General features: G+C 38.2%; 1 protein-coding gene across 1 annotated transcript; it reads left to right on the top strand.

The window, feature by feature from the left end:
* Positions 1-21,778: 21,778 nt before the first annotated feature.
* LOC149145530 (uncharacterized) lies at positions 21,779-68,374 on the top strand. Its single transcript, XM_089452488.1, has 5 exons — positions 21,779-21,989; positions 23,901-25,555; positions 25,771-26,516; positions 26,628-26,807; positions 68,074-68,374. The coding sequence occupies exons 1-5, from the start codon at positions 21,779-21,781 to the stop codon at positions 68,372-68,374; spliced, it is 3,093 nt and encodes a 1,030-aa protein (XP_089308614.1).
* The last annotated feature ends 3,715 nt before the right edge of the window (positions 68,375-72,089 follow it).

Here is a 72,089-nt window from a genome sequence, read left to right as displayed (position 1 = left end):
CCCTGGCAGCTTGTAAGAACTTTATTAACTTGAGGCCTAGTAAAAGAGCTTCATATTCTGCCATGTTATTAGTACATCTGAAGTTCAATCTATAGGCTATACCCTCTGCATGACTATTTTCTTTATTGTGTACCCAAACTCCAGCTCCTGCCCCTAACTTGTTGACTGAGCCATCAAATTCAAGGAACCATAGAATATCCTGTTGGGAAGGAGATTTAATGATCTGTTCATGGGCTGGCAATGTGAGTAGAAGTTGTGGTTTTTCATCTAGCTTGTCTTCTAGGACAGTTTCATCATTTGATTGGGTATGCTTGATATTTAGAACAGCAGCAGTATCTGGTGTTTGATTGACTGTTGTTTCATGGGTGGTAATTCTTTCATTTGGGTCTTCCTCCCGTATGAGTATCTTGGTTTCAACCTCACCTTTTGAGGGAGTTGTGGTGTCATTGAAGAGAATGTATGAGTCTATGTCTGAATGGACAGCATATATGGGAAAGTTTTGAGGCTTTTCTTCACTGCTGACCATGTATTTCATGAGTGTTTCTCTGTACAGTCTTTTTGGTTGCCCAAAAACAGAGATGGTGGCATATGACATGTCTAATTGTAGGGAACCTTGGAGTTTAGCTCCCCAAGATCTTGATAACAGCATCCCATACTTAGGTGGAATATCAGCAACTACCACATCCATTAGGATTGTCTTGTTTGGGTATTGAACCAGAGACACACATAAATCTTTTATGAGACCTAGACACTTGACTTGACTGGAGTCAAAGGAAAACAGGTCCTTGTATGGTCTTGTTATGTCTAGATTCAATCTCTCCATGACTGCTTTTGGCATAAGATTGTGAGAGGCACCTGAGTCAAACATTGCATTATGTAATATTTTATCATGAATATGTAAACTGACATAGAAAGATAATACCCCTGTGACTACCGTTTTTCCATCCACTTCTGGGCCGAACAGTAATTCTGGGGTGTCATCCAGCACATTGACATCATCTTTGTTGCTAGTGAGTTGAAGGGACTTCTTGATCTGTAGTTTATAGATGTCATGCTTGGCTAGTTCTGAAAGCGGGATTGCTACTTTTAGTTTGCCAATTTCAGTTTCTAGGTCAAAAGGTTTTTCAGATTGGGTCTTGGGGTTATAGGTGACAGTCCTTTCCTTGTTCATTAAATCTTCTTCTTGATTTTTATCTTGACTTTGGGACTTGCCTCTTTTACTCATCTCTTGGGGAGTAACCTTTAAATTAGGTTGAGAAGGTGAAGTGGCCACAGGCTGCTGTTTTAAGGATAGTGGTTCAGTGACCTCTACAATAATCACTTCTTCTGCAGGTGAATTTGTTTTGTCATCAGGCTCTGTGACTATGACCCTTTCGGGCTGCTGATTATCCTTTATCTTTTCAGGCTGGTTTACATTCACAATTCTGCTCCTCAGCTTGTATTGTTTATGGACTTCATAAACAGCAGTGTCATAGCCTTGTTTAAAGTCAAAGGATTCACCTGATTTAGTTTGGAACAGTTTGATTTCATCGTCCTCATGATCTTCTTGTGTTAAGAAAACTTGACTTTCACCATCTAGACCCATTAAATTAATCTCAGGATCTTCATTGGGCTCTATTGATGTGGAAGTTTCTACATAATTTTCTTGGAAAGGGGGCCTTATGTCTTGGTCAGCACTGGCCTTGCCAACATTTGGGTTTTGAGTTCTCCTAAAATTTGGATTCCTAGGAGGGTTGTTTTGTGGTGCTTCCCATGATGATTTTCTTTCAACTGATTCCACTCTATCACCCAATCTTTTCATTCCAGTGAGAATTGCATCTAGCTTTTGATCAAAGGCAGAGGGTTCCTCTTTGAAAGCAGTCCTCTTTTCCAACCTTGCCCTGTTCCTTTTGGCAATTAGGTTGGCTTCCACTGTGACAGCAACCCTTTGGGCCTCTGCAAGGGATTGAGGATCTCTTTCCTTCAACTGATAGGCCATGTCTGGGTCAAAACCATCAGGGAATTTGTACAAGGCTAAATCAGGAGGAGGTCTTAAATTTTGTGGAATCGCATTATATACATTGTTGAATCTTGCACAATACTCCAAAACAGTCTCTTGGGGACCTCTTTTGATAGTGTCATATTCCCCAAGTATGTGCAGAGGATCTTTCTTCTTCTCCCATCTACTAGTAAAGGCTTGATACAGTTCATTAGGAGTTGTGATGGAGTTTGCATTCAGGGATCTAAACCAAGTTCTTACATCCCCAGTTAGGCTTTGAACAAACATCCTCATTCTGACACTGTCATCATCTATTTCATAGGTCTCAAAATGGTCTTGCATCCTCTTAGCATGCTGGACAGCTGTCAGAGGGCCGTTGGAGTCAAAATATGAGATTTTCGTTTGGTAATCTTGGGGTAGAGCTGCAGCATTAGCTGGTATCTGCAAGGGTGCATATCTGTTAGCCATATTTACAGGGTTTAGAGGATTAACAGGGGCAGCTGGGATAATAGGAACAGTGGGTACCACAGGGGTGACAAGTAGGGGTGAACCTAGAGTGTTGGTCAAGGGGATATGTGCAGTGGATGAAGACGTGAGAGGAGGACTCTGAGATGTGGATGGTGAACTAGGGGAGTTAGGGGTAGACCGGAAGAGGACCTTGCATGGGGTAGAGATAAGGCTGGGATGATCTGAATCTGAAGTTAGATCAGCAGGCTGCTCCTGCCTTTGCTGCCTCCTAATGTTTCTAGGGATGGTGTTTGGATTATCAACAATGTTGGGTGGATTAGGGTCAGGATTTGCCCTAGTGTGCCGTGGATTTTTCTTGGGAGCCAGCTTCTAACTGTTTTTTAGGATTTTATAGGAAGTTTTTATATCTGTAAGGACTGGATAAAGATTTTGGAATGACTATATATATTTCAAAGCTGAGATGAAGATTCACTGAAAGAGCTCTTCCCTAAAACTGTCCATGTTACACAGAAGCAGTTTTGAAGGCCTCCTGACTTGTTTCAGGCTTGATTTCAGGCTTTGAGGGATGTATAGAAATTGGAAAATCCTAAGAAGTCCCCAGTGGAGTCGCCAATTATGTTAGCACCCAGGTTGTTCCCTATGACTCCCAAGGGAATACGGCCGAGGTAACCACTAACCAATCTTTGGATTACAGTGCCTAGCCACACTGTAATCAGAGAGGGCTCTCTCTTTATAATTTGTCTCTGTTTTTTTAGGCTAGCTATGAAATGAGGGTGTTTAGTTTTATGTTTTGGTTGAGGGATATCTTTCTGTACTTGAAATGTGCAATCTGCAGATGAGTTTATTTCATTGGGCAATGGAGTCTATGGCTACAAGTGTTTAGACACCTTGAGATGATTTACTGAAATTACAGGGCCATTTAAATACTTCATATAACAAAATTAGATTATGTTGGTGATATGCGAACAACCAGTGAAAAGCATTCAAGAATTTTCCACTAAGCTGGGGTGTGGGAAAGAGATAGATGTTTCAGGAGCAAACTTGAATCCCTGAAAATATTTCTCACAGTGAAAGATATAGCTTGAAAGTGTAGCAATTAAGAATTACACCTTATTTACTCTATCTGAAGAAAACATTTATAACAGCTTAGATTGAGTTCAGGGTAATCTGTGATTAAATCCTGGAACCATTCTTTTACTTTGCCATTAAGTGTAAAAACTCATAAACATGAAAGAAAATGATAGACTAGAAAACATATAACACAAAGGTTAAAAGAAGACTTATTGTGCTATGAACAATCAGCTAGCCACCACAGTGCATCAAGGAACACAGAGCTTTGGAAATTCCATCCACCTTTTGTATTATTTCTCTGAGAGTTGTACAGCAACAAAAGTCCAGAAATGAAATCAACAACAACCCTTTGCAAACTCATGCGAAGGGGACTTTATAGAAATGTTTATACAAAATATCTCAGGCATTGAGTCATCTGAGAGAGAAATATCTTCATTACTTCGTACAGAAAAGTAGAAAAGAAGTTATTACAGCTTTGAATGCAGTATAACTGCTCTTTAAGTCTGTCAGAGGATATTTTGACCTTTGGAGGTCAGTGAGTCGGTTGAACCGCTTTGCTTTAATGCTGGAAAATGTGTCTTTACGTTTGCTGCGCTGTATTTTCTCGGCCCTGCCACCTGTGACTGTGCTTGCTGCTGTGGTGACCGAATAGCCCTGCTGAGTTGGCTCAGCCTTTCATCTTTCCTCTGTATGCTTATCTACCAAAATTTTCCCTATGTATGATTACTTATAAATTGGACAAAACATAACATTACAGGTTCTGGCTTGATAATATTATCTGTGTCAATTTATTCCAGACTTCCTGTGTGGGCAATTGGTGCTTGACAATTGCCTCTATGGTTTCATCTGCTTCTGTATATTTATAGAAATTTGGAGGCACATCGAACAAATGATTGATCTCGTTCATGATAAAAAACAGGTTTTCCACCCTATTATATAGAGTCTGCCCTGATGCTGGCCCTGATTCTGCTGAAGTGCTCGGCTGTCCTGCAATTTGACTTGCAGCAAAGGCATTGACCCTTTTAGCATAGTTTTCATGGGTAAGCAGTCTTCCCACACTGCTTAGTAGGCTGGGAGGCCTCTGTTTTGCAATACCTGAAACCTGTCCATGAACTTGTTGATTTCGGTCTGCATATCTTGAGTTCTCCTTTCTAATGTTCCAACCAGGTTTCTTAATGTCAGGACCCTTTTAACCATTGAGATTGTCTCAGTCCTGTGAGCAATTCCCATGGTGGCCAGTTGAGAGCTAGTCCTGTTATTCAATATGTTGATCATCCTATTGGCAGCATCAGGCATGTTGCCAAGGCTTGCTCTTGCTCTGTGTATTTCCCTATTTGCCTTTGTAATGAGTACTGACTGTTCATCTATGGTCTCAATGAACTGCCACTGATCAGTAATGGACTGGCCAATATTGGCCCACAGGACTGTTTTGAGCTCTGCTGTCACCTTATCTAGTGTGAGCTCTTTCTCAAGCTCAGTTATTCTCTTTTTGAGAGCTTTTATATCTCTTTCTTTCTCAGCCACATTCTGTTTGCTCTTGTCATATCTTTCATTTACTTTAGCCAAAGATTCTTTGGCTTGATTAAGCTCTAACATTTGAGCTTCCAGGACTTGAATTTCATTTTGAAGCTTCTGCATATCCAGACTATGAGTCTGCTCTGTTGTTGGTGCAGCTGTTGATGTAGTTGGTGCTGTAGGTTCTGTTTGCTGAGGAGGAGGAGCAGTAGTTGGAGCAGCTTCCTCAAGGTTGATTACTTCAGGAGGAGGCTTGGAGGTTTGCCCTTCTTCTCTTTGTTTCAAGGCTGCCTGTAGTGCTGCTTTTGCAGCCTCCGATTCTCCCAGCTTTTCCTGAGTTTGGATTAGCTGCTTGTACAGAGATATCAACAAGGTTGTGGCCTCTTGATCATGTCTTTGTTGGGCAACATCATCTGTTTGAGGGTGAATTGAGGCTGGGAGTTTGATCTTTCTCCTCAAAGCTGCCATGTCTGCATCCCTCAATTTTAATATCTCTTGTATGCCCTTGATGTCTTTGGGATCATGCCCAATCTCTATGATGATGTCCTCTAAGGACCTTATTCTGTTGTCCTTTGCCTGGGATGATGCTCTCTCCAACTCTAGCTGAGAGGCTGTATTGTTAAGGCTATTTTGTAGCCTGTAGTTATCCAATGTTTGGTCTGCCAAGGAAGCATAGACCATCTCACCCGTTTGCTTATGCAGTTCTATCTTGTCCATTGGGTGGATATCCTTGGCAAGGACTTCCAGGTTAGTCCTCAAGTAGTCAGAGGCAGATTGGGGCTGCACTGCTGTTGGCATAAAATGACTCATGATCATTTTGCCTTCCTACACATCATATGCAGACATGAGTCTTTGTTGATTGGTGGGAGCCATGTTTAACAGATGGTTATATAGCTGTATCTTGATGGGCTCATTTCTCCTCTTAATGTCGATGAACTGCTGTTTAATGCTGGGTCCACCTTCTCTTTGCTGATTTGAGGAACTCACTTCTCCCCCCATTGCTCTATCCTGTTCCTGTTGAAAGGAACTTGCTGATGCTTCCCTGCTGGGTGGGACCATACCAAAAGACTGTCCTATTGGCATTTCTTCCTCTGAGAAGGGATTGATTCTCTGTCTTTTCTCCCCATGAGTTGTTGATGTTGTAAGGGGAGTCTCTCTGTCCCTTTTCCTGCTTGTATCCTCCTTTTGTGGAGTTTGGAGGATTGATGCCTCAGCTGAAGTTTCTTGCCTTGGAGGCACAGTTTGTTCAGTGGATTTAGGGGCTTCCACTGTTTGCTCTTGCTGGACAGGCTGTTCCTGCCTTTGTTCTTCCTGTTGCTGTTGTCCTTCTTGCTGCTGCACTTCTCCCTGCTGCTCCATCTCTTCTTGTTGCTGCACTAGTGTTTCCATTTGCTCTTCAGTCATAGGAGGTGGCTGTTCCACCTGCTTTTCTTTGCCTTTGCTGGATGTCTGTGGAGTATTCATGGCAGCTTGCTGATGTGTTGTTGAGGATGAGGCAGCTGCTCCAAGTTGTCTTTTATATGAGAGGGGGACCTGTCCACAAGTTTCTAAGTCAGCTTCTTTTTGAATATTTCTAGCCTCTCTTTCTAGCAGCTCTTCACTAGTAATTTCCTCTTCTAGGGTACCCTTTTCCCAGCTCAATGCATTGGCATACTGCTCAATCTCAGGCAGCCTCATATGTGAATAGGTACCCAATTTGTATCTTATCCTCCTGAGGGAAACAAAATGATTGGGGTCATAGGGTATCCACTCAAAACTAGTTTGCAGTTTGAGGGCCTCTAGGATACTATTTGCCTCTTTCCATCCCTCCTCTTTTTTGTTATATAGGAAAGGGCCCAGCTGGCTCCTTACCTTCAACTGCGCCTTCTTGTTCTTACTTTGAAAGTGGAGGTAGTCGGCATTCCCAAATTACCTGAAGTATTCTAGGGCAAAAAGTCTCATAGGGACATACCTTGGCAGCCTATAAGGCTTCAACTCACATCCATACACTCTAATGACTGTGTGGTCTTGGTAAAGGTACCAATTACCAATGCTGTAGGTTTTGTTTAGATGGAGAATTCTCCTCATGTCATCAGTTAACCTTGGAGGAGAAACACCATACAATAATGTCATAGCTGGATGAATGAACAAGTCTATGAACTCACAGTATTTGTATGGTGATACAGAGGTGCAATGAAAAACAGAGGTCCAAAACACAACTGACCTTGGATTCCCCTGGGCATTAACTTGCTTTAGGGGAATGAGGAAGCTGCCTGCTTGATAAAACAAGAATAGATGGTAAATGTACGAAGTGTATCTGAACAGTCTTTCCCTTTGCAGATTCATTAGCTGGTCATGGATCCTATCTGCAATATATGTGGCATAGTCATAATGTACAGCTGGAGGCTTTCCAGGAGAGAATATAGACAGCATTGCCATTATAATATCATCCACATCCTCCACTCCCCTGAACCCTAGGACATAGCTGATCAAATCCACTAGCATTCTGCCCAATTCATTTAAGTATGCATATCCAATAGGAGGAGTTCTGATGGCTTCAGAGCCTGGTTGTATGAACAGCTGATTGATTTTGATGATCTGGTCATTTGACAACTTAGTTCCCTTCTTTATCAAGTTCTGCATGTAGAGGGGGGTCAATGGTTTTGCAGTGTGGAAATGCAGCATCTCATTTATGCTCTCTGGGGTGATATGAAACAGAATTGAGCCTGTGGGGCTGAGAACAGCTCTTTGGCATGGATCATAGCACTCCTGGCATCTGTGGATCAATTCTGGCATAGGATTTACCTGGGGGAGGTTGTAGATGGGCAAGTTTGAGTCCCAAATTCCTAGGATATCAGCTCCACTAAGGTGCTGGGCTTTCAACTCATTTAGCATCTGAATATTATATTTGGAGCCTAATGGAAAATAGTCTAACATTTGATAATCCATATCTCCCAGAGCTTTCCATTCTAACTCCCTATGAGGGGTATTGAGAGGCTTGATGTTCAGTGCAATTGGAGTTTCCATGGTCTATTAAGCTTCTGACTTGCAGGTGAACTGGTTGAAGTAAGCAGAACAACACAGAGGTGATTCCTTACAATGAAAGTGTGAATTTCAGGGACCAGAGGGTGAATTGAGCACACAGCAATTGAAATACTGTTTAACAGATTGATAAAGACAAATAGCAGGGCTGACCAGAACTTTTCAATGGTGAATTTAGCCAGCAGAGGTTTCTAGCTCACGGTTGCGCGAGCTACCTGTGAATTCAGGTTGTTTCAGTCGACTGCAGGTTTTGTAAACCGTTCGTTGTCTTGCCAGAGGGAAATAGGTGCAGGTTACTGGATACTAGACAGTGAATTCGGTGCTTTAGCACTCCCTTAACAGTTTGTTCGAAGAAATTTGGATAAAAACCAGGTGCAGAGAATAATTTCGAGAAATACCTTGCGGTTTGTCACTGATGGTTGCAAATGGAGGTACGGCGGAGGCACCCGTGGTTTCAGAGTTGAACGGTGCAGGTTGGCGCTGGTATGGTCGTCAAATTCATGCAGCAATAACAACAGTCTCTTTCGGCAAAAGTAGAAAAAACGCGAAATTTTGGCTTAAAATAGATTTTTGGCAATATTGGCGTGCTTTTGGGATGACGTCAGCATGGCGTCATCAGGTGGGGTCGAAGTCGGATGACGTCAGCATGACGTCACCGGGTGATGTGGCAGGCCCTAGTTGGTCCATGGATGTGCTGAAGTGGCGGACATGTCAGCAGCGGGGTGGCGGCGACGTGGCTCTGACGTGGGCATGACGTGGGACCAGCAAACCGGGCGGTAATTGCAATAGTGGTTACGGTTTTTCTCGGACCGCTTACGATACGGCCCCGGTTTTGTCAGAGGCCGCTCCGAGAGACTCGAGAGGGTGACGCATGGCCGAGGACTGACGTAACCCTTCGTCATTTTCTCGGGCGCTAACTGTCGGGCGTGGGGGCCGCTCCGATATCAATAAGAGCCGTCGGATCACATGGGCCCGATCCGACGGTTGACGGAAGGGTGATGTGATCGAATAATACGGAGGGGGGGGTTTAATTTATTATTTGTTTTGGAATATGCGCCCGGCGGAAAACATTAGGATATGGGTTTTTGTAAGGTTTTCAATGTATTTTGGAAAATCAAATATATGCACCGAAGCTTTGGACAAAGCGGTAAAAGGTGGGTTTTTGGGTTTTTCATAATTTCAAAGGGGTTATGGGTAGGAGGGGTTTTTACAAGGTTTTTTCTTTACAATCAAAGGCTTAATGGGTGGAATGACTTCAAAGAAGGGAGAGGGGTAAGGTTTAGGTTCATCAAAGTGACCAGATGCCAATTTGATCCCTGACAGAGGATTTATTGGCTATAATGCCAAGGGGAGGGATATTTATACAAAATTTGGGGTTTATACACCATGGTGTTAATACTAGTAGGGGAAGGGTAACATAGGGGAATTACATAGTAAAGTTAGAGTTAATATAGGGGAATATGTGAATGGAGGGGAAAAATCACTAAGTTTACTTGAAACTTACTTAGTTTAGGGAGTAGATCAAAATGAAAAGAGTTTTAGACAAGAAATGTGGCTTCTAAAAGATTAAGAACCACCATGAAACCATAATCTCTTCCATGAATCTCAGCTGATGAGGGAGTGTTAGTAATGAAATGGAAAGGGGAAGAATGGAGGTTAGACATGCTTCTTGCTCGCTGCAACTTGATGAAGAATGACACCTTCTCAATTCATTGATTTTGCTTTGGTAAACAAAGTTAGCACACATGCAACTTATAAGAAATGACCCTTCTGCAACCCCAACTGCCTACCCATCTATTTGCCTAGCATTTTTTATTTCTTCTTGGAGGGTGCACTTGGACTTGCAGACCCTTACTTGCCTTTTCTTTTCTTTGGCTTTTTCTTTTGTTTTTCTATCTACTTCTACCCTTATTTCTTCCAAGGTCCCATATTAAGCTGTTGGGAGCCTTTTTCCTCTACCTAAGCTACTTGTCTGCCAAGATTAAACAGTTTGGACAGACTCCTTTCTCTATTCTACAACTGAAAATTTAAAATATGACATGATCCAGATTAGACTGTTGGACCATCCATCAAAATTTGAGTCCATACCAAGCTATAAGCACAGATTGGATTCTCTTGGAAATATGTGATCTTTGAATCATCAAAGCAGAGCATATTTGGACCTTTTCATAGCCAATCATGAAATATGAAACCTATTGGTATAGGTAGCTAACAAGGTGAATGATCATAGAATCTTCTAGAAACTTCCCCTGTGACACTTGCCTCTCAGAATCGCCCAAGGATGAGTAAGAGATCAATGAGATCTCCAAGTGGAATCAAGAACTATCAGAGAGAAGACACTAATCAAAAACCTAGAGCTGACTCACACCTCTGCAAATATCTATATATAGATCTCTCATCCCAAGATCCAGAGGTTGGAGGATGGAATTTTGTATCTTGTAAGGAAGTGTTGCTAGTTTCTTGGTGTAACATCATAGTGTTGGGTGATCTAAGCTTTTCATGAGGTGAAGAAGGGCTTTCTTGCTGAGAGGATGATGTTGGGTCAGAACAATTGGTTGTAATCCTCTTTTCTATTCTTGATTATTAATAAATATATTCAAGTTTTCCTCCACATTCTTGTATGATTGATTATATATGCATTTGTGAGGTCAATATATATCTGTTCCTATATTGTTTATGATAGTAGATCTCTTTTCTTGGATAGTGTTATGCTACTTTGATTCCACAGGTGCTCTTTGAAGCTGGGTAGACAAGGAAGCGAGTGGCAAAGATCTATCAGAAGGGAGAGGAATCAAGCAAGGAACCAATCGCAAGACAGAGGTTGGTCTCCTTTGCTCCCCTCTTATCTACTTCTCATAAAGGAAAACGAAAGTAGTTTTTGTTTGTTTGTTTCTAAGATAGCTACCATTCTTAGTGGGACTAGCAGCTCTGCATAGACACTAGTTTTCCCAATAACAAAATTGGTCAGCCAAAAGGGTCAAAAACTACCAAAAAATCACCTTTCTGCCTCTTTTCTGGCCTAGTCGCTGTGTGTTTGAGTAGTCTTGGCATATTGCAATTTTGGAGGGGTAAATTAAGCCCATTTTGAAAAGCAAGGGCAGTTCTAGAAACTAGATAAGATAATATTTCCAATGGGATACCCTAGGATAGATTTGGACATTAGGAAGGCGATCAAAAGTCATCTTGAAGAGGATGCTATGTGTTTGACCAGGGTTGTTGTGCGTTTGACAGTTTTCCACAATTTTCACTGTTTCATTCTAGGTTGACTTTTATCTATGGGAAATTTAAGTTTTACCTATGTAATTTATCTAGATGATGTAATTATCATTTTTTTACTTTTACCTAGGGTAGATACATCAGTTAGATGGCCTATGTGGCATGTAATGAATCAGTTTGCTAGAGTGAAGGATGAGTCACTTTGACTACCCTACACTCCAACTATCATTTCAGCCTTTCTTGCAACTGATCCTCCACTCATGGATTCGACCCCTAATGCCTAGGATGAGTTGGTTGTTAGCCTATATTATGTATTTTATCAGTCATTTTACAGGTTGGACTCAATGGGATGCTTATGCTTTGAGTAAACATCATTTTGTATGAGTTTTAGCAGGAGATTAATGAAAGATTGCAGCTATTTCTTTGGGATCCATATGGTATGATGTTCAGTTCAGTTTTCTCTACTGTGATCATATTTTAAAAAAAAAATTGTACTTCATCAATAATTTCATTTCTTTTAAGTGGATGTTTTCAAGTTGATAGGCAGAATCCATAATACTTATGCTATGTTTTGGGAAAATATTCACAGATTATGTTTTCTTTTGTTTAGGAAGAATCCATGAGGTTTACATGCTCTTTCTAGCTCCTCACCTATCTTTTCACCTCATCCATCAAACCTTAAGGTTCTGATCATTGTACCTACCTTGCCCCATCAAACACCCTACAGTTTTGACCTAATTTCCTTGCCCTAACTATTTGGCTCCTCCTGATCCAACAAAACCCTTCCAAATCAAATCAAATCTTGTGCTACTATACCTAGCCTAATATCATTTTCCTGATCTAGTCATCTTGGCTGAGATCCTTACGGAGAGAGCCCTCTCCTGGCCTAGTAGGGCTAGCTACTTGGCTAAGAGTGGTTTGTGGTTACCCTAGAATTTCCTTCCTTCGGCCTGAGGTTCAATCCAGGTGATAACAAACTAGGCTTCCATGATTTTTTTAGAGATACATAAAAAAGTTTCTTTGGTATTTGATTTGCTCCATTGTCCTCTTCATAAACTTCCTCCAACCTTGGTAATGCTGGGAAATATTTAGTAGCATGTATTTCTGCACAGATAACAAAAATTTTAAGATCCTCTCTTTGCTCATTCTTCAGTCTTAACATGTCTCTTTTTTCACTTAGATTTCTAAGAATTCTATTTTAAATTTATCAAGCAAATTTCTAGTTCAATTTGACTTACCGATCTCGATGTTGATTTACTTATTGTTTCCCATCCTCTTGATATGCACTTGAATATTTCACAAATGTTATCAAATAATAATTGATATACATCACCTCTACTCATGAGATCAAGGAGTTCAATCCACTCATCTATAATTTTTCTAAGTAAGAGGGGTTTTTAGTGTGTCCAATTCTAAATGATGTAATTTTTCCCTCTTAACATTATATGTAAGTCTCTCTATTAAATCCTCAAGGATTTCATCTTCTTTTGAGTCGTTCTAAATATCTATTCTTTAAGATCATGATCTTTATATTTTTCTAGAAATACCCTTTGCATATCATTCCATGATCTTATTTAATTAGTCTCTAAACTCAAGAACCATTTAAGAACTCTACCCTTTAGGGTGGCCGGAAACAATCTCCATTTTTGAGTGTTTAATAAGTAACCATAAGATCTACAAAGTATTTCAAATTCAAAGAGAAAGGTTTCCATATTTTCTAACCTCATACCATGGAAGTTGGGAAGAAAATATGGAGGGATATTATTCATATGAACATTGATATCAATATCCTGAATGGGAAATCCAAGAGGAACTTCCTCATCATCTTCATCCAGTACTTCTACCTTATCTACCACCTCTTCTTCTTCTACCTGTAAAAGGGGATGTTGATGTGGTTCTTACTACACCACATTATAAAATTGGGGATTTTTGTATTAAAGATACACACACACACACACACATATATATTGTTTTTATAAAAAAACTTGAATGAGAATGATAAAGATTTTTTTTTGTTTTTACAGAAAATATGAATGCATAAAAGAAAGAATGAATCATTCCAAGAACAAGAGAGTCATTCCTTTGACACCCTCCTCAGCAACGATTCCAAAAAATGATAAGCCCCAGTATTGCAACAAGAATGTTGTAACTCCCAAGGCTACCAATGTAAATTATCAACCCGGGGTTCGTCCAAACTTAAGAGGGGATGGCACTGTATGTGCAGTAGATACCTTCGTCTTCCTAGTCTGACTCCCTTTGATACAAGTGAAAGAATATAATGAAACAACTCCAAATGAGAAAATATCTAGGTAAGCCACCAATTCTAAGTTGAAAAAAGGTAAACAACAATAAGAAAATCTATTCTACTTTTGTTGAAAAGTAAATCTATACTAATTGTATAAATCAACATTTAAGAAGGAAGCAATGTAAGAGCTAAATGGTGACCTAACCAAGCCTCAGCTCAACCAACGTGATCTAATAACATTCATATATTATAAATCTACTTCTATCATGAATTTGGATTGAATATTGGCAAGGAAGATCTTGAAAACAAATTGCTATAGGATTGTTAGGATTGTTATTTCTTGAGTTAACTTACTGAATTCCAAATAAAATCAAATGTAAATGATATGGGACAGATTTTTTATTAAGTAGGATGTCATAGGACTCCAATCCAAGTGGAATCACTCAAAAATACCCCTGTTAACATGTGCTAAAAAATAGCAGAAAATTACTACTCTAAAAACCAGAAATTCAAGAATTAATGAGCTAGTTAACCTATCAAATGCCTAACCTAATCAAGTGAAAATTTTATGGGGAAATTTTTTTTATTAATTATAATTTTTTTAGGACTCAATAAAATTGGAATCAACTAAAAAGAGCCTTGTTAACATGTGCTAAAAAATAGCAGAAAATTACTACTAGAAACTAGAAATTTCAGAGCAATGAACTAGTAAGCTGATCTAAGTGCCCAAATGCCTAGGCTAATCAAGTGAAAATGTTGTGGGATAATTTTTTTTATTAATTTGGATGTTTTTAACCTCAAATAAAAGTGTAATAAACTTGAAACAAGCTCATTAAAACGTGTTAAAATTTAGCAGGAAGATACTACTATTTTTCTACATGATACTTATAGAAATTCCAAAATTGTGAACTAGTAAACCAATCCAAGTAGATCAATCACGAATATGACTTTGCAAGGTTTTTATAAATATGAATTATGCTTGTTAAATCATAAATAACCTGAAAAATAACTCACTTCAATCATTTAACGAATATAATCTACAACAAATGAAATATGAATACTAAATGTAAAATATGAAAATCAAGAAATGCAAGTGAAAAGATTCAAAGAAGATAAATAAAATGTACAATAGGGCTTTGAGGCTCCTAGGATAGCCAAGCCTAAGAATACTTGGATTCCTATGAAAGAAAACAATCTTTAGAAGCTAAAAATGACATCAAACTTCATTATTTGAATCAATCCAAGTTGTTACACAGCAATTTGTCACCGTTTGTCACCGTCCCTGTTACCCCTCACCCACACACTGGAGGATTCATTTGGGGACCTGTGAGAAGTGACATGACCTGAAACCACTTGCATCATATTCCTCTAAGTATGAGCTTCATATGCCCTAAAGACATCTCCTACAAAATACCCATGAAAACAACTTTTTTTGCATTAGCGCGGGTCCACAGTTCACTGCCACGCACCAATGAGGGAAATCCTCTAAAAAGGGCACGCCATTGGCACTCTGTCTCAGAGTCGCACTCGCACCAACCAAATTGAGTAAATTTTTTAACAAACAAGCTTCCGAAGGTTCTCCTTAACCCATTCACCAACTGAATCTATGTTAAGCTAGGATGGTTTGGCTTCGAATCTCCATAGAAGGGAAGTGGTTTACCACCTTTCATGGAATTTTCCAAGTGATAAAGCCAATCCCATGAATAATGTGGTTGATCCTATCTCTTTCCTCTCTATCTATAAAAGCTTGCCTCTATGCCTTGAGCAAGCTAGTTCTAGTCAGTAGTTCCAGCAGTGTGATAGAGAATACTAGGAGTTCAAGAGTTTGAAGCTGCAAGAGCCTTCTTTGCACCCATAAGGCCAAATCTAAGTAAGGAGATTCTTGTCACCCAAAGAGAGAGAGGCTTGTTCCCTATCCCAACAAGCTTTGCAAGACTTGTGTAGCTGACTACCCAGCCAAAGGAGGATTTGACGTCAGAACAATGGTTGTATTCTTCTTTGTTATTAATCAATAATAGATGACTATCATTATGGTTCCACTCTCATTGTCCTTTGTAATGATTGATGTTGAGTTATATCTTTTCTGACTGATATATAATTGCATCTATTGGATTTTATGCTTGTATTTGTGTTGTTCTTTGCATGTGCAAGTGTCCAATCACGGAGATCGTGGGGATCATGACCGGCCGAAGCAAAGGAATGAGAGCGACGTCTCTTCTATGAATATTAGCGTTGGAATCCAAGTAGGTTCTCATCATCCACCTTTAATTTGCAATTAGGAACTTGCGTGATAGCATTGTTTGATTGTTTCTAGACCCGGTCTGGGCTAGTAGGGATCGTCTCTGTCCACAGAGAGGATTTACCTCCACAACACAAGTATATCCCTACTAGAAATGAAAGTACATCTACTAAATAATAATTTTTCCACAATAAAACTAAGAAATACATGCCCCTAGAGGAAAATTTGAATTGGTACTTATAAAAATATATAGGGAAGCACCCTTCTTGAAGGAGGTGGAATTCCCCTCCAAAATCCCTCAAAAGGTGGATCTAGTTCCCAACAGTAGGAATATTCATTTAATGACAGGGAACACATTCATATATTTTCTATATCATTGGATCTCCAGAATATGCCAATGATTTCATGATATTTTATTCATTTATTGGTCCATCATATAGCATCCTGGGGTAGGGAACAAGTCCCTAAATTCTCTCATTAAGAACTTACTCAATATTCTCTTAATATTCTGCAAAATAAATGATATTAGAGACATAATATGCCATTATCTCTAAACCTTCCTATTGAACATATTATAGCTCAAATAGATGTCATCAAATGCAAAATGAGAGGTTAAATGTGCTAAAGGATGGTTATATGGGCCTAAATTTGTATCTAATTTGGAGGCTCATCACTAGAGATGAATGAGATTTTAATATTCATATCCCTTCTTTTAGTATAGGAAAGTAAAAACCTTGTATGAAGTTCTTCAATACATCTGGATGTCCTTACGGTGAAGACTACCACTTGTTTCATTATGTTGTGGGATGCATTGTTTCCCTTGGTTTGGTGCCTATTCAAACTATGTCTTCTACCACTATGGAACCACTAAGGAACAACCTAGACCAATTTTTAACCCAGTGCTACTATCAGTGGTTAGAAAACAAGACTTTGCAATCATTTCAACACTGATTTGGGTTACCATTTTGGAGATAAATGTCACTTTTCTCATGGGGAGGGTGGTTTTTGTTCATAAAATAATATCATTGCTTCCAATCGAGTTACAATTCTATAAGCACCTGCAATAAATGATAATGGTCCTCTGGTAATAGTATCTAACCTAGGGAGTTTTGTAGATACAACTTCATATGGAAACTCAACATCTACAATTGCATATGGAAAATTAGTAGTCTATTCCACTAACACATTCCCAAGTTCATAGAGTTATGATGATCCCACTTCACCAGGTGTGGCAAGTAATACACCTTTGTTGCTATTGTTTTTCACATGATAATGTCTGATAATGGAAAAGATTTAACTCTTAGCTTTATGCCACATTGTCAAAGAAATACAATTGTTAATGTTATACATATTATAGGTTATTAAAATGGAAAATAAAACCTTAAATACACAAGTTTGGTCCTTGTGGACAATGAAGGATAGGTTAGGACTCTCTCTTTGATTTGGATGGAATGGATGTCCTTGTGTTCCTCAGCAGTGCCCCTGGAGTGTAATCAACTGCCATTGGGATCATAAAAAAATTACATGGTTCATTGATGGATTACGCCTTAACAACCAAGGATTGAAGGGATTCCTAAGTGATGACATAAAAAATTTGAGACAGTTATGGAGCATAAATTTGAGTGGAAATAATACGCAAGGACCTATTTTTCCTACAATTAGGACTCTTCAAACCCTAGAGTACTTAAACTTGTCTTACAACATGCTAAATGGAATAATTCTTGAGAGCTTTGGGAATATGGCTCATCTGAATAAGTTGTATCGTAATGGAAATGCCTTGTTATGAAGATTTCATGTTGTACTTCATGGTGGACCTATCCAAGGGGAAAGCTAAAACTTTTAAATAAATGTAGGCCTTCGTGGTGCTCCTAGCCTACCATCATGCTTCTTGATATATTTTCTATTTGCAAGCCATACAGGGGATGTTGGAGCTTCATATTTTGCATTTCTAGCTATGGATTTAGCTGCTAAGGGTGCCCATGGTGATAGGGATACCTTTTATAACTATATTTAAGTGTACTTTTGGCTATGAAAAAATACCCCTCCTAATGCCAAGGTAATTTCATGGTGGGACTATCAAATCATAGTTGTTGCATTTAATTATGCAAGGAGCTACTTCTTTGCAATCCTCTGTCTGAAAGGTTTACTAGACAACAAAAGAAATATGGCCAGTGGATAGATAGAAAAGTCCCAACCTAATTATCACACATGCAACATACAAAAATATCTAGATGTTATGGGGAAAAGGGTGCACCTAGCCTCCTCGTAGATCGGTGAAGGGTTTTGAGCTTGATGGAGAATCCCAAGACTCTACATGAACGATCTACTTCATCCACACTTGATCTCAACACCTGAACACAATCACAAACATGAAAAGAGGACAATTGATCTTCCTCGGAAGATCATTAGCTCAAAACATCACAAATATAATAAGAAATATTACTGCAAATATGTAGATACAGAGAAAGAACATCAATTTCTATCAACCCAAAAGAAAAGTACAAGTATACCTTCACTCAAGGCTTCCTCTCCAAAAACCGGTAGAGTCTCCCTACTACAAAAGGAAAAATATGGACTCTAGCAATAAACATCATAAGCGATCCAGTGGATCAAAATAATGCTCAAAATTGAAAGTGTGAGACAGAGCTCAAAACTTATACAATTGCATAGATATTGGCGATATGAATCCAACACAAATAATTTCACTAAAATATGACATTTGATGCTCCTAGAAACACGTTCTGATCGATTTGGGAAACAACTAAAATTTTTGGAAAAAGAGTTGTAGTTAAAGCCAGTCAATAGTCTGTAAGATAACTGGGCCATGACTGGGTAGGTGACTATGTTCTTCATCAACCAATGGTTGGTCGACGCTTGGCCTCATTTGAGTGGTTGTGGATTTGGTTTATTTTTATTTGTTAATGGTTGGTTTAGGTTGAACAATTAGGAGGAGACATGCGGACAACCCCTTGGCTTCCACGTGGCCTCCTAATGGGAAATTAAAAATTTGTGGGAAGCTTAACAACACCTGCGGGGTTTGAAACCGAGACCTCATTCCATCCAACCAAGTCCAACATCAATGAACCATATTTGTTGTTTGTTATACAAAGTATGCAAATAATATTTAAAGTTTGGGAATGGCATATATGGGGGAGGGGTCGAGCTAAGCCCTAGCCCCTGACCACCCCTATGATACAATACCATGGGTGGGGGGCCTATCCCAACCCTCACGACCCACGACCACATCACCCAAACAAAACGAAATCGTATGTCGAAATCCGATGAACAAGCGAAAAAATGGAGGGGGGGAAACCCCGAGTCATATGACCCTCATGTGACTAATAGCATGCAGTTTGGAGGGGCCATCTCTAAGGGGGGGAAATGATGGTCGTATGAAAGCATAGAATGAAGGGTGTGCTAATGATGGGGGCTAGACAACAACCCTTAAATTTCGGCACCTTTAGTAGTCGTATGGTCATCATGCATCCAGTATTTTTAGGACTGGGGGATTAATGGCACCCTTAAAAACCCTACAAATTCACTTGTTGAGTGGGAATTGTGTCAGGTTTAGTGCGTCGGTTCCGCGTTTGGGGCACGCCAGCAAGGTTGAGGCCGAGTTGTAGGATGGTTAGATGCAAAATTTTGGGAAATGAAGAAACAAGCATAACTTTCTCAGGTTTTGGCCAAATGACGTGCAAAAAGAACCAAAATATAGGTTTTTGACAGTGTTGGATCCAATGGAGACATCATTTCTATTATTTGAGTAGTGTAAATCATGTAAACACACTTTTAATCATTTTCAATGAAAGAGGCCTTGCATTGGAAGTTGGACCAAGAGATGTAGCCCAAGAGATGAGTGAACTTATTTATCATGCTTGTTTTATGTGTTTCAAATATGTTGGATTTGTCTTTGTTTGGGCTATAAATTTTGGTTAAAATTTACTTGTTTATGTGTTTAGTAAACTGATCATCTACCCAAAACATATAATTTTCACTTGTAAATTGTTAAAAATATTCAGGTTTACACATTCAGATCATTTTGGTATCACATGAACACGTTATTGTGAAGATTTGATTTGTTTGCAAGTGTCTTTCTAATGCTTACAAGGTTGAAGCTCAAAAGAGGAAGAGAACTTGTGGAGCAAAGATCTCATATTGTTTCAAGGAGAACAAACACACCTCAATTTTCAATAGTCATGGCACATGAAGAGGGTCCCAGAGGGATGTCTAAATATGATAAGACTTTCATAAAATCATTCTCTGAGATGTCAGAGATGGTTAAGGTTTTGTATGAGGAGAGGAATTCCAGATTGTATGAAGAAAACCCAAAACCTCATGGAGGAAAGGGAGACAAAGGTCCAAAAGGGAATGGAGGGAATGGTGAAAAACTACCACGTTCACCTCCATCATCATCTTCATCTTCATCCTCATCGTCAACTTCTTCTACCCTTTCACAAACACAGCCAAATTCCCCAAGGGGTCATGGTAAAAATCCTTTGCTTAAGTTTGACATTAAGTTTGAATTTCCTATGTACAATGGAGAGGTAAATGCAGAGAGATTAGAAAATTGGATTCATCAAATTGAATTGTATTGCAGGATACAAAGAATTGAAGATGACAAAACCAATATTCAACTTACTTCTCTTAGATTGGAAGGTGCAACACTAATTTTGTGGGAAGCCAAAACTCAAGAGGACATGAAAAAACATGGTAAGGTTTTATCCTCTTGGAATGATTTTGTTGTTGCAACACGAAGGAAGTTTTATCCATTAGCATACATTTAAAAATATATTATGGATTGGCAGAACTTTAGTCAAGCCAAAGGGGAAAATGTGCAATCTTATACTCAAGAATTTAAGAAAACAACTTTGATTTTGGGTATAGATTTTTCCTCACAAGATACTTTTCTCAAATACATTGGAGGATTGCATAATTATTTGAGACATAACATTCTCATGTTTAACCCTACAACTAGATGAGGTTTGTGTTTAGGCAACTCATTTAGAGGCAAGAGGGGAAAATGTTTTTGAAGAAACTAGTGAGAGTTCCTTTGAGTCTGGAGAAAAAGGAAAAGGTAAGTTCAAAGGAAAAGGGAAGAAAAATGATTCCATCAAGATGGATAAAGAAAAGATTACATGTAAAAATTGTTCCAAAGAGGGCCATGATGAAGATCATTGCTAGAAACTTCATCCAGAAATGAGACCCAAAAAGTTAAAGAACAAGGAGAAGGAGAAGACAGCTGCAACTACACAATATGATTTAGGTTCATATTCTCGAGATGAAACAAAGATCATAGCCATGGGTTTGAAAGGTAAGGGCATTGAAAGTACTAGTTCTTCAAATTGTCTCAATGAAACTCAAGATGAAAAAACAAGAATAAAGCTTTTCCATATTAGAGTTATTTCAAAACATACCAAGATAGATACATTGTTTGATAGTGGTTCACAAGAAAATCTTATCTTAGAAGACATTGTCAAGAAGTTGAATTTAGAAACCATTCCTCATCCTAAATCATATCCTTTAGGTTGGGTATGTGAGAATGAAAAATTGCAAGTGACAAAGAAATGCATACTTAGATTTGCAATCACTACAAATTTTCTAGATGAGGTATAGCTTGATGTAATTCCAATTGATATATGTGGTATTGTTTTGGGAAGCCCATATCTATATGATAGGAGAGATATTTTTCATCGCCATGAGAAAAAATATCATTTTTTAAAGAATGGGATTGAGTACATTGTTAGATCACACAACAAGAAGTTGAATTCATCTCTTGTAAATGTGGGACAAATGAAGAGGATTGTTAATGCTAGTCATAACTTTGCATTATTAATGATCAAACATGAAGATGTTGAGGAATCTAAAGCCATTCAAGGACATCATTCAAGTTTAAAGTCTAATTTCATTGATATTTCTAATTCATGAGATAAGATGTTTCAGGAGTCTAACATGTTTCCTCTTAGTTAAACAAAATGAAGTAAATTTGCAGCATCATGCATCATTGTTGAACATTGGTGTGAACAAGATGCTAATGTTAGAGGGTGTAGAGGTCAAAGAGAAAATGCAAAAGCAAATTGAGAAAGAGGACATTGGTTCCAAAACTTATTCTTGTGGGTTTCATAATGTGTTGGATTTGAAAAGGGATGGTGTATGGAAATGGCGATTACATTTGGTTAAGATTCGAGCCATGTACAAGGCTAGACATGGTAAGCATCGTCATGACGACACTGTTCAAGGTGAGAAGAATTTGAGATTTTTTAAGTTTCCTTTGATTGGAGACTGAGGAGGGAATGTGTTTATTCCATCAAAATCAGTTTGTTGTTCTACATATTATAGCAAATTGCAACAATATGTCATCTATGACAACTAGACAAGGACTCCAAAATAAGGGAAAATGATGTATTTTCATGAAAAACTCAAAATGACAAATTCAAGCATATTTCAGTGGATTGAGACTGGAAGGGTGAGGGAAATGTACCCTCATCTATTTTTTTATTGATAAAGAGATTTTGGAGGTCCAAAAGCTTCTAATGGGAGGAGTGATTCGATGGATCAAAATAATGCTCAAAATTGAAAGTGTGCGACAAAGCTCAAAATCTATATGATTGGATAGATCTTGGAAATCTAAATCCACCATAAATCATTTCACTCAAATCCAACACTGGATGATCCCAGAAACACGTTATGATCAATTTGGGAAACAACCAAACTTTTTGGAAAAAGGGTTGCAGGTACACCCCGTTAGCAATCAATATGCTGACTAGGCAATGACTGGGAAGGTGACTAGGTTCTTCATTGGCCAATGGTTGGTCAACACTTGTCATTATTTGATTGGTTGAGGATTTGGTTTATTTTTATTGGGTAATGGTTGGTTTGGGTGGACCAATTAGGAGGAGTCACATGGACCAATCCCTGGCTACCACATGGCCTCCTAATGGATAATTAAAATTTTGATGGAGGCCAAACAACAACCCCGGGGTTTGAGACCGAGACCGCATTCCAAATAACTAAGTCCAACACCACCACGCCATATTTGTTGCTAGTTATACAAATTATGCAAATCATATTTACAGTTTTGGAATGGCACATATGGCGGAGGGGTTGAGCTAAGCCGTAGCCCCTGGCCACCCCTCCGCCATAGGAATGTAGGCGGCAAGCCAAGGGCTAGGGCCTAGCCTAGCCCTCACAGCCCATGGCCACAACACCCAAACAAAAAAAAGTTGTATGCCTAAGTCTGATGACCGGGAGGAAACTGGAGGGGGGCCAGCCCTGGGACATATGACCCTCATGTGACCATCAATGTGTAGTTTGGAGGGTCCAACCCCAAGGGGGGTTGAACCATGGTCATATAAAAGCATAGAACCAAGGGTGCACCAACGATGGGGGCTAGATAGCAGCCCTAAAATTTCAGCACCTTTCGCAATCATATGACCATCATGTATCCAGGATTTTTGGGACTAGGGGCTTAATGGTGCCTTTACAATCCTAAAAATTAGTCCGTCGAGCCCAAATTGTGTCAGGTTTAGTGCACCAATTCCGTTTTTGGAGTGCTCGAGCCAGGTTGAGGACGAATTGTAGGATGGTTAGCTGCAGAATTTGGGAAAATGAAGAAAGAAGCACAACTTTCTCAGGTTTTTTCCAAATGAGGTGTAGAAAGAACCAAAATAATGGTTCTTGATAGTGTTGGATCCATTGGAGACATTAGTTCTACTATTTGAGTAGTTTAAAGCATGTAAACACACTTTTGAGAATTTTTAATGAAAGAGGCCCTACATTGGAAGTTAGACCAGGAGATGTAGGCCAAGAGAGGGGTGAACTATTTTATCATGCTTGTGTTATGTGTTTCAGATATGTTAGATTTGTCTCTATTTTGGTCGTAAAATTTGGTTAAAATTTACTTGTTTATGTGTTTAGTAAACTGATCCTCTACCCAAAATACATATAATTTTCACTTGAAAATTGTTACAAATCTTCAAGTTTACACATTTAGATCAATAAGCTTTATCTCTCTCTGTAAGAATCTAAATTTGAAGCATAAACTTAGTATACCCAAGACTCAAGCTCTTTATGTCCAACCTAAACCTCTCAAGTGGTCGAGAATAAATAGGATTAAGAGAGCTGAATAACACTAACTTCCTATTTTATAGCCCTTATTCCTAAAAAGGATGATCCGGAAAGTTTTGAAGACTTCAGACCAATATCATTGTGCAATTGCATCTACAAGATTATAGCAAAGGTAATTGCCCGCAGACTAGCCCCAGTCCTGGCGCAAAATATATCAATGGAGCAATTTGGATTTCTGGATGGAAGACAAATCCATGAAGCTATTGGGGTAGCTCAGGAGGTCATTCATAGTGTCAGATTGAAGAAAAAGAAGGGGGCTGTTCTAAAAATTGATCTATCTAAAGCATATGATCGGATCAGTTGGCTCTATCTGCGAATGTTGCTAACTCAGTTGGGATTCAGCTATCCCTTTATTAGCTGGATCATGGGCTGCATTACAAATGTTAGCTTTGCATTTCTGGTTAATGGTGCAGCTTCTTCTTTTTTCAACAGCCAGAGAGGACTCAGACAAGGCTGCCCATTATCCCCTCTTCTGTTTCTTCTTGTGGCTGAAGGGCTAAGTAGATTGATTCACAAAGCCAGAAGAGAAGATAAGGTAAAGGGTATTGAGGTAGCAATTAATCTTTTCATCACACACCTTCTTTTTGTTGATGACATACTGATCTTCACCAATGGTTCCTCTAATGAACTAAAGGAGCTAAAATGCATCTTTGACCTTTTTCTTAAAGCAACTGGTATGCAGATAAATTTAAGAAAATCACATGCGTGTGTGGCGGATATAGAAAGAAGAGAAAGGGATAGAATGGCAAATCTATTCCCTTTCCCCATTCAACCACTGGACTCTCCCTTCAAATATTTGGGCTTTTGGTTAAAGCCTACTGGTTACAAAAAAGAGGATTGGAACTGGCTTATCGCTAAGATTGAATCCAGAATTACTCATTGGAGCTTCAGATGGCTTTCCAGAGCTGGCAGGCTGACCCTAATTAAATCAGTGCTGATAGCCATTCCGGTTTATTGGGCTGCACTAACTTGGATCCCCAAAGGCGTAATGGAAAAAATCAGAAGAATTTGCTGCAGATTTTTATGGGCGGGATCCAAGGAGTCTTCTGTGCTACCATGGGTAGCATGGGACAAAGTGGCCAGACCAAAAGAATGGGGGGGGTGGGGCATTAAAAGATTTCCTGAATTTTGCATCTCATTAGCAGCGAAATCTGGATGGAGGTTGATAACTATGGAAAATTTATGGACACGGGTGGTGAAAAGAAAATACATTGACCCTATCCCAATGGAAGACTGGATTCGGAGTCGAAATAAGAAGACAAAATATATATCTGCCATTTGGAAAGCCACGGTGGAAGCATTTTCAGTGATCGAGCAAGGATTAGCTTGGAAAGTTGGAGACGGAAGAAAGGTAAGGATTGGTAGAGATCCATGGGTCGGATGCAGCGAATCTTATGCTTTATCACCAGGGATTCTCAGACACTTGGAAAGTAAAGGTATTTCAACACTAAATCAGGTGGAGAAGGTAGGGCAGTCTACTATATGGGGCCAGGCTTGGAAGGATGATGTAGATTTGGGGTTAAATGTCAGATGGAAGGTTGAGTGGGAGGGCTACATTCAAGAATTAAAACGTTCAAATGTCAGGATAAAAGATGAACCTGACTGTTTGATGTGGGCACAAAGCAAAACAGGGAATTTTTCCCCAAAAGATGGTTATCTTTTCTTAATGGAAAGAAAGGTTGGGGGGTACCGGATTGGTGGGCCAAAAACATCTGGAAACTCAAAAGCCCAGCTAAGGCTCGGCTTCTTCTTTGGTGCATATTAAAAAGGAAGATCCCAACATGGGAAATCTTACAAGCTAGATTCTTGGTTGGGCCTGGCAGATGTCCCCTTTGTAAGTCTGAAGATGAAACCATTAATCATCTCTTCATAAACTGTGTTGTTTCAAGAAAGGTATGGGAGGAGGCCACTGGTATGCTAAAGATACAAGCTCAGTGGGGGAATGATCCCTTGGAGACAGCCTGGAGGAGATGGTGGCATGCATATCCGGAGGGAAACTTAAGAAATTTGCCTATTATTTTCTGCTGGGGTATATGGCTTTCAAGAAACAAAAGTCTTTTCCAAGATAAGGACACCCCTCCTTCAGTCACTGCTATTAATATAGTGGCTATCTACTCTGCCTTACCACCCCCTGAGGCTAAGAACCCAAAACCAATCCAAAATCAAATCAACATACAGGAAGGCATTCCCGTTGGTTTCTTTGATGGGGCTTCCCAAAACAACAGGGCGGGCGCTGGCCTGTGTATTCATATTAATCCGAATCACTCTATAAAAGCTTCTGTTGGACTGGGTACAGGCACCAATAATTACGCTGAATTATCAGCTCTGCGCTACCTTTTATGCTGGCTTCTTCACAGAAATATCAACACAATTCAGATATTTGGGGATTCTCTAAATGTCATAAATTGGGTCACTGGGAAGGCAACCTGTCAAAATCAGATTTTGATGATTCTTGTTGAAGAAATTTCATTACTAAAGGCATCTTTTAACAGGTTCTCTATCTGCCATATTTACAGGGACAAGAATGAGGAAGCTGATCAACTCTCTAAGGCTGGTCTTCAACAGGTTATGGGCAGTTGGAATGTAGCAGAGACCAGACAGGGTCAGACAGACATCTCTCATCAGCCTCCTTTCTTACAGTAAATTAAATTGCTGTACTTTTCCTTCTTCTTGACAGCAGCTTTCGCGGATCTATTTGGTTATTCTGTGTACATATATATCAGTTTTTATTTCCCTTTTTGTAATTACAGGAATATAACCACAGCAAACAGGTTTATTGATACTTATTTCAATTTTGGTTACTTTCCGGATTTAAACTCCAAAACATACTATGGGGCTGTTTTCTTTCTGCTGAAGGAGACCCCTGCTAAAATGTTTTCGGCTGTATTTAAGGCTGCTTTTTTGAGTTCATTGGGAGGAAGATTATACAGGTACAAAACCAGTAGATGCAGAACCACAAAGTTTGAGCAGAACAGCTGTCTTCGGCTGTCATTAAGGCTGCTTTTTTGACTCCATTGGGAGGGAGATTATGCAGGTACAAAACCAGTAGAAGCAGCTCCAAAAAGTTTTGAGCAGATCAGCAAAGGTTGAGCCGCCTGTTATGGCTTAAGACCATTATAGAATGTAAAACTTTTTATTGTCAATTAATAAAAAGTTCTGATTTTTTTCCTGGAAAAAAAAAAACACTAACTTCCTAAGATTATATCTCCGAAATCATACCAAAGAAGATATGAAATTTATACCACAAATATTTTGAAATATCTTCTTTGTCTCTTCCATATTTCACAATCTAAAACATCTCAAGAAGAAAGTCATAGCAAAAATTCAAATCTGACCTATTTGATGCATGTTTCAGGAGCATTCAGGATTAATATCTTCCTCATATCATATATCTTAAATTGTACTAAAACAAGGTATAAAATTTCCACCATAGGTACCTTGAGATATCTTATCTATCATTCTATGTTTCATAGTCTAAACCATCACATGAAGAAAGTCATAGCGAAAATTCCAAGCTAACATGTTTGAAGCAGATTTCAGGAGCATTCAGGAAGCCTAACTTCCTCAAATCATATCTTCAAAATTATAGCGAACCAAGGTATTAAATTTGTACTACACGTAAATAATGATACTTTATTTGTATCCTTTAAGTTTTGTTTTCTGAAACATCTCAAAGTAAATGTTATAGCGAAAATTCCAAGATGACTTATTTGAAATAGGTTTCATGAGAATTTAGGAAGCCTAACTTCCTCAAAGCATATCTCTGAAATTATAGTGAACCAAGGTTTGAAATGTTAACCTTACATGAATATATTCTATCTATATCCTCTAATTTTCATTTTATGAACATCCTAGAAGAAAAATGATAGAAAAATTGTAAGGATGACTCATTCACCAAATCACATTTGTTGTTCCATCTTTAATCTCTAAGAATCACCCAAAAAATATTCCTTAGCTCCTCTTGTGAATCTCATATATCTTCTTGATTGGATACACTTTAAATGAACTCATATACCCTGTATTTGTAGTCTTTTTACATTCACTTATGGGGATGACTTTTAAAACTAGTTGGGTCAGCTTGCTTGTACTTACGTTGTGTCATCCTGATAGAATATTTCATATCTCCTCATTCCTATGGATTTAGATGGAATGCCATATACCTTTGGAAAGGCCTTAGAATAATAATTCTGAGTATATATCTTATGCTTCAATTTGAGCTAGGATATTAGAGTAAAAATGCCTTCAAATATAGGGTATCCAAACTAAGCTTCAAAAGTCCAAAAACAATATTTCTAACAATCTTCATTTTCAAATATTTATCTTCGACATATTTAGTATCCCCTTTTCTGTGAACTAAATCAAAACAATATTTATAAAAATCCCCCCCTTTATCATTAATGGAAACCCTTAGTCAATTCTGCAATAATATTGAAGAAATCCCACTATCTACAATTCTTCTTGTGCCTACAACTTCTTCCCTTTTCACATCAATGGAAAAGGGACATTCCCCTTAAGTGTGTGCTTCTCCTTACATGTAACTCTTCTTATGTCTATAATTTTTCTTAGTGTCTACAACTCTTCCTATATTTTCAACTTCTCTTAGTGATTGCAATTGCTCCCCTACCTATTATCTCTCCTTATGCTTGCATTTTCTCCCCCTTTGACATCAATGGAAAGGGGTTGTTTTTACTTCTGGAAGCAAATTATTCCCTTGCTTAATCATCTTGTTGGGTATGGATCCTGATTATCTTCTTTATTCAGAGGTATCGCCGCATTGAACCCCATGTCGTAATGTGGTGGTAATGCCTCCCGTTTATGTGCACCGCTAGGGGGACCAAGGTGGCCAACAACGGTTCTTTATAGCTCCCCCCGGCAGGGGATTGAGGGCAGTGCCCTTGAAGATAAAAATAGATGTAAAATTCCCCTGCAAAATGTTGTAATTTTGTAGTCAATCTGGGCCGTTCATTAGGCAGAAATCTGACGATAGAAGTTATGTTTAATTTAGGGTTTTTTGCCCTAGAAGGTAAACCCTCACTATATATGAGGGAATTGTATTGCGGCTTTGTAGATGCGTATTATAAGTGAGAAACAAAGAGGAGATTGTGTGAGAGAGAAGATGGAATTACAATGGATCTGTTGTATTTTGTATCTCTTCAGTTTACTAGATAATATAAAAGGAAGGACTGGTTGTTTCTCCATGGACTTAGCCCAAATTGGGTGAACCACGTATATCTGTGTATCTCTTGTTTTATGTGTTTTTTGTGTTTACATCTTTGCAATATATTTTATGTGTTCCATTGCTTTGTAATACATAATTTTCTAACAACTGATATCAGAGTTGAAGGTCTATTTGGCTGATAAACTCCTAGGAGAGAAGGGTTCCTAGTTCGAGTGGTAGCAATGGCAGAAGATGGCAAGTTTAGGGTTGAAAAATTTAACAGCCAAAACTACCAGCTATGGAAGATGAAGATGGAAGATTACTTGTATCATAAATATATGTATCTACCATTGAGTGGAAAGGCAAAGAAGCCGACAAGTATGACAGACACAGAATGGGATATTCTTGACAGAAAGGCACTTGGAACAATACGGTTGTGCCTAGCAGTATTAGTAGCCTTCAATATTTCAAAGGAAATGACAACAAAGAGTTTAATTTCGACATTGGCTAAACTATATGAAAAACCCTTGGTGTCAAATAAGGTATTTATTATGAAGAATTTATTTAATATGAAGATGTCAGAAGGTGGATTAGTTGCTGGTCATTTAAATGAATTTAATATGGTTACTAGTCAGTTAAGTTTTGTAAGGGTAACTTTTGATGAAGAAGTTAGGGCTCTATTATTTTTGTGCTCATTTCCAGAAAGTTGGAATGGTTTAGTTATGGCCATTAGCAAGGAAATGAAATGGAAAAGCTCTAATGAGACATCAGATAATGATTTGACTGCAGAGACTAGGGCAAGAAAAATGGAAAGAGGAAAGAGCCCATGATATCGCACTAAGTCAAGGAAAGGCAAATCCAAGTCAAGATCGAAGATAGTGTGCTGGAAATGTGGGGAGAAAGGACACCTGAAGAAATACTAGAAGTCTCGGAAGGGAAAAGGAGACGAGCAACAAGAAAAAAATCATGAAGGAATGTGACAGGTGATGTGTTTCAAGATGCTTTGATTCTTTCATTAGAAAATGTTATTGATGCCTAGGTGGTAGATTCAAGGGCCTCATTCCATGCCACACCTAATAAGAAATATTTTCATGATTATGTTCAAGGAGATTTTGGACAGGTTCGATTGGGTGATGATAAACCCTGTAAAATCATTGGAATGGGTATTGTTTTCATAAAATAACAGAATGGAAATTAATGGTTGTTGAAGCAGGTAAGGCATGTTCTATATCTAAAGAAAAATCTAATTTCAATAGGGCAATTGGGAGGTGAAGGCTGTGTAACTAATTTTACAGATAAAACCTGGAAGGTCACTAAAGGAGCCTTAGTAATAGAAAAAGGATAAGAGGTTGGTAAATTGTATTTATGCAATAGTATTTCTAATTATGATAATGCTTTGACCTCTATAGGAGCAGATACGACATTATGGCATCATAGGCTCGAGCACATGAGTGAGAAGGGGATACAAATTCTTCACTTAAGAAATTTTTGCTAGGTTTAAAGCATGTTGATTTGGAATTCTGTGAAAATTGTGTTTATGGAAAACAGAAGAGAGTCATATTCCTCATAGTTGGGAAAGAAAAGAAGAGTGAAAGAATAGAGATTGTGCATATAGATGTACATGGACCTACTCAAGAATCATCTCTCAGTGGCTCTCGTTATTATGTTACTTTTATTGATGATGCAACTAGAAAAACCTTAACTTATTGTATTCGGAATAAATTTGATGTATTTGATACTTTCAAGAAATGGAAAAGATTTGGTTGAAAATGAGACAGGAAAAAAGTTGAAGTGTTTCAGATCAGAAAATGGAGATAAATATTGCAGCAAAGAGTTTGATAGTTATTATTTAGAGAATGGAATTTATAGAGAGAAGATAGTTCCAGGAAAACCATAAGAAAATGGTGTTTCAGAAAGGATGAACATGACAATCATGGAGCATGAAAGGTGCATGAGATTGCATGCAGGATTGCCTTTAAAATTTTGGGCAGATGTTGTAGATACTATTGTTTATAAAATAAACAAAGGGCCTTCAAGTTCCTTGCATGGTGGTATTCCAGAGGAGGCATGGATAGGTAAAAAGGTAAAATACTCACTTTTAAAGACTTTTGGTTGTGAAGCCTTTGTCGTCATTAATAAATAAAATAGATATAATCTTGAGGAAAAATCAAAGAAATGTACCTTTATTGGATATGGTGTTAATGATTTTGGTTATCAATTTTATGATTATGAAAAACGCAAAATCATTAGGAGCAGAGATGTCATATTCAATGAAAAGGTTTTGTATAAGGATCAGATGTAGGAAAAGGAATAGGAAAAAGAAAACAGAGAATACATAGTGCTTGACGAGATCACAGAAAAAGTGAAGGTGCCTGAAAATCATAATGATCAACAACCAGAACAACAACATCAACAAAAAAAAACAAGCAGCACCTCAAACACCTAAAAGTGGTATTAGAAGATCTAGCATGATAAGTAGACCCTCTAAATGATACTCTCCTTCATTATATTATGTATTGTCGACTGATTCTGGTGAACCAAAATGTTATGAAGAATCGGTGCAGGTAGAAACCAGGAAGAAGTGGGAGCAAGCCATGAAAGAAGAGATGGACTCCTTAGTACATAACCATACTTGGAACTTAGTCAGGTTTATTGTAGGTAAAACAAGATTGCAGAATAAATGAGTTTATAGGTTGAAGGAAGAAGATGGAGGTAGAAAAAGGTATAAAGCTAGACTTATGGTGAAGGGGTTTATAGAGAAAAAGGGTATAGACTTTGATGAGATATTTTCTCTTCTTGTTAATGTTATGTTCCTATACCAATAGGTGTCATAATTTATGACTGAATTAGTTTATCTTTGTAATATGTACATACCTTTGCTTTCTGCAAATGTTTTCCATATTAAAAATTCAAAAAAATTTAAAATGTAAAGAGGGTATTTCCTAAAATAAAATCACAGGATAAAAAGAATAAAAAAGAAAAGGTCAAAAAAGATGAAAAATGAACCCCAAGGAAAAGAATACCATGAAAGTGTGCAAGTCCAAATGCCACTACTATTTACTTTAATAAAAAATAAAAGGTTGTGTGCAGCTTGTCACTTATGCCACAATCCATGAATGGTCAAATAGTGTAAACTTGGCTATTTCATGTTTTGAATTTCATGTTGATAGATAGAGAATAAAATCTGACCAAACAGTGTAATCTTGGTAGATAATTAGATTAGTTAGAGTAAATAAAAGGAGCTCAATAATTTAATCTAAGCCCTTGGATGTAATAAGGTTAGACTTAGATAGATTTCCATTGTAAAAGAAAAGAAAAGTTTGATAAGGGTTTGCCAGTTTAAGTGCACCCTAATAAAAAGTAGAAAAAATGGTAGGATGTGAAGGTGGGTCAGTAGATGAATGGTTGCAGAATGGTGTATGATGAATGATTAGTTGAAACTCATGTCATTTAATTTCATCATCATTTTACTTTAAAAATTATGGATAATAATGAGACATTTACAAAGTCAAGTTATTAATTTCCTCATTCCTTTTACCCATAATTTCACTAATTTCCCACAAATAACAATCTAAGCACCTAAAACCTTAAGTCAAAGGGGCTCAGAGAATTTCTCTAACTTTTGGAGGGACCGGACCCTCGAACCAATGACTTACAGGTTCCAAGTGCTAAAACCCCCTTCATCATTCACTCATTTCCCCTAGAAACCCCTTTTCCTAGAGTAAAATCATTATTTGCTTAGGAAAAGAAATTATCCTCATACAAAACTCCTTCTCACCAAAAACCCACAAAATGCACCTAACCCTAAGTTATAATGTTTAAATGCAAAAATGTGAACATATTTCGAAACATTTTACTTAGCGCATTCTTATCCCCGTTTCCATTTCATATTAACATTAATTTATTATAGTTAACTCCCGGAAAATACATCCTGTCCCCGTATATTTTATTAAAATCCCTTATATTAATATCCCACCCCAGTTTGAAATATAAACCTGAATAATGGAAAAATTAGATAGATTAATTAATCTATCTGCAATCAATTAAGACTTATAACCCTCCACTACATTAAAAAGGAATTAATTAATAAACCTGTGATTAATTAAGAGCCTTCCTCCAATCACATCGCCCCTGATGTCATTAATCTCCCTAAATGCACAGTTATTATCCCATCGGGCCCCTCCATTGAATCCCAAGGAAGTCCCTTCCCCGACCACCATACGATCTGACCCCTTCAAATCTGATGGTTGATGCTCATATCGGTCGGCCTTCGATACCAAACATTACCCGCCTGATGTGAGCGGTTTTACTGTACACCCTACTGCTATGTGTCGCCCGATGAATGGCATCGAGTGGACCTCTCCCAATACATCCATACCCTCATAAGTGGTGCGATAGATTCCGCTTACCGCCTCTGCTTACCACCTTCGCTAAACGACAAAACATCACTTCCATCAATTGCCGCCAATTGTCTCATTTCCATTATACGCGCCAAAAGCATTGACTTTGCCAATAAACCAAAAAATATTCATTATTTTTGTTTTACCAAGAAAATAACCTTCTGTTCTCCATGCACACTCAAAGTACGTTCAAGCCATCACCTTGCTTTCAACTGTCAACCTCCAGAAGCCGTTGAACTCCAGATTGCCATTGCAGACCTGTGCGCTCCATGCAAACAGTGCACCAGAGCCATTTGTCTCTCCATGCAACCATAACCAGGTATTTACCCTGTTTCAACTAAGAAACCTTGTTTTCCATACTGAACCTGAACTAAATTGTTGTAAGAATTAAGTAATTTAGGGAAATTAAGTCGTTTGACAGCCTTGACACTCTCTGAGACAACCCATTTTTCCATAATTCCCCAAAAATTCCCTGCCCTCGTCCTTGAATCCACAAGAACCAAGGATGGACGCCCCAGTCGCCTTAAATGTCATGCTAGTTACCACTCCTCACAGAGATTTAGACCATCTTCCCCTGGCTGACAAAGACTTCCAGATAAAAGACCTCATCTTTGACGAAACCCCTTTGAAATTGCATTGCAAATACCGAGATATCTACTTGAACCATGCAGATAAGATAGGTCTCTGGGAATCAAACCTGCCCAAGTATCAATTCCCCAGTGTTCATGTCTTCCCAAAAATTATTCATTACTACCATGCAAACTATGACCCTATTATGAAAGTTGTAATGTCCCGAGACCAAAAAACCCTATTCACCATTACAGCTGAGTCCATAAAGGAGATGTTATAGTTGCAGCCTGGTCAAAACCTCACCACCTGTCCCTTGCTGATTTTCTTGAAAGATTCTCCAAGCCGTCTAGTTCTAGGATTACTCAAATCTTCCAGACTTTCATTTCTGAAGAAAAACACATGCCAAAGGACCCTCCTCCTTACATGTCAGCCTTCTTTTCTGATCTAGGCAAAGATATCACAACAATGCTATCATGCATTTTAGGTTCTATCACTAATGAGTATGTAGATGAGACTATTTATGTTGGCATGTCTATTTTTACCCCCAGTCAACCTCCTGTAGTCAAGTATGATTATGTAAAATTCATCGGAGATAAATGCATGATCAGTTTATGAGACTTGAAAATGAGAGGGTGTTCAAGTATTCATCAATATTGTATCATTTGTTCCTCTACTACCAAACTGATAAGTTTCTCTTCCCTGTCCAAAAGCTTGATACTAGAGGGAACCTTAGATCTATCACTTTCTGGACTACCCTATTCCATAGGTCTTATTATTCTCACCATCCATACACAAAATTTATTGATCTATTTGTACATCCAGTCACTACAATGTTATTAGGAATTCCCCCTCCCAAAATTAGTGCAGAGATTAAGAGGATTCTCCAGCTATCCAAACAATACAAAGTAGGGGATTGGTACTTGTACCAAAACCATAATGGAATTAGAATTTATGGGTGTGATCTTCCTTCTTACAAGTTACCTAGATATCTCCCCATGTGATTATTTGCTCTAGAGTACTACAGGAAAATGATCAATTCTGATGAGATTCACTTTGTCAAAACCAAGAAGAAGGCCCAGCTAAGAATAAAGGATCATCTAGGCCCATTTATTTGCAATAACAGAGAAGTAGGAAAGGAGACAAATGAAATCCTCCAAAGATTAAATTTAAAACAAAGTTTCACATGGGCCTATGACCCTCATGGATTCATTTGTAACAGAAGGCAGAAACATAAGCTATCTCCTTATATCCACCATAGGATCCCAGAAATTGAACAATATGCCAATCAATCAGAATGGGTGGAAGGCACTCTGATAGATCAAGATAGCACACAAGTTGAAGTTGACAATGTAATGGTGGACTTAGAAATAAGGTTTGATGAATATTCATTTGTAAAGGTGTTTAGAGAAACTTCATCATGAAAGCAATCATAGGAACACAACACATAGCCATCAGAGCAACAAGGAACCTCAGAACAAGCAGAAGATTCAGAACAATAAGAAGAGTCAGAGCAACCTGAAATTTCAGAGGAGCTTGCTCAACCTGAAAAGATCATGAGCAAACCTCCTGTTTTGTAGACTCCTCTAAATGAGGAGAAAAATTTAAAGAGAAGCCGAGTTGAAACCACTCTTTCTACTATGCTATTGATCAAAATTTTGTTAAAAGGAAAAGGTTAAACCCATATGCAGAGGAGGAGTACAGTGAGGAAACAGCAGGAAACTCAAGAGCCGAAAGGAGTGACAGCAGGCCAACCATTCCAACAGGAGGCACACCATCTGTCTCATAGATACAAGCATTGGAAAGGCAACAGAGCACAAAGGTATCTTCTTTTAGAGCTCCCTCTCAACAGAGTCTGGACATTAAAGGAAAGTATAATGAAACTAAAGCAATGAATAGTAAATTGAAAGCTCAAACCTATGCTTACTACCTCAAAATGGCTCCAACTAAGCAGACCAGGCTTATGTCAGCTTTTGACATAAATGAAGGAAAAATGCAGATGAGCTTCCTCAAGCTAACTATGCAACAGCCAAGATCCATGGCTGGTTATTTAAAGACTGATTTTGAAGTTTTGCAAAGGATATCCATTCTATTGACCAAATAGAACTGCACAAGCAGATTGGTGAAATGGTCTATTCTACATTGACTAATAAGGCCATCACAACACATCAATTGCAAAACTCATTGCACAATACCACTGCACAGCTACAATTGGAAAAGGCCTCCTCTCAGGCTAAAGACACCAGGATAAAAACTCTAGAAGACTTGGTGATAGAATTGGGACATGATCCCAAAGATGTCAAAGCAGTTGAACAATTGATTAAAAAGAAGAATGATGATATAACCTCACTAAAGAAGCATCTCAAGATCCCTCCTCTCCACCATCCTAGAATTGCAGAAGTCATAGAGAAATAAAAAGAGGAAGAACTTATGGACCTAGTCCTTAAGTTAAATGATCAGTTGAAAGAAACTAAAAAGGATTTGGAGAAAGCAATACAGTCTAAGCAGAGTGAGCTGGCCACCACCCCTCAGACTATCATACCGACAATTTCTATAGCAATACCCTCCACTCTGGTAGCTTCTTTGGCACCAACACTTCCACCAATGAAAGCATTTCCAATGGCAGACACTATTCCAACTACAGGTACATCAAACAGTGCAGGGATGTCAGCAGAAAAAACAGATGAGATGATTAAAGCCATGGAAAAAATGAGTATCCAGGCCACAGTGTTGAAAAAGCTCAATGAACAAATATCAAGTATGGAAACAAACTATGAACTTGCAAAAATTCAAAACAAAGAGGAAGAAAGAAAAAACAAAAGGATGGAGGAAAGAATCAAAATCTTGGAGAAGGACTTGACATTAGAAAAACCACTAGGAGACATGAGAAATATATTATGGGCCAATATCATTCATTCCATCAATGATATTTGGCCTTCTATCCAGGTACTTTTTGAACAGACTGAATTAATAAAAATAGTTGTAGCAGCTATACAGAAAACTAAATAAGAACTGGGAGATAAGCCTGAAGAGGAAAATCAATTAATTGATTTTTTGAACGGCAGGAATAGGTACCAACTAGATGAGTTGGAGATTGAAGATAGAACAACTACTATCATTGAATTTAAGAAAGTTCTTACTAAAAGGAACTTAATGCTTAACTTAGAGAAAAGGTGTCATAATATTTAGGCAGATATAGATAGCTTCATGTTGAAGTATGGCATTTTGAGAGAGACAGGCCTTCCTAGTCCAATGGTTATACATGACAATTTAATGACACAGGATGACTATATCGAGAAATTAGAGAAACAGGGCAAGAGTCAAGCAAGTTCTTCAGTAGTAAAAGCATTACCTACAAGAAAGGTACTTTATGATAGCCTGGAGAATCTATTTTACATAGAACATGAAGTAAAACATCTATTCACCAACAAACCCAATTTTGCTAAGTACACAGAAACGGATGAAGTTTATAGGAAGATGATCAGGGTGAAATTGCCATATAACGAAATGTGGACCAATTTGACTAACTTACTGGAGTAAACAATGTTCATTATGGTAATGGTAAATTCTAGTAATATAGGATGAAAGAATGAAACAGTATAGGTAAAGAGTATCAGTAGGTGAAGGTAAGAGTGAAATCTAGCACATAACTACCAAGGCAACTGCAAGAGGAAAATCTGAGTCCTAGTATCCAACACATTCATAAATAAAGGGACAGCAAACAATCTGTTTTCCATTTGTCCATATCTTCGTGTTGAAGATATTTTTTGTTTCCTAGATTAATTCTCATGTAGTTATGAGATATTTTGTATCAAATTTTGTATAAATACTTCCAAAGTTGAAGTAATTAGGGTGGAATAAAAATCATTTCTGTAGAATTTTGTATTGAGCTAAAGGAGCTACTGTAATCAAGGCTGGACTGGTTTACTGGATTAAATAAAGCTGAGGACATTTCACTCGATTCATGTGCACTATGGGAAACAAATAAGTATCATTTCTCTGAGTTTGAATATTGTTTTCCTTTATGTTATGAAATATCATATGTCTTTTCTTATAATTCTTAAAAGCAAACGAGGAATAATATCATTAGAATTAGCTTAAGTGCTCTCTATTTTAACTTTTTTCTTATTAAATGTTTTCTACTAAATTGCTTAAGACCAAGAATTCTTAATTGCTCCCTCACTTCTGTAATTTATTCCTTCTATTGGGCCCTAGTATAGGATTCTTAATTTCCCTTGCTATTTGCCAAACTTCCCTTCTTCATCTTGATCCTTGTTAAGGATTCTTCATTGCCCTTGGCCCTGGTTAAGATTTCCATTCATTAAGACTTTCATATTTGTCCTTGCTGTGCTAGCTTGCCTTGTGAACTCTTACCTCAGTGATTAATCAAATCCTTTTAGACTTTTCCAACTTGAATCCATAGCCCAATGGCCTAAATACCTATTCTGCCCATATGTTTCCTTAATTCCACCAAACAAATCAAAACAAATCCCTTAAGCATTAATAGATAGCCTAATATCATATCAAAACAATGCTAAATCATAAAGAGAGATCCCTCTCTGGGTGTAGATTGGCTAGGATCTATACTTAAAAGATTGGTTTGTAGTTACCTTGGATCCTTTCCTTCTTTCAAATAACTTCTAAGGAAAAGCTGAGTGATAACATAGTGGCGACCATACTAGGGAAGAACAAATCCTCAATTGAAATAAACCTTTGATAAACCTAAAAGTTTAATTTAAAGCATCTTGAAGGATTGTTAGAAGTTATTGTGGACATTCATAAAAGAAAAGAATTTAAAAGACTTGAAATCTGGCTTCAGAGAGAACTCATTACACCAGGGCAAACCCTGATCCAAATCCTCCCCCTGTGTTTGAAAATCACAACTTAATTCCAAGAATCATTAGAAGACAAGAGAGTTCAGTCAGCCCTAGACCTTTATTTAGATCACATTCATGCCCTATTGAGTCGTTGTTCTTAGAAGATCTTCCTTTTGACGAATATTTTGAAACTTCTTTGTTTAGAACCACATCTGACAGTGAACTATTGGACTTAGTCCAAGATCCAGAATTCATCAGAGAACTTGAAATCCAATGAGCCAATTTGTCAATTGATCAACATCTACAGAACTCCCCTCAGTCATCTCTTGCCACTGATAGAACCCCTAAACTATTTGAAACAACTTCACTTTTTGTTGGTTCATCATTATTCCCTCACTTTTCTGAAGTCCAGTCCACCCCTCCATTCATTCCTTCACTCCCTCTTCAGCAAATCACCACTCAACATCCCACCACTACCTCTAGTTCTTCCTCTTCAACCCAAACACCCCCTGTTACCCCAACTCCAGTTCACACTCCTACCCAACCTAGAATCATGGCCAATAGATATGCTCCCCTTGTGATGCCTGCTCCCCAAGGTTCTATGCCATAGGACTATCAAAGTAAAATTGTTACTTTTGATGGCACTGGAACATACATAGCACAACATCACACTAGGAATATGATAGACTACTTTGAACTGCATGAGATTGACGTAGCAAATGTCCAAATGAGAATTTTCGTCCAAAATCTGGCTGGGGAAGTGAGAACATGGTTTAGATATTTAACCCCTCAAAGCATAGATAGTCTAAGATTCCTTTACCAACAATTCTTGAATAGGTGGGAAAAGAAGAAAGACCCCCTTCAAATTTTATCTGAATATGAAAACCTTAAAAGGGGGCCAAATGAAATTGTTCAGGACTATTGCACCAGGTTTAATAATGTATATAATGCCATTACACTTGACCTTATACCCCCACCTGGCTTAGCCCATATCAAATTTCTGGATGGATTTGATATAGATATGTCTTTTCAATTACGAGAAAGAAATCCCTCCACTCTGGAAGAAATGCAAAGTGTGGCAGTAAGCATTAAAGCTAATGTACTTTCCAAAAGAGCCGGAACTAGAAGTGAGAGAAGAATACCATTGAAAGATGAAACTTTACCCTTTGACCAAAAAATGGATGCTTTTGCCAAAGGGATGGAAAGGTTGATGTACAAAATAGAATTTATTGAAAGGAAACCTCACTGGGATAACCAACAGGCTAATCTAGTGAGAAATCCGAATTTTAGGAAAAACCAGAACCAAAACACTAGAAAGAATGGTCCCGATCAGAACATTAGACCACCTTTCCAAGAAAACTATGCAAAGACCTCACACCTAGAAGACCCTCAACAAGACACTCAGATAAATTTGATGGGCCTTGATGATGAAGAAACTATCTTTCTAACTCAAGATGATCAAGAATTATACATGCTTCAACAGTTACAAACTAAAATAGGAGAAGCTTTTAACTATAAGAAAGGGTATGACTCAACTATTTTCGAGGTTCATAAATAGTACAACTTAAGGAGCAAGAAGAACCTTGATGTTCCCAATCAGAATAAAAAAGAAATGCCTAGCCAGCCTAAGAAAGGAAAAGCTACAAATCAAAATCCTCAAGTTACAAAAACCTTGCAAATCCTTTCTAGACCACATCAAAATCCTACTAGCCCCACCATTGAAGATGTAACAGATAACTAGCCTATCAATGAGTAGGCTTCCACTTTAGTCCCCCTCAAAGGAATAGTGGAACAACCCCCACAAATCATATTAGAAAATCCAATTGAAAATACTCCTAACAATGAAAAGGAAAAACACACTGCTTAGAGCTTTGGCTCTAAAATTCCAAATATTCAAACAGATAAATCCCCTCTACCTTTCAATTTGGGAGCAGAGGTGGCCAAGCTCAAAATTTCAGTGCCTTTGACAAAATTGATCAAACATGAAACCTACAGATCTCAAATTAGTAAATCTCTGAACTATGTTGAAAATGAAGATTTTGTGAATCTATTTGATGACCAACCTGAGTTACTTTTCGGACCAGATGTTAATGGAAAGCCAGTTGAAGGAGGGATACCACCTTTCTACATCAGCCTTAACATCCATGACAAAATCCTACACAATGCCATGTTGGACTCTGGAGCCTCACACAATCTTATGCCTAAGTCTATAATGGAAAAGATTAACTTGGATATCACCAGACCTTATAAAGATCTATTCTCCTTTGATTCAAGCCAGGTTAAATGCTTAGGTCTCATAAAATATTTGTGTGTCTCCCTAGTTCAGTACCCTGCCAAAACTATACTCATGGACATTGTTGTTGCTGATATACCACCCAAGTATGGCATGCTATTATCTAGATCTTGGGGTGCCAAACTCCAAGGATCTCTGCAATTGGATATGTCTTATGCTACCATTTCAGTCTTTGGACATACCAAGAAATTGTATAGAGAAACTTTGATGAAGTATTAGTAAGTAGTCAAAATAAGCCTCAGAACTTTCCTATATATTCAGTACATTCTGACATGGATTATTTTATTCTTTACAATGTTGAAACTAATAGAGAAGATACTCCAAGTGGTATAACAGCATAACCAAAAGAAATTGCAAAAGAAAATTGACATGTCCAGATTCATGAGATATCAAATAACAAAGAAAATCTAGATTCCCTAGTTAAGAAGGATTCCACTACCCCAGATGAAAATTATGAACATGAAATCTTATGGCAGCTGGAATTTGATGGTTCGGTAAACAAGCTAGGTGCAGGAGCAGGTGTATGGATTTATAACTTAGAAAATGATCATGCAGAGGGCCATGCCTACATACTAAACTTTAAATGTACAAACAATATGGCCGAATATGAAGCACTTCTGTTAGGACTAAAACTGGTTAAAAGGTTAGGAGACATCAGAGTCTCTATCATGGGAGATTCTGAGTTAGTGATCAAACAAATAAATCTATTTACATTTTCAGGCCAGGCAGTAACTCCACAAAACAAACAACTAATTCATTTTTTATTCCATAGGTAGGTCATTGTTATATACAATAGGAGTGATTGTTCAGTTCATCTCCCGATGACTATTCACATTCCTAATTTATTTATTTACACAAAATTCCCCCAATCATGAAGATTAGGTGTCAACATTCCCCCCTTAATCTGAAGGGATTTTGGTGAGTCCAAGCATCATTCTAAATCGTTCAAGCTTTTCCCTTCCAAGTGCTTTGGTGAAGATGTCTGCAATTTGCTTATTTGTGGAACAATGATGGAGATGGATTTTTTTGGCCTCAACATGATGTCGAATCAGATGATATTTAGTATTGATATGCTTTGTTTGATCATGGAACTTTGGGTTCTTAGCCAACTTTATTGCAGAGGTGTTGTCAATCATGAGTGGAGTTGATTGTACTCGTTTTACCTACAAATATTCAAGAATTTTCCTGAGCCACACAATTTCTTTCAATGCTTCAGCTGCTGCCACGTATTCTGCTTCTGTTGTGGAATCTACTAGAACTGATTGTTTGCGTGATCTCCGAGAGACAGCTCCTGATCCAAGACTCATAGAATATCCTGAAGTAGATACCCCAGTTTCTTTGTCTCCATCGAAGTCTGAATCAGAGTATCCAATCAAGCTGAAGTCGTCCACCTGTGTATACTTTATTCCAAGGTCTTGAGTTCCCTTCAAGTACCTTAGAACTTTTTTTTGTAGCAGACCAATGTCCCTCACAAGGCTTTTTCATAAACCTAGAGAGGATTCCAACAGCAAATGAAATGTCTGGTCTGGTAGTAGTGAGGTAGATGAGACTTCCTACAAGTTGTCTATACTTTGTTGCATCCTCAAATTCCTTTCCTTCAATAGATGTGAGCTTTAAGTTTTGTTCCATTGGAGTAGTAAGAGGATTGCACTCTGTCATGCCAAACCTATTCAAAAAATCTCCAATGTATTTGTTTTGAGAAAGAAATATGGACTTTGGATGGTGGGTTACTTCAATGCCAAGATAGTAATGAACATAGCCCAAATCAGTCATTTCAAAACTTTTCCCCAATTCCTTCTTTATGGATGCAATGTAGCTTTCATTTTTCCCTGTCATTAAAATATCATCTACATATACCACAAGATATACAATTGTTTTTCCAACTTTCTTGATAAATAAAGTTGCATCATCAAGATCAAAATGATTGAAGTTGAGTTTCAGAAGATGCTCAGTTAGTTTTTCATACCAGGCTCGTGGTGCTTGTTTGAGGCCATACAAGGACTTCACAAGTTTGCATACTTTATGTTCATGTCCTTTCACAGAAAATCCTTCAGGCTGGGACATAAAAACATTCTCTTTTAGATCTCCATTCAAGAAGGCAGGTTTTACATCCATTTGATGGACTTTCCAACCGTTCTGAGCTGCTAGTGCAAAGAGTGTCCGAATGGTGGCCCATTTTGCTGTGGGGGAAAAAGTTTCCTCATAATCGACCCCTTCCTTCTGTGCAAAACCTTTTGCCACAATCCTAGCTTTGTGCTTGTCAAGTGAGCCATCAGCTTTGTACTTGTTCTTGTAGACCCACTTGTAGCCAATTGGTTTGATTCCAAATGGAGGATCAACCAGCTTCCAAGTGTCGTTCTTTATGAGGGCATCATACTCATTTTGCATCGCTTCTTTTCATTCATCATGAGAAGCAGCTTATTTAAAGGAAGTTGGTTCAAAATCTGTAGACAAGTTCAATTCACAATCATAAGAAACATCCATATCAATAGGTGAATTAGTGTCATCTACATCACCTCCATTTTGTCGGTTTGAATTTCTGGTTCCTGTTTTTCCAATTTCATCAGGATGAACAATTTCAAGTGTCTTTGTCAACCACTTTGGGGGACCTTTCTGAAATGGTCCAGGCTACTCTGTTGATTGAGTTGGGACTGAATCAAGATTGAGTCTCCCAATTCTATCAATTACATCACTTAAAGCATCATCCGTTGTTGGAGTTTCAGTCGGGGGAGAGTGTTCTTGAGAAGAAGATTCCACATGTTGATCTAGTATAGGAATCCCCCCTTCAAGATGTGGAATCTGATTATCAAATTCTTGAAATGATTTCGTTTTTGGGAATCTATCCAAGCGATCAAGTTGCCGCTCAACAACATTGTCAGATTTGGATGATTCAAGGAAAATTACATCTCTAAATACAACAAACTTTTTATTTACTTCATCATAGAGGCGGTATGCTTTGGAGGTTGTTGAATACCCCAGGAAGATACACTTACGACTTCTAGCACCAAGTTTGTTTCTATGTACCTTTGGTATCAAAGCATAACAAGTGGAACCAAAGATCCTGAGATGTTTTACCGAAGGAACATGTCCATACCATAATTCATAAGGAGTCTTGTTTCTTTAGCATTAGATGGACATCTATTCTTTATATATGCAGCACATAGAACAGCATCAGCCCAAAACATTATCTTTACATTTTTGAAGAAAAGCATGGATTGTACCATATTCAAGATAGTTCTATTCATTCTTTCAGCTACACCATTCTGTTGGGGATTATAAGGCACAGTTGTTTGATGTTTGATCCCATGTTGGTGAAGATAGTTTTCAAATTCATTTGATGTATATTCTTTTCCATTATCAATGCGAATAGATCCAATATGAGATTGTGCATCATTTTCAATCCATTTATGAAAATTCTTGAATGTTTGAAAGGCATCATATTTGTTCTTCAATAAATAAACCCAACACATTCTGGTGTAATCATCAATAAATGTCATGATATATTTATTTCCATTTGCAGAAGGAACAAGCATTGGACCACATAAATCTGAATGAATGAGTTCAAGCTTCCTATGTGCTCTTGAATGTGAATCATGAAAAGACTGTTTGCTATGCTTTCCTAGAATGCAAGCATCACATTGCTTATGTTTCCTAGGAATTGTAGGCAAACCAGCAACACCATTTTTCTTCAATAAGCAGAGACTTTCATAGTTTAAATGTCCAAATCTAGCATGCCATAATAAACTTGATGGAAGTGTACCTTCTTCATGATGAGAAATATATGAGAAATGTTGTGCATGAGCAGAGGTTCCTTGCAGTTTGAGAAGCCTTTCTTCTTCTATTCCCCTCATGACAAGTGAGTGGTCAGAAGCTTTTCTTACCTCAAGCTTGCCATCAAACATATGAATGGAGTGACCTTGCTGGCAGATGTGGACCAAGGACAACAAGTTTCTCTTGAGTTGTGGGAGATATAGAACATGATCCAGAAGAAAGTCTGGAAGACCGGGCAGTTTAAGCCTGATTGTGCCAAGCCCTGATGGCTTGATTTTTGACTGATCTGCAAAGTATACTGCTCCATCAACATTATCAGTGAAATCTTCAAAAAAATATTTTCTATGAGTCATGTGACAGGTTGCTCCTGAATCAAGCAACCAATCATTTTTTGAAGAAGCAAGTGAAGCATTAAACAAATCTTCATTTACTCCAATGTTACATTGTGCCTCAATATAGTGAGCGGATTCAGGTGCTTTACCTTTTTCTGTATCATCAGTTTTACCTTTCTGTTGGTTTCTTTTCTGTTCAATTTTGTCCCATGGTAGCTTGCATGTAGAGGCATCATGTGATCCATTTCTTTTGCAGTGAATGTAGTGTAATTCTGCCTTTTCTCCTTGAGAATGTCTACCCCCCTGCCTTTGAAATATCTTCCTCTTCCTCTTCGTCCACCTCTTCCTCTTGTAGAATCTTGAATAGGACGCTTTTCTTTATGAGCAAGGCACACAGTCTCTTCAAAAGATTCAGGGGTTGTCTTCTTTCCAAAGGCTTTCTCTCTTTCAACAAAATTTTTCACAAGAGAGTCAAAGGTTATATCTTTAAGATTTCCATTTGCTTGTAAAGACTCAAGATAATTGGAGTAAGTAGGATAGAGTGCCTTGAGAAAAGCAATAAGAGGGATATCCAGCTCAACCTTAGTGGATTTGATATCATGCATTATAGACTTTACTTCAGATGCAAGAGAAAGAGGATCATTATTTTTCAGTTCAAGAGTGAAGAGTTTAATCATGAGCTGAACAACTTCAAGTGCAGAATGTGAATCATAGAGTTCTTTCAGCTTTTGTAAGGCTTCAAAGGCAGTTGAATATGATGAAATATGACAACTCACCTCTTCATTTACAGATGCTGTGATTAATGCATAGGCTTTGCTGTTCTTGTTTTCCCAAATGACGAGCTCTTTATCTGAGGTAGGTTGTACAGGGTCATTGTCTCCTTCTCCGACACACACTCCTTTCCACAACTCATTGAACATGAGGGTGTGTTTTATCATCCGGGACCATTCAGGATAGTTCTCCTTGCCAGTGAGAACTATTCCTACCATATAGATGATTGAATGCATTCTGTAAAAAAAAAATACTTCTGCTGATAGAAAAAATACCTCTGTTGATATACAGTGAAATTGTACTCAAAAGGGCAAAAAGATTTCAAATACTTTATGCACTATGTTTTCTTCAAATCCCTCCAATGTCTATAAAAAACATCCTCATATAATATTTCCATATCACCTCCCTTTTTTTCTTTTAAACAAGAGCTCCACGCACATATAAAGTCAACAAAGGATTCAAATGGAAACCATTCAATATATATACCATTCAATATATATACGCTAGACCATTCACTGGACCATTCAACGGATTCAAATGCAGTTCATAAGCAGTGTATATCACTCAGTAAAGCGCAGTTCAAATACCATTTCAACCGCACAGTTCAATACCATATAGCATTAAAACAGGAAAACTGGACAGCGTTAGAACCATTCAACACAGTTCAATGGGACAGCATTAATATTCAAACAGCGTCCAATAATTCAAACGCATTCAATATTCAAAACTCAAATGTTGTGTCAAACAACAACACAACATATACAGTGACAAACGGTTCAATACCAAATGTTATGGACAACGTTACCAAACGTTATGCAAACGTATACCAATCGTCTGGGTGGTGCCAATAGTTCTTTGACAGGAGCTTTCAAGCCTTCGAATCGCTGTAACCTCCGATGGACTGAATCGTTGTGTGCCTCTGCCTTGCGGTGAATCAAACTCGGGGCATTTTGAGTGGAGTTTTAACTTGCTACCAATGGTCTCTGAGGACAAACCGCTTTCGGATCTGAGAATGTATTCAAGCCATGAGTCATTCTGCTCCTCCCCACAAAATCTATCCGTAAAAACTTTCGCCCCTTATCTAAATCTAACGGCGCGAAGTTATATTTATCATACACGTCAGGAAAGCATTCAAATAATGCTCGACTCTGAAGGATCGCAGTGGATTTTCATAGCAGAAGTCCGCATTCAAGGTAGAAGCGTTCACCAGGGTCCGCAAGAACAAGACATCTCCTGCTCGCCGTAGGTTCTATCAACAGAACCTAGAAATCCAACCGACTCAATAGATAAAGGAAGATTCAATCGCCTTGGAGCACACTGAAGAAAAAAATTGACACAGGGTTGGATAGAGGGTTGAAAGCGTGGATGCCGAAAGAAAGATGAGAACCAGTAATGGAGGACAGAGTAATCAAGTGAAGCAATTCATGTGACAGCGTCTAGAAAACACCGACAAGATAGTCTTCTCGCAGCCCATGTGTGTCACGTCAGGTTTACAGCTCTGAATTGCAAAGCAAAACGGGCCTGACACTCCAACGCAGGACCTAAGGCTAACGTTGCTCCAGGTATCAGAATAGGGAATCAATTCTTGCAATGGAGGCAGCAGGCGCAAGTCAGGGTTTCAAGGTATTTCAAAAAAACTTAACGCACAGGACAGTGCTTATCAGGACAGTGCCCTTTTTTTCTTTGAAACATTTGGACATTCAGACAGGATGGACAGCGCTGAGTAGTGGAGGGCAGTGGGGCAGCTACCATGTCAGGAGCATCTAATTTTATGGAGGAGCTGCTCAACTATATGGAGAGCATACAGGGAGTTACAACAACTAAAAAAAGGGTTGGCTCTAATACCATGTTAGGCCAGGCAGTAACTCCACAAAACAAACAACTGATTCATTTTTTATTCCATAGGTAGGTCATTGTTATATACAATAGGAGTGATTGTTCAGTTCATCTCCTGATGACTGTTCACATTCCTAATTTATTTATTTACACAAAATTCCCCCAATCATGAAGATTAGGTGTCAACATACATGACCAAGGATCCTAGGTTAGGATTTTATAGAGGAACAATCATAGAAATACTAAATACCTTTTTAGAAAACAGACTTATTGTTATCCCCAAAAAACACAACATGCAGGCTCACAGCTTAGCCATGTTTGCTAGTACTTGTAAGTTGTCTTTTGAGCCTAACCATTAGTACACTACTGAGGTTAGGCATAGACCTATGATTCCTAACAATTTAAAGAACTGGGAATTATTCGAGAATTATCAGCAAATCAATAATTTTTTCAACTTTAGACAATGAATTTGTAAATACCAACATAGACACTGACACAGTAGTAGATTTTGATTGCTCTAATGAAGTAGAAATTAATAAACTAGAAGAAGATCAAATAGATAGACTTCATCCTACATAATTCACAAAAAAAGATATTCAAGATTTAAAACAAATGGAAATTGATGAAGTAATTGATGATGAAATCGAAGTCATAAACCTCAAAGATAATTTCTTGCCCAAAGGATTAACTCCTTTGGAGGACTTATTTGACTCAAATGATATCCCTAAAAAGCCTAAAATGGAACCTTTGAAATCAGACATTGAGGAATGTAAAATAGGATCTGAAGAGAATCCCAAGCTAATAAAACTGTCTAAAACATTACCTTCCAATGAAAAATTGAAATATATGAAACTTATGAAGGAATTCTTGGATGTTTTTTCCTGGAGTTATGAGGATCTAAAATCCTATGATACTAGCATTATACAACACATTATCCCTTTAAAAGAATATCAAAAGCCCTTTAGACAGAAGCTTAGAAGAATTAACCCTATTCTACTACCTCCTATTGAAAAGGAAATCAAACGAATGTCTGAAGCAGGAATTATTGCACCCATTAAGTTTTCAGATTGGGTATCTAATCTTGTCCCTACAAGAAAGAAAACTGGAGAAATAATATTGTGTGTTGACGTTAGGAATTTAAATAAAGTTTCACTCAAAGATAACTTTCTCCTACCGAAAATAGATCACATATTGCAAAGGGTAGTAGGTTCCACAAGGATCTCATTGTTAGATGATTTCTCTGGTTACAATCAAATCCTAGTCCATCCTGATGATCAACCAAAGACTTCTTTCACTACCCCATGGGGTACCTTTATGTATGTTAAAATGCCTTTTCGACTTAAAAATGCAGGGGCCACCTTTCAAAGGGAAATGGATCTTTCCTTTTCTAAGGAAATCCATGATTTCCTAGTTATATACATTGATGATATCACAGTGTTTTCTAGATCAGGTCAACATCACCTGGATCATCTTAGGCAGGTCTTTATTAAATGCAGGAAATATGGTATCTCTCTGAATCCAAAAAATTCTTTATTTGGTTTGGAAGAAGGAAAATTATTAGGCCACGTTATCTCTAAAGATGGTATCAAGATTGACCCAACCAGGATTGAAGCTATTTTGAAAATACCTCACCCCAGAAACATCAAAGAACTTCAAGAATTTTTAGGAAAAATAATTTTTTTCAGAAGATTTATCTCTAACCTAGCTGAACTAATTAGACTTCTAAATAACATGTTGAAAAAATATTTGGTTATTAAATGGATAGTATAGGCTAAGAAATCATTCAATGATATAAAATTAGCCTTGAATCAAACACCAGTCCTCATAAGTCCAATGTTTGACAAAGAATTTATCATTTTTTCTTTTGCATCTGAACATAGTATTGTTGCAGTTTTACTACAGAAGAATGATCAGGGATTTCAACAACCAATAGCCTCCTTTATTAAAGCTCTAAGAGATGCATCCTTAAAGTATAACATAATGGAAAAATAGGCTTTTGCTTTGGTAAAAGCTATCAAAGATTTCAGAGTCTATATCTTGTACTGTCACATAGTAGCTTATGTTCCCAATGATGTGGTCAAAGACATTATAACACAAAATGGAGTTGATGGAAAAAGGGGAAATTGGATAGCTACCATATTAGAGTATGACATATAGATCAAACCTACAAAACTAATCAAAGTCCAAGGATTGGCCAAACTTATGGCTGAAACAAATTGCCAAGCCCTAGGTATAAATTTTATTGCAAAACTAGATAATGAAGAGGAGATGGCGACTCCACAGATTAGCTAGGCCTTTTTAGATTCACCTTGGTATGCTGATATAATATACGTTCTACAAAATTTACAAGCTCCTCCAGGGTTGCCTAGAACCAAGAGTAGGTTTTTGACAATGAAATCTTTGAAATTCTGCATAATTGATAATACTTTATTATGGAGAAATCATGAAGGCATTCTGTTGAATTGTTTATTAAAAGAGGAATCTGACAAAGTACTCCAAGAATTTCATGCAGGTGATTGTGGAGGACATCTCTACTGGAAGACAACAACTGATAAAATCCTCAGAGCTAGATTTTACTAGCCAACCTTGTTTTCTGATGTGAAAAAATTTGTAACTTCCTGCCACAAGTGTCAGATCTTTGAAGGGCAAAGAAAACTTCTACCTTTACCTTTGAAACCCATTTCTACTGAAAAACCTTTTCAACAGTGGTTTCTAGACTTCATTGGTGAAATTCATCCCCCCTCTTCTGCTCAACATAAGTGGATCTTGACTGCCACAGATTACTTTACAAAGTGGATAGAATCCATTCCCTCCAGACAAGCCACTGATACTATCATCATAGGTTTTCTAGAGGCCAATATTCTATCGAGATTTGGTTGCCCCAATAAAATTATCATAGAAAATGTTGTAGCATTTAAATCAAAGAGGATGATTAATTTCTGCCATAAATACCATATAACCCTTGGTCACTCTACAGCCTACTATCCAGAAGGGAATGGACTTGCAGAATCTTCCAACAAAATCCTAATGAATATTATTAAAAAATTACTGGAAGACAATAAGAAAACGTGGAACAAGAAACTAATAAATGCTTTGTGGACAGACAAGCTTAAAACTAAGAAATCTATTGGTACCAATTCCTATCAGTTATTCTATGGGATGGAAGCAGTTTTCCCTTCATCAGCACCAATCCTGTTAGCACCTAAATCTATCTTAGGCTGAAGGAAGGTGAAATTCAGGGTAACCACAAACCACGCTCAGTCTGGTAGCTAGCCCTACCAGAACAGGAGAGGGCTCTCTCTGGGTCATGCTCAGTGAAGAATAAGCAAATAGGGTCTGAGGATGAATTAGAATGGATACTGATTTTAGGCTAGGTAAATAAATATGAAAGAAGTGTTTTGATGAATGACTGAGTTTTCTGGGATGTATGGGACCAAGGAACAGCATGAGCAGAGAATTTAACTCAAAGACGCAGATTATTTCGTGAGGCAAGACAGGCTGAAAGTCTAGCAATTAAATTTGAAATAACATGAAATGGAGAGACTGTTTAAGAGGGTGAAAATGGCATAAATACATGAATCCTTTTCAACAGAAGAAAACATAGAACGTGAAAACTTTCCCAAGGCAGAGCAGTAAAACTGAATTCTACCTTTTCTTACTTAGAAGCTTTCACTAGAAATGAATATGAATGAACTGTGAAACATAACAACATACATATGAAACAGAAAGAAAATACATTTGCTAAACTCACGCCATAGGAATCTCAAGAACCAGAGCTGCAATCTTTCATTAATTCTTTGTCAAAATGTACAGTGAGTAACTGAGTTTCTCTCCCATCGCTTCCCAGAAACTCCAACCAACCCTTTGCAAATGGTTTTTCATACAATAAATAGACTTTGCTATGAGAGATTCGATCGACCCAGGAAACGAAAAGCCAACCATCAGCATTACATTCAATTTCTATAATGACCAATTAAAACAAAGTAAACATGAGCACAGATCTTCTGGGTGACTGCTCGCCTTCCTTTTGCCACTTGGATAGAAGCCAACCTTTGATGAAAATGTTTTTAAACTTTGCCTTTAATTCCAGGAAAAATTCATTTTTAATGAACGGGCCCATTTGCAGAAAATTTCAAATCGACATCTCGCGGAGTGGAAGTGATTTTGGCCTTTGGGTCTCTGTGCGCCGCGCCAAAAGATGTATGCGTTGAGCCACTTTGGAGGTGGTTTTTAGGCACTTCCTAAAGTCCAAATTGAGCCCAAGTGTGCTTTTTGGAAAGCCCTACCTGTCCACTTTCCAACCCAAGTTGAATTTCTGAATTTGGCTGCCATTTTCCCCTCCAAAATTGCAATCTCCCAAGACTGCTTCCTGTGTGTCAAAATAGGGGTAGAGAGGCCATTTTTTGGGTGTTTTTGACCTCCTGAGGACTCAAAATTGGCCCAAACCTCTTGGCCATGCACCAGCAGTCGTAATTTTCCATGGAAAATCCAAAAATATAAACCTTTAGTCATTTGGAGCTCCCTAGCAAAAGCGTGCGCCAGATGGCGCGGCGCACAGGGAGAAAAAACCTGTTTCTTGTGCACAAAATTTCAAAATGCAAAAATGTGCTCCAAATTTCTTGAAATTTGGGCTATACCTTCTCTATCACATGTCATGCTGGACCAACGAAGCCTCGGCCAAGATTCGGAGCCAATATTGCTCTTTTTTTCCTCTTTTGTCTTTTTGTCACCTTCCTCAATTTCGCCTTTAGGCTCTTGATTCTTGCTTTGGAGCTCATGTTTTGGCCCATGTAATGGTGAGTCATGCACCTCAACATTTCCTTTTCCCTATTAGCCTTCTCCACCAGCTGCTCCAAGTGAACGTTCACTTTCTCTAAAACATACTCCCGATCCTCATCTCTTTGCTCCATAGGTCTACCTTGTGCTGCCATGATGTGTTGCCGGTTTTCCTTGATCAGTTGCAACTCTATCTCAGCTTGCCGATCCTTAAGTTGTTTTTTCCTCTACTACAGATATTTCATATTCCATTTGGCTCTTTCCAAGTCAAGGGACAAGGCTTGAATCTCTGTTTGCTACTCCTGGATGATCTCTTTAAGCTGTGCACTTTGCGGATCTATATCTGTGTCATCATCATGAAGGAGAACGAATTCGGTCTCTCATTCACCTGATGGACCCTCATCATGCATTGACTCCTTACCTATGTCCTATACCTGTAGTACTGATGTCGGACGTGAGGCCCCTTCCACCCTGAGTGGAGATAACACTCGCTTTGCTGCTACAAACAAATGTCTAGCGCCCCTTTGATATGTGACGAATACTGACACACTGGCGGTCTCATGGTGCTCATACTGATGAGAAGGTTCCCCTGTCTCAAATCTAGCCTCTGAAGGTCCCTGTGAAGCTCGGAAGAAGTCACGGGAGATGAAATCATCCCAAGTGATGCCCTGTAATCCATGTTGATGAACCACCAAAATCTTAATCAGAGCAAAATGATAAACACTGTTAAGTTGCTGCTGAGGGGTTTTATGTTGTATAAAGGTGGTCATCCTCTCTATGTTTCGGCAAATGAAATATGGAATGTTCATCATCCGTACCCTGGTGAAATGCATGAGCAACCTGATGTGATAAGCATAAAGATGAGAGAATCGTCCCTCACAACTGAAATATTTCATAGTCAATCTCATTAGTGGAGCATATTCATCTTTCAGATATCATAATGGAAAGACTCTTTTGAGCTGCCTCAAGAAAGTGGTTTTAATATATGGCTCATAATGATGCCGATCAATCTTCTGCTTCTTCTTCCATGGTTCTGCAATGTTCAGTATGTCGGTTGCTAATGAGATAGATTTTGGTGTAAGTGTGAAGGTGACACCAGCTAAAGTAGCCTGATCTCCATGTAAGTGCAACACGAATAGACGAGCCAGCTCATGATGAAATTGAACACTAGCCACCTTTTCACAAAACTCAAAGCATGACTGACGCTGGAAACACGACATAGCAAGAGGGCAGGCCTGCAATTCTGTAAGGGTGGTCGGTTCTTCTCTAACATGTCTGCCACTTTTGTGAGGCCTCCGGGGAGCCTGTTCTTCTGAGGATGAGTCACTTTGGGTTTCCATTTCATAGTCCGATGCATGCTCAGATGCCATGACTGTTGTTTTTCCACTGCATTAGAGAAAAAGATGCTGGTGATAAAACTGTGTTTGGACTGCTTTTGTGATGTGTTGAAATCTACCACCAAGGGGAAAAATGAAAAAAGGGATTGTTAGGAAGGGGAATAATATGAAGGGATTAGGGACTATGAGGAGGAATTTTATTCAGGGACATGTAGGGGGTTTAGGAAATTTTATATAGGGTAGGGTTTTGGGGTTTTACATTTGACAAATGAGCGGAGGGGATAGGGAATAGGAGTTTAGTAATGTTTTAGGATAGGGAAAAATGGGAAAAATGGAATAGGGAAGAAGGGAATGATGGAAAGAAGGGAAAAATGAAATGGAGGAGGAACCTTGGCACCAACACAACAAATTTGCAACCCTAACAGCATTTGTTTTGATGACTTTAAGTGGTAGGGTTCAAGAGTTTTTGTGCAACCATAAGCAGCCATAAACTATAATCATACTAACATAAAAATGGATGAAACACTGAGAGATCGACCCCACCTGGAAAATTCAAGGGATTAAAAGGCAATTTGTTGCAATTCTGAGCAAAATCGGGCTTTTATGTGTATGCGCCACGCAGCATACCCAGTGCACTGCGCCGTTTGAGTGCGTCGCGTCCATGTTATTTAACACTATGTGGTCACGCCCAGTGCACTGCACTCCCTCAGTGAGCTGCGCCACTCCGCCTGTGCACCGCGCCTATCAAGACATGTTCAAACTCACCCAAAACACGCGCTGGCTCACCAAATCCTTTGAAATGATTTCTCTCCGACCTTGGCATGTACAATAACTTTGATTCTTATGAGAAAATATATATAAGAGCATGGAGTCATGGGTTTGATTTTTGTTTCTTCAAAACCCACTTTGCAATGTTTCATTTTGCCACTTTTTCCACAACTTAATACAACTATGTATTTCACCTTCTCTTTTTGGATTTTTGACTAAAATGATGAAATTTTTGGCCATTTTTTGCAGGAGCAGTTCTCATGGCATTTCGCAAAGGATGACCAGAACTATCTTTTCAAGTGCTTCATGTTGGAGAACTTTACATATTTATCATAAACATTAATTTGACGATTTCCTCTTCAAAACAGAGTTTTGAAGAGGAATCACCCTTGAGCATCATGGATGATGAAAATCTGGAGATGAAACTTGTTGAACCTCCCTCTGGCCTGCTGGCATGTTTGGGTACTCTAAAAACATGACTTATGTAACACTATACCTATGACTGATATGATTTTTTGCCCATTAGAATACCAAATATTGACTGTCATTTAATGAACTTTGATGAACAGGGTTGAGCCAGCAGGTACAAAGCATGAGGGGTAATGACTGGCAAGACCCTTCCATCCAATTTATGGCATGCCCCTAGTGGAATGCAGCTGAATGAATGGAGTGAGACACCTGTTACACTAAAAAATGTCACCATGGCTATTTACAGTTGGTATGGCTCTATCAACAGTCATACTACCCTCTTAAGCAAGTCTTATGCCTCTGCTATCCATGTCAAACTCCAAGAAAGAGAGAAAAGTCTTTATAAATGTGTTTATCTCTGGGTACGCAGGTTCTCTCAAACCTTGCCTGCGGGTACGCACCTATTATTCATGAGGTCTGCGTCCAAGGACGCTCCGTATCTAAAGGGGCAGGTGCGTCCCTCTGAAAAGGTTAAAATGCGCAAGTTTTATCTTCAAAAACTTACTTGTGGTCATTTCTAGAGCATTCTAGAAGGTTGTTCGACGTGTATTGAGCGCCTCCAGATGGTTCATGCACCCCTACCAAAGAGGAACTTATCCCATCAATAAGGGAGTGATCCCATCCAAAGAGGGGACTATCCCATTGATGGTGGACCTGATTAACTTCCTCTTGAGCACTATAAATACAGGCATTGGGCCAGAAGGAGGGAGGTTGAAAGCTATACATTTCTAAGGGTAAATGCTGCAGGAATTAGGACTCCCATTTAGAAGCTTGTGAGGAGAGATTGCCATCTTTGCTTGTTCTATTTGGAAGTGGGTGAGCTTTGTCAAAGTAGAGGAAGACTCTTGTGGACCCTGGAAGGAGCTTGCACAACACCAAGGCTCAGGTTGTAATGGTTCCTTTTGATTACCTTTAATGCAAATTGGTCCATTCTTCTCAATAACTTGTTGTTTATGGGTTATTTCATGTACTCCTTGGTCTATATGTTGAATATGCTTTGTTTTATGTTATAATCAGGTGCTATTTAATTGTTTGACGGTTGGTGATTGCAGGTTTTGGAGAAAAGGAGGAGCTCATCCAGATCAACAAAGCTTGGACTTCTACAACAGCGTTTGGACAAAGGTAAGAACGAAGCACTTGATTTCTCATATCATAATGCATGTTTAGAGAAGGATAGCTCCAATTTGTTTTGTTTGTCATTAGAATGTCTTAGACTTCTAGGAAGGTCGGTTGTGTCCGCACTCTTGACTGATTCCGTGTGACAAATTGGCGACTCCACTGGGGATTCCATTGATGAGAAAAGTTTTTCCTTTGTGTGAACTTTGCTTTGAGAAAATTGGTTTATTTTTCTGGTTTTGGCTCTGTGACTTTGTCTGTGGGTGGGTTAGCTTAGGATTAGTTTTATTTTGGTCTTTCTTGAGTTTTTCAGTAGGACGCACCCTCTGAGTGTTGCACAGTGCGTCCCTGGACGCACTTTTGCTGTGTGCACAGAGCGGGCTCGCACCTGTGCTAACGGGTTGCCTGCGTCCCCTGCCAAAATTTGAGAAAATTTCATTTTTTACATTTTTCCTCTTAGATTTTGCTTTTTCTTAGTTTTTACTGCCCAGATCCATTAGTCTCCTGTCAAAGATCTTCACCTGAACTTGTTTCATTAGCATTCTTGCTCTAAGCTTTCATCAATTGGGTGTTTTGAGTCTCTTTCTTGAGAAATTCTTGATTTATTTTCCTTTGGTCATTACTTGGAGGTTTCTCTCAGTCTTTTCACAATTTTGCATCTTTTTGCTTTTGTTTTTGCAAAAAAATTTTCCCCTCATTCGCCGAGGGGGGGGCTAAATTGTGTATGAGTGTTAATCGCCTTTGAGTATTTTTATTTTTGATCTTTGGAACTCTCACCCAATTTTCTCGACTTGCACTTGATTGGTTCTTAGATCACATTAGAATCATCTTGTGTTTGAGGATTCTCTTGCATAGATCACATTTGCATAATTAGAATTCTCACTTTCAGAATATGAATGAAAAATGTGCATAGATTACATTTGCATACTTTTCAAGTGAATTGTGCTTCGATTACCATTGCATAGTTTACATTCTGAAAAATCAATCGTAGATTTAGATCAGCTTTCTTTGATTTGAATTTACACAAAAACAAAAATAAAAAAATTGGTTTGGAATTGATTTGCATTAGTTTTTCTTGATAAAATTAGTGCATTAGAGAATCTGTTATATTTTCTCTTAGTGATCAATTTTTGCATTGTTGGAAGTGAATGGAAACTCTCTCCTTACTTTAGTTAGGATTCATCGAATTGAAAGGATTGCATTATCATATTCGATTGCATTCAGTTGAGTCGGGTCATAACACCATTGGTTTCGTATCCATTTACCCATTTGAGTAAAAACAGCCTTAATAACACAGCGCTTAATTAAAATTCATCTAGTAATTTTTACATTTCTAGGGCTCTGATACACCAACATAGCTTAGGCTAGTGTCTTGGAGTAGGAGAGTAATTAACTCTCCAAGACAGCAAAACCAAACAAGTAGCTTATCTTGTGGTAGGATAAATCCAACTGTTTCATTTGTACTCTGGGAAAGCTCCTCTTAAAGGAGAAGCACGAGCTCGTGTCCGAACCAGTGAGGGGATCAATCCTCCCTCGTTGGGAACGACGCCAGACACGCACGTATTACAAACGGTAAACCTCGGATTAACCATTGTCGAGGAGCCAGGGGTCACTTGTCGGTAAACCTTGGATTATTGTCAAGGAGCCGGCAAGGGGATTGAGCTTGATACTCTGCCCTTGCGTGCTGTCGGAGTGTAGACTGTTCCCCCAGGTGCATTTGTTGTTGTTGGTAACCTTAGTGACCATTATCTTAGGATTCTACCCAAGGTGACGGTGGAGGGAAGATCCCACTGTACCTGGAGCAGACGTCGGTTATACTCACTTGGATTTTCTGGGGGGTTCACTTCACTCGAGACGGTTAAAGTGGAGGAACTTGGTCCAGTCTATTCATTAAGCAGGTTGCCGGGGTAACTGTTCCACCCACTATTTCTGTACTGGATTCTGCGAGGTTGGGCTTCATCACCAACTAGTGTTTTCGGTCCGGAGAGCTTACTGTTTGTGTGTGGTTTGACTCCTAGATTTGATAGCGCGTGTTAATTTGTTTGTTTTTACTTTTAGAGACCATAGGTGTGAATTGTGAATTTTAATTGCTAGGTGTGCATTGTGAATTGTTAATTTTAGTTTTAAATTGTTAATAAAATTCACTGAAGTTGAATATAATGGCAAATGTTCCGGAATTTATCAACCTAGGAACCCCTCCCAATGAGAATCCTAGTACTTTTCCTTACTTTGGAAATGTTGGTCCTCCTTATATGGCTACTTTGTCATTACCTGGATTTACAATAGGATTACCGATATGGTTATTTTCAACTTCGTTGGCCCAAAGTACTCCAATTGTTCCATCTCAACCGGATGCTTCACTTCAACAGAGTTCACCATCTCAACATCACCAACCTTCTGTTGACCCTTTACCTTCTTCGCCTAATTTTTCTTCCTCCATTTCTTCCTCTTCGCCTGGTAAAAGCCTTGATGCTAGTAACCAGGAGGCTAAGAAGAAGAAGAAAGGGAAGAAGAAGAAGAAGAAGAAGAAGCAAGATAAGAAAGAAGTCAACCAACCAACCATGGCTGTAAGTGTTAGTTGTGTTGAGGAAAATTCCGACATGCATCGTAAACCCAAATACCCTTGCAGGCTTTGTAAGGGTGACCACTTCCTTGTCAATTGCCCTGGTATTCCAAAGGTCTTGGAAGTATGGTCAGAAAAATCTCATCAACTTTCCGTTGATCCATCAACCAGTGATAGTCAGGTTCCTGGGAAAAAGGGTAAAGTTAGGTTTCCTTGTAAGTTATGCAAAGGGAGTCATCAAACTCACATTTTCCCTCACATGGATGAAGCCTCAACATTGTTGGAAAACCTTACTGTTCCACAGCAAGAATTTCCAACTGGTTACCGTAAACTTTCTCCCAACCTACCGTCAACTGACGGAGTGATTGGTCTAAATTCAAGTACAGTCGATCACACTCTCCCATTGGAGAGTGAAACTCATGTCACTCAGGTTGATGATCAATTAGTTGATCAAGTGGTCGATTCAATTTCACATTCGGTCGATCCCACTTTCCCTTTAGTGAGTGAACTTCATACCGCTCAGGTTCTTCTTGTTACATCAGATTCTTCTATGCCGGGGGGCATTTCACCTGTTTCTACATAACCCCCTCCAAGCACTGAGGTCTTTTCCTTTGATTGGAATAGACTGACAGAACCTCGTCTTCCTTCCTCCATCCCTTTCCAGATCATTGTCAAGGCTGGTGGTAGGGACATACATCGTACTCAGGTAGATGAAGGTGCTTCTGTTATTATTTTATCCTCAACTGTTTGGAAAGCTTTGGGTTCCCCTCAGCTTGCGCCTATTACGCAGAATCTGAAAGCTTTTAACAGAACCATTAGTGAACCTTTAGGGATCCTTCCTAAGTTTTCTATTACCTTGGAAGGTAAAACTGTCTGTATTGATCTTATGGTAGTTCGAGGTCCCTTGGATTTCAATTTACTCCTTGGGCGAGACTATGTTTATGCAATGAAAGCTGTCGTATCGACACTCTTTCGCGTGATGTCTTTCCCTCACAATGGCAGTATTGTGACTGTAGACCAGCTTTCATTCCCTAGTCTTGTCTCAACTACCAATCATATGGCATCCCTAAATGTTCCTGATTCTAAAGTGGTATCTACCCTGCCACGGGTTAATTATGTGGCAACTGGTCCCATGTTTTCAGTTACCGATGTAAGTGAGCCTCTCACAGTTGATTTAGATCCGGTAATTGACATGGAAAACTCTATGGGATTACTTGAACATGATGTTCTTATCCCTTTTGAGTCCCTTGACATGTGTTCCTTCCAGAGAACTATTCTTCCTTCTGATGAAGACTTTTTGGAAGCCATGATCAAGGTGTGTCCATTGACATGTCTTTCTTCCAGTTGGAAGCCATGATCAGTGATTACGAGGATAGTTTGTTCCCGTCTCAACCTCGTTAAAAAATGAAATTGGATGTTGCGAGGAAAGTTCCTTTTACTGTGTCAACCTCGTTTAAAAATGAATCAGTGTGTACGAGGATAGTTTTTTCCTGTATCAACCTCGTTAAAAAATGAAACAGGCTAGCATGAGGATAGTTCTTTTACTGAGTCAACCCCATTAAAAAATGAATCAGCTAGATTTTTAGGATATGTAGTTAGATTGTAGAAAGTAGGGTTATGAGGATAGTTCCTGTTACTGAGTCAACCTCGTTAAAAAATGAATCAAGTTTGAGGATAGTTCCTGTTACTGAGTCAACCTCATTAAAAAATGAATCAGGTATGAGGATAGTTCTTTTCTTGTGTCAACCTCCTTAAAAATGAAACAACTCCCTTTTTCAAGTTAAATATTGAAAGTAAACCTTCATTCCATCCATCTGGTTGAATGCAATGAAATGCCTGCTTTGGGGGCATGCACCTCGCTTTGCATCATTATACTGGGGGCATGTCGGCCATATGAGTACATTTTTATCATTTTTTCGAACTGAAACGTTAGGATAACTTACGAAAAAATGAAAGAAAACTCATGAAGTACATTTTTATCATTTTTTCGAACTCGTTAAAACTTATGAAAAAGTGAAACCTTGGAGTTCTCTTTTGAATGCCCTTTTCAGACTCCTCAAAAATATGAAAAGATTGCCGAGCGTTTATTTTACACTCGTTAAAACGGAATTAAAAGGCGGTCCCCTTATAGCTCTTTATCTGACTCCGTAAAAACAGGAAAAGATTGCCGGGTTTTACACTCGTTCGTTTCCCCTTAAACTTGACCGTATTGCCGTCGAAATAAAACGACGTGTCCTTGATCGCTTTTTACTTTTCAGGTCAGAGGCACTAATCATGAAAGTACTCCTTGGTCGCAAGATCAAGCGGTTCCCCCAGGTATTATTTTATACTTTTTCGGGCTTGAGGGACACAAATCTACGAAAAAGTTCAACTTGGAGTCTTCTTAAGTTTTTCAGACTCTCTAAAATTGAAAAACGCTGAGTTTCTCCTATACTGGGCTCGTTAAACATTTCACAGTAAAGGACCTGTTCAATTACAAACAGGAACGAACCACTCCTTCCTAGGGTTCAAATCAAAACTAGGTTGGACTCATCCAAAGGATGAGCTTATAATCAAGCATATGTTATCCTCCTCAAGCTTATTAAAAATAAAGAGGTACTTGCCAGAAATGGTGGGGGAAAAGAGAGAAGAATGAGCCTATTTGTTACCTTTTGTCTCAGAAGAAGCTTTACTACCACTCTTGAACACGACACTTTTCATTCACCTGGGTTGGGAAATTCTTTATCTCACAGTTGATCAAACCACTTTGAAAGTCTTCAGCCGGGTTCCGGGGATTAACTTTGAGTTATTTAGCACCAAACCATCTGTCGTGTCGTTATGTGTTCAAGAGGTCTGCAAACAAAACTTTCATCTGCAAAATACTTGTCATCCATTTGACCATCCCTGAGTCAGTCCTTAAAGCAACATTTCTTCAACTTATGATTTCGTGTTGTGGGCTTGCCTACAACGGGTCACTTTCTATCGACATCAGCACATTATCTAGAGAGATGACTTGGAAATCGTCAGTGCCTTGAAGTCTGCATGCATCAATGGCAGATTTCTCGCCTTTGACGTCAGTTTCCATCATTGACTTTCGATCGAAGGATTCCGTGAAATGTTCGACATCAACTCATTCATTCACATCTCATGGATTGTACTGGGTACTTTGAGAACCATTGACATTACTGGTGGTCTCTCTCACGCTTGTTAACAGTTCACATCATCGACTGGTAATCAAGTGGTTTCTACCATGTTCGACATCGACTCATTTATTCGCATGGCTAGAATCGTACCAATTCGAGAAGTAGGAATGAAGACCCTGGATCAAATATTTACCATCCAGGCTGCGAGGAGTTTTGTATTCATTATCTAAGTAGACTAATCATAAACAGATGGCTGCGTCCATACTGTGTCTACAAAAGTCTATGATTATGATGTACTGCAAAATCATTCCTGTATCAGAGTAGTTAGTCTGTTAGTTAAAGTTTTAATCTGAGTATGGGAATGCCTACCTCAGTGATGATATAATCTTATACATGTATTTTGTGTTGAAAATTGCAGGTTCTGACCGGGCTCTCCACGGGATAATCCTTGAAATGATAAAGCGCTTCACCCTTCCTAGATAATACAAAACCCTAATCTATTCCAGGCTTCACACTTTAGGGGGCAATCTGTTACACTAAAAAATGTCACCATGGCTATTTACAGTTGGTATGGCTCTATCAACAGTCATACTACCCTCTTAAGCAAGTCTTATGCCTCTGCTATCCATGTCAAACTCCAAGAAAGAGAGAAAAGTCTTTATAAATGTGTTTATCTCTGGGTACGCAGGTTCTCTCAAACCTTGCCTGCGGGTACGCACCTATTGTTCATGAGGTCTGCGTCCAAGGACGCTCTGTATCTAAAGGGGCAGGTGCGTCCCTCTGAAAAGGTTAAAATGCGCAAGTTTTATCTTCAAAAACTTACTTGTGGTCATTTCTAGAGCATTCTAGAAGGTTGTTCGACGTGTATTGAGCGCCTCCAGATGGTTCATGCACCCCTACCAAAGAGGAACTTATCCCATCAATAAGGGAGTGATCCCATCCAAAGAGGGGACTATCCCATTGATGGTGGACCTGATTAACTTCCTCTTGAGCACTATAAATACAGGCATTGGGCCAGAAGGAGGGAGGTTGAAAGCTATACATTTCTAAGGGTAAATGCTGCAGGAATTAGGACTCCCATTTAGAAGCTTGTGAGGAGAGATTGCCATCTTTGCTTGTTCTATTTGGAAGTGGGTGAGCTTTTTCAAAGTAGAGGAAGACTCTTGTGGACCCTGGAAGGAGCTTGCACAACACCAAGGCTCAGGTTGTAATGGTTCCTTTTGATTACCTTTAATGCAAATTGGTCCATTCTTCTCAATAACTTGTTGTTTATGGGTTATTTCATGTACTCCTTGGTCTATATGTTGAATATGCTTTGTTTTATGTTATAATCAGGTGCTATTTAATTGTTTGACTGTTGGTGATTGCAGGTTTTGGAGAAAAGGAGGAGCTCATCCAGATCAACAAAGATTGGACTTCTACAACAGCGTTTGGACAAAGGTAAGAATGAAGCACTTGATTTCTCATATCATAATGCATGTTTAGAGAAGGATAGCTCCAGTTTGTTTTGTTTGTCATTAGAATGTCTTAGACTTCTAGGAAGGTCTGTTGTGTCCGCACTCTTGACTGATTCCGTGTGACAACACCTAAAAATGAAATGCAGAAAGAGTTTTGATCTCGGATGGAGGACTGACAAGACGAACTCTAACAAATCCCAGTGATGAAACTACTCCAGGAATCCCAAGTTGAGCCCAATGATATTCAAAGGAGAATCAATCAGAAAATTCATCTGCAACAAACCAAGGAGGAAGTATACATCAGAGCCCAAGTACTTCAGGAGAAACTGAAGAAAGTTTTTGATAAAAGAACCAAGGCAGAAGACTTCTATCTTGGTGATAAAGTTTTGAAGAGGGACTCCAAAAGGGAAGATAAAGGGAAACATGGGAAGGTTGACTTCCTGTGGAAAGGTCCATACATTATATATTCCTTCAGAGGTAATACTGCTTACTTTCTTAAAGAATTGAATGGTGAAAAGGGAGAAGGAGGACTAGTCAATGGTCGAATGTTGAAGCACTATATTGAGCCAAGCCACTAATTTTACCAATTTCAATTGTACATATTATATCCTTCATAATGTTTAGAATGGGTTGGATGGTAAATTTTTTTAGTTGAAGCCCAAAGAGAAGGCCCTAAGCTTCAAAAGTGTCACTGTCATAAATATCAATAAAATAGCAGAATAAAGGACAAATTGCAGAATAAAATCACAGTCTTTCAGAAGGCCATTAATCTACAGTTCTTGACTTTTCGCTAGGGAAAGCCATCCCCAAGTGGAGCCATTTTTATGTTTCTATACCAATAGGTGTCATAATTTATGATTGAATTAGTTTATCTCGGTAATATGTTGATACCTTTGCTTTCTGCAAGTGTTTTCCATATTAAAAAATTCAAAAAAATATAAAATATAAAGAGGGTATATCCTAAAAGAAAATCAAAGGATAAAAAGAATAAAAAAGAAAAGGTCAAAAAGTATGAAAAATGAACCCCAAGGAAAAGAAAGTGTGCAAGTCTAAATGCCACTACTATTTACTTTGATAAAAAAATAAAAGGTTGTGTGCAGCTTGTCACTTCTGCCATAATCCATGAATGGTCAAATAGTGTAAACTTGGCTATTTCATGTTTTGAATTTCATGTTGATAGATAGAGAATAAAATCTGACCAAACAGTGTAATCTCGGCAGATAATTAGATTAGGTAGAGTAAATAAAAGGAGCTCAACAGTTTACTAAGCCCTTGGATGTAATAAGGCTAGACTTAGATAGATTTCCATTGTAAAAGAAAAGAAAAGTTTGATAAGGGTTTTCCAGTTTAAGTGCACCCTAATAAAAAGTAGAAAAAATGGTAGGATGTGTAGGTGGGTAAGTAGATGAATAGTTGCAGAATGGTGTATGATGAATGATTAGTTGAAACTCATATCATTTACTTTCATCATCATTTTATTTTCAAAAGTATGGATAACAATGAGACATTTACAAAGTCAAGTTATTAATTTCCTCATTCCTTTTACCCATAATTTCACTAATTTCCCACAAATAACAATCTAAGTGCCTAAAACCTTAAGTCAAAGGGGCTCAAAGCATTTCTCTAACTTTTGGAGGGACCGGACCCTCTGCCTAATGACTTATAGGTTCCAAGTGCTAAAACCCCCTTCATCATTCACTCATTTCCCCTAAAACCCCTTTTCCTAGAGTAAAATCACTATTTTCTTAGGAAAATAAATTATCCTCATACAAAACTCCTTCTCACAAAAAACCCACAAAATGCACCTAAGCCTATGTTATAATGTTTAAATGCGAAAATGCGAATATATTTCAAAACATTTTACTTAGTGCATTCTTATCCTCGTTTCAATTTCATATTAACATTAATTTAGTATAGTTAACTCTCGGAAATACACCCCATCCCCGTATATTTTATTAAAATCCCTTATATTAATAACCTACTCCGGTTTGAAATATAAACCTGAATAATGGAAAAATTAGATAGATTAATTAATCTATCTGCGATCAATTAAGACCTATAACCCTCCGCTGCATTAAAAAGGAATTAATTAATCAACCTATGATTAAATAAGAGCCTTCCTCCAATCACATAGCCCCCGACGTCATTAATCTCCCTAAATCCATAGTTATTATCCTATCGGGCCCCTCCATTGAATCCTGAGCAAGTCCCTTCCCTGACCACCATAAGATCTAACCCCTTCAGATCTAACGGTTGACGCTCATATCGGGTGGCCTCCGATGCCGAACATTACCCGCTCGATGTGAGCAGTTTTACTGTACACCCTGCTGCTACGTGTCGCCCGATGAATGGCATTAGATGGACCTCTCCCAATACTACCATACCCTCATAAGCGGTGCGATAGATTCCGCTTATTTCCTCCGCTTAGCACCTTGGCTAAACGACAAAACATCACTTCCATCAATTGCCACCAATTGTCTCATTTCCATTATACACGCCAAAAGCATTAACTTTGCCAATAAACCCAAAAATATTTATTATTTTTGTTTTACTAAGAAAAGAACCTTTTTTTCTACTTGCACACTCAGAGTATGTTTGAGTCATCACCTTGCTTTCAACTGTCAACCTACAGAAGCCGTTGAACTCCAGATTGCCATTGCAAACCTGTGCGCTCCATGCAAACAAGTGCACCAGAGCCATTTGTCTCTCCATGCAACCATATCCAGGTATTTACCCTATTTCAACTAAGAAACCCTATTTTCCATACTAAACCAAAACTAAATTGTTGTAATAATTAAGTAATTTAGGGAAATTAAGTCGTTTTATAGCCTTGACATGCTCTGAGACAACCCATTTTTCCATAATTACCCAAAAATTACTTGCCCTCGTCTTCGAATCCACAAGAACCACGTATGGACGCCCCAGTCTCCTTAATTGTCATACCAGTTACCACTCTTCACAGAGATTTAGACCATCTTCCCCTGGCCAACAAAGAATTCCAAATAAAAGACCTCATCTTTGACAAAACCCCTTTGAAATTGCATTGCAAATACCGAGATATCTACTTGAACCATGCAGATAAGATAGGTCTCTGGGAATCAAATATGTTGAAGTATCAATTCCCCAGTGTTCATGTCTTCCCGGAAATTATTCATTACTGCCATGCAAACTATGACCCTATTATGAAAGCTATAATGTCCCCAAACCAGAAAATCCTATTCACCATTACAGCTGAGTCCATAAAGGAGATGTTACAGTTGCAGCCTGGTCAAAACCTCACCCCCCTGTCCATTACTGATTTGCTTGAAAGATTCTCCAAGCCGTCTAGTTCCAGGATTACTCAAATCCTCCAGCCTTTCATTTCTGAAGGAAAACACATGCCAAAGGAGCCTCCTCCTTACATGTCAGCCTTCTTTTGTGGTCTAGGCAAAGATATCACAACAATGCTATCATGCATTTTAGGTTTACCAGTAATGAGTATGTAGATGAGACTATTTTTGTTGGCATGTCTATTTTTACCCTCAGTCAACCCCATGCAGTCAAGTTTGATTATGAAAAATTCATCACAGATAAAATGCATGATCAGTTTATGAGACTTGAAAATGAGAGGGTGTTCAAGTATTCATCAGTCCTGTATCATTTGTTTCTCTACTACCAAACTGATAAGTTTCCCTTCCCTGTCCAAAAGCTTGATACTAGAGGGAATCCTAGATTTGTCACCTTCTGGAATACCCTATTCCACAAGTCTTGTTATTCTCACCATCCATACACAGATTTTATTGACCTATTTGTACATCCAGTCACTACAATGTTATTAGGAAGTCGCCCTCCTAGAATTAGTCTAGACATTAAGAGGGTTCTCCAGCTATCCAAACAATACAAAGTAGGGGATTGGTACTTGTACCAAAACCATACTGAAATTAGAATTTATGGGTGTGAGCTTCCTCCTTACAAGTGACCTAGATACCTCCCCATGTGATTATTTACTCTGGAGTACTACAGGAAAATGATCAATTCTGATGAGATTCACTTTGTCAAAACCAAGAAGAAGGCTCAACTAAGAATAAAGGATCATCTAGGACCATTTATTTTCAATAACAGAGAAGCAGGAAAGGAGGCAAATGAAATCCTCCAAAGATTAAAATTAAAACAAAGTTTCACATGGGCCTATGACACTCATGGATTCATTTGTAATAGAAGGCAGAAACATAAGCTATCTCCTTATACCCACCATAGGATCCTAGAAATTGAACAATATGCCAATCAATTAGAATGGGTGGAAGGCACTCTGATAAATCAAGATAGCACACAAGTTGAAGTTGACAATGTAATGGTGGACTTATAAAGAAGGTTTGATGAAGATTTGTTTGTACAGGTGTTTGGAGAAACTTCATCACAAAAGCAGTCACAGGAGCATAGCACATGGCCATCAGAACAACAAGGAACCTTAGAACCAACAGAAGATTCAAAACAATAAGAAGAGTGAGAGCAACCTGAAATTTCATAGGAGCTTGTTCAACCTGAACAAATCATGAGCAAACCTCCTACTTTGCAGACTCCTCTAAATGAGGAGAAAAATTTAAAGAGAATTCGAGATGAAGCCACTCCTTCTACTATGCCTATTGATCAAACTTTTGTTAAAAGGCAAAGGTTAAACCCATATGCAGAGGAGGAGTACAATGAGGAAACAACAGGAAACTCAACAGCCGAAAGGAGTGACAGCAGGCCAACCATTCCAACAGGAGGCACACCATATGTCTCACAGATACAAGCATTGGAAAGGCAACAGAGCACAGAGGTATCTTCTTTTAGAGCTCCCTCTGAAAAGAGTCTGGACATTAAAGGAAAGTACACAAAAATTAAAGCAATGAATGAGAAATTGAAAGCTCAAAACTATGCTCACTACCTCAAAATGGCTCCAACTAAGCAGACCAAGCTTATGTGAGCTTTTGACATAAAGGAAGGAAAAATGTAGATGAGCTTCCTCAAGCCAACTGTGCAACAGCCAAGATCCATGGTTGATTATTTAAAGACTAATTTTGAAGTTTTGGCAAAGGATATCCATCCTATTGACCAAATAGAACTGCACAAGCAGATTGGTGAAATGGTCTATTCTAAATTGACTAATAAGGCCATCACAACACATCAATTGCAAAACTCATTACACAATACCACTGCCCAATTGCAACTGGAAAAGGCCTCCTCTTAGGCTAAAGACACCAAGATAAAAAATCTAGAAGACTTGGTGATAGAATTGGGACATGATCCCAAAGATGTCAAAGCAACTGAAAAATTGATTAAAAATAAGAATGATGATATAGCCGCACTAAAGAAGTAGCTCAAGATCCCTCCTCTCCACCATCCTCAAACTGCAGAAGTCATAAAGAAACAAAAATAGGAAGAACTTATGGACCTAGTCCTTAAGTTAAATGATCGTTGAAAGAAACTGAAAAGGAATTGGAAAAAGAAATATAGTCTAAGCAGAGTGAGCTAGCCACTACCCCTCAGACTGTCATACCCATAGTTTCTATAGTAGTACCATCCACTCTGGGAGCTTCTTTAGCACCAACACTTCCACCAGTGACAACATTGCCAGTAGCAGAGACTATTCCAACTACAGGTACATCAAACAGTGCAGGGACCTTAGCAGAAAAAATAGATGAGATAATTAAAGCCATGGAACAAATGAGTATCCAAGCGACATATTTTAAAAAGATCAAAGAACAAATATAAAGTATGGAAAAAAACTATGAACTTGAACAAATTCAGAACAAAGAAGAAGAAAGAAAAAACAAAAGGATGGAGGAAAGAATCAGAGTCCTGGAGAACGACTTGACATTAGAAAAACCACTGGGAGACATGAGAAATATTTTGTGGGACAATATCATTGATTCCATCAATGATATTTGGCCTTCTATCCAGGTAATTTTTGAACAGACTGAATTAATAAAAATAGTTGTAGCAGCTATACAGAAGACTAAAGAAGAACTGGGAGATAAGCCTGAAGAGGCAAATCAGTTAATTGATTTTTTGAACAGTAGGAACAGGTACCAACTAGATGAGTTGGAGATTGAAGACAGAACAGCTACTATCATTGAAATAAATAAAGTTCTTACTAAAAGGAACTTAATGCTTAACTTAGAGAAAAGGTGTCAGAGTATTCAGGCAGATATAGATAGCTTCATGTTGAAGTATGGAATTTTGAGAGAGAAAGGCCTTCCTAGTCCAATGGTTATACATGACAATTTAATGACACAGGATGACTATATCGAGAAATTAGAGAAACAGGCCAAGAGTCAAACAAGTTCTTCAGTAGTAAAAGCATTACCTATAGAAAGGTACTTTATGATAGCCTGGAGAATCTATTTTACATAGAACATGAAGTTAAACATCTATTCACCAGCAAACCCAATTTTGCTAAGTACACAGAATCTGATCAAGTTTATAGGAATATGATCATGGTGAAATTTCTAGATAACGAAATGTGGACCAATTTTACTGACTTACTGGAGTAAAAAAATTTCATTATGTTAATGGTAAAGTCTGGTAATACAGGATGAAAGGATGAAATAGTATAGGTAAAGAGTATCAGTAGGTGAAGATAAGAGTGAAATCCAGCACATAACTACCATGGCAATTGCAAGAGGCAAATCAAAGTCCCAGTATCCAGCACATTCATAAATAAAGGGACAACAAACACTCTGTTTTCCATCTATCTCTATCTTCGTGTTGAAGATATTTTTTGTTTCCTAGATTAATTCTCATGTAGTTATGAGATATTTTGTATCAAATTTTGTATAAATACTTCCAAAGTTGAAGTAATTAGGGTGGAATAAAAAGCATTTCTGTAGACTTTTGTAATGAGCTAAAGGAGTTATTGTAATCAAGGTTGGACTGGTTTACGGGATTAAGTAAAGCTGAGGACATTTCACTCGATTCATGTGCACTGTGGGAAACAAATAAGTATCATTTCTCTAAGTTTGAATTTTGTTTTCCTTTATGTTATGAAATATCATGTGTTTTCTTATAATTCTTAAAAGCAAACGAGGAATAATATCATCAGAATTAGCTGAAGTGCTCTGAGTTTTAATTGTTTGCTTATTTAATGTTTTCTACTAAATTTCTTAAGTTCAGGAATTCTTAATTGCTCCCTAACTTTTGTAATTCATTCCTTCTATTGGCCCCTAGTACAAGATTCTTAATTTCCCTTGCTATTTTCCAAACTTCCCTTCTTCATCTTGATCCCTGCTAAGGATTCTTCATTGCCCTTGGCCCTGTTTAAGATTTTCATTCATTAAGACTTTCAGATTTTTCCTTGCCGTGCTAGCTTGCCTTGTGAACTCTTACCTCAGTGATTAATCAAATCCTGTTATACTTTTCCAACTTGACTCCCTAGCCCAATGGCCTAAATACCTACTCTGCCCATCTGTTTCCTTAATTCCACCAAACAAATCAAAACAAATCCCTTAAGCATTAATAGCTAGCCTAATATCATATCAAAACAACGCTAAATCATAAAGAGAGAGCCCTCTCTGAGTGTAGATTGGCTAGGATCTATACTTAAAAGATTAGTTTGTAGTTACCTTGGATCTTTTCCTTCTTTCAAATAACTTCTAAGGAAAATTTGAGTGATAACAGTTAAAATGACTTCAATCAGAACTATTTTAAGTCTAGTGGTAACTGAAGATTTGCATCTTGAGCAGTTAAATGTAAAGACAACCTTTCTCCATAGGGATTTGGAGGAAGAAATATATATGTAGAAACCACAAGGATATGAGGTAAAAGGGAAGGAGAAACTAGTGTGCAAGTTGAAGAAGAGCTTGTATGGATTAGAACAAGCTCTAAGGTAGTGATATCTAAACTTTGACAGGTTTATGTCTGAACAAGGTTATACTAGATGTCACTCTGATCATTGTGTTTATCTCAAAGGGAAAAATGATGGCAGCTATATTATATTGTTATTGTATGTATATGGCATGCTTGTTGTAGGTTCTAATATGTAGGAAATAAATGTGCTCAAAAGAAAATTGGCAAACTCATTTGCAATGAAGGATTTGGGTGCTGCAAAACAAATCCTTGGTATGAGAATAACTAGAGATAGGAAGAATCGCAAATTAACATTATCTCAGAGTGAGTACATACAAAAGGTGTTGAAAATATTTAATATGCAGAATGAGTTAGTATAGCTAGCCATTTACAAAGGAGGTGTTGAAAATATGTTAAATTTCCAAATGCAGAATGAAAAACTAGTTAGTATACCTTTGGCTAGCCATTTAAAACTAAGTAAGGAGGTGTGTCCTAAGACTCAGGAAGAAATGGCTTATATGTCTAAATTTCCAAATGCATAAGTAGTTTGAATCTTAATGTATGCAATGGTTTGCATAAGGCCTGATATTGCACATGCAATGGGAGTTGTAAGCAGGTACATGAACAATCCAGGAAAAGAACATTGGATGGCGGTGAAGTGGATTCTTAGGTATTTGAGAGGTACCACAAATAAAGAATTATGCTTTGGTGTTTCAAACATTGCTCCACAGGGATATGTTGATGCAAATATGGCTGGTGATAAAGATAAAAGGAGGAGCACCACAGGGTATTTGTTTACGGTAGGTGGAAGAGTTGTCAGTTGGATTTCAAAACTGCAAAGTGTTTTTGCACTC

Source organism: Pinus tabuliformis, chromosome X, assembly GCF_031772625.1.
Source record: "Pinus tabuliformis cultivar Carrire ecotype Pingquan chromosome X, CPIR1, whole genome shotgun sequence".
Lineage (NCBI taxonomy): Eukaryota > Viridiplantae > Streptophyta > Pinopsida > Pinales > Pinaceae > Pinus > Pinus tabuliformis.
This window is presented reverse-complemented; position numbering and strand designations above follow the sequence as displayed.

What these genes read in the sequence shown, in the direction of transcription:
- LOC149145530 (XM_089452488.1), top strand. Translation starts at nt 21,779, where the DNA reads ATGCTAATGTTAGAGGGTGTAGAGGTCAAAGAGAAAATGCAAAAGCAA. An exon ending in TCATGACGACACTGTTCAAG is followed by an intron (nt 21,990 to 23,900) that starts GTGAGAAGAATT and finishes CCTATTTTATAG; the next exon opens with CCCTTATTCCTAAAAAGGAT. An exon ending in TTTTCTTAATGGAAAGAAAG is followed by an intron (nt 25,556 to 25,770) that starts GTTGGGGGGTAC and finishes GTTTCAAGAAAG; the next exon opens with GTATGGGAGGAGGCCACTGG.